Genomic DNA, 72,089 nt, shown 5'->3' on the forward strand with positions numbered 1-72,089 from the left:
TGAATAGGGTGGCTATATCATTCAGTTTAGTAAGATGTGCTACAACAGTTTCAGATTCATAACTATGAAAAGGATCAGATTCAACCAAACTGATAAACTCAGGATGGACAGAGAATTCATAATCCTTATCAGTAACAAATATGGGTGAAGTAGCAAACTTAGGATCATATGTCATTCTAGCACTCAGAGATTTTTCTTTCCACTTGCGTAATAAATTCTCAAGATCATAGCTATCCTTACAAGCAAGAAAGTCTTCAGCGACCTCTCCCTCCATAACATAACCCTTAGGTATATTAGGCAATTCATATCTTGGAGAGCTAGGTCTAACAGGTGTAACAGCAGGTTCCATTTCAATAATTTCATCAGTTTCAGAAGTATCATCAAATTCAGCAATAACTCTAACAATTTGTGCATCAAGAAATTTACCCAGTGGCATATCATTATGAAGCAAAGCATCATCATAAGCATCATGGATAGCATAAGTAGCATCATCAAGCACATGGGACATATCAGAATTACCAGTAGGTGGTGGTGTCGCAAATTTACTCATAACTGAAGGTGAATCAAGTGCAGAGCTTGATGGGAGTTCCTTACCTGCCCTCGTAGTTGAGGGCAAGACTTTAGTTTTTGGATCTCTCGGATTCCTCATAGTGATCAACACATATAAATCCCAAGTGACTCAGAGATGGAGCTATGCTCCCCGGCAACGGTGCCAGAAAAAGGTCTTCATAACCCACAAGTATAGGGGATCGCATCAGTTTTCGGGGGTAGAGTATTCAACCCAAATTTATTGATTCGACACAAGGGGAGCCAAAGAATACTCTCGAGTATTAGCAGTTGATTTGTCAATTCAACCACACCTGAAAGACTTAGTATCTGCAGCAAAGTTTTAGTAGCAAAGTAGTATGCTAGTAACGGTAGCGGCAAAGTGTGACAGCAGTAGCGGTAAAGTAACTTAGCAAGGACCAGTATAGGAAAAGCTCGTAGGCATTGGATCGGTGATGGATAATTATGTCGGATGGCATTCATCATGTAACAGTTATAACATAGGGTGATAAGTAACTAGCTCCAGTTCGTCAATGTAATGTAGGCATATATTCTGTATTTAGTCATACGTGCTTATGGAAAAGAACTTGCATGACATATTTTGTCCTACCCTCCCGTGGCAGCAGGGTCCTAATGGAAACTAAGGGATATTAAGGTCTCCTTTTAATAGAGAACCAGAACAAAGCATTAGCACATGGTGAATACATGGGATCCTCATACTATGGTCATCTCCGGGAGTGGTTCCGGCTATTGTCACTCCAGGGTTGCCGGGTCATAACACATAGTAGGTGACTACAACTTGCAAGATAGGATCAAGAACACACATATATTGATGAAAACATAATAGGTTCAGATCTGAAATCATGGCACTCGGGCCCTAGTGACAAGCATTAAGCATAGCAAAGTAGGAGCAACATCAATCTTAGAACATAGTGGATACTAGGGATCAAACCCCATCAAAACTAACTCGATTACATGATAGATCTCATCCAACCCATCACCGTCCAGCAAGCATACGATAAGATTACTCACGAACGATGGAGAGCATCATGTAATTGGCGATGGAGGATGGTTGATGATGACGACAACATCGATTTCCCCTCTCCGGAGCCGAGAACAGACTCCAGATCTGCCCTCCCGAGGAAGAACAGGCGGTGGCGGCGGCGGCTCCGTATCATGAAACGCGATGAACTCTTCTCTCTTGATTTTTTCTGGGCGAGAGAGACTATATAGAGTTGGCGTTGGAGGTTGCGGAGCCACGTGGGCCCCACGAGCCTGCCAGGCACGCCCTAGGGGGGGCGCCTCCTGGGCTCGTGGGCCCCTGACTCCGTGTCTTTGGGTAATTCTTGCGCCAATATTTTTTATATATTCCACAAAAAGTCCTCGTAAGTTTCCAAGTCATTCTGAGAACTTCTATTTCTGCACAAAAACAACACCATGGCAATTCTGCTGAAAATAGCGTCAGTCCGGGTTAGTTCCATTCAAATCATGCAAATTAGAGGCCAAAACAAGGGCAAAAGAGTTTGGAAAAGTAGATACGACGGAGACGTATCATACGGCAGGGGGGATCCCCCTCCACCACCAAGAGGGACCACCACCATCGCATTGATGACCGGCCGCGGGGGACGGGCGAGCTACTACATGGAGCCGTACGTGCCAGAGTATGCGACACTACCTGATCCTCCCAACGAAGAAGACCTTCACGCGCCCTCACGGGGCGTCTAGCCACCTGAGTGAGGAGCATCTGGGGGCTCCTCCTTGAGCCGAGCCCGAAGCGCGGGCAGGGAGGCGCCCTCAAGCCGCGGGGCATGGCGATAGACGCCTTTCCCCGCGGAAAGGCTACATAGGGCCAAACCCGTGGGCCTCAGAAGGACGAGGCGCGAGATGGCACGGATCACCCGCGACGAACACGATGCAGGCTTGGTTGTCGGGGGCCTGGTCCCACGACATGCTCCTCAGACGCAAGGGGGTTTCAACCATTCAGCGAGGTAATATTTTGGATCTACTGCCTCAAGGAGTGTGTGCTCACCGCAGGGACTTCAACTGCTCGAGGCATACTCCTGCAAGTCGTATCTTTTACAATTTCCATTGCATCTGCTTGGCGACCTGACACGCTGCTTTGCTTGCGTCCTTCGGCGATCTACCTATTCCAGTTCGGGGGAACCGGCCACAACACATCGCCTTGACGCGGGAATTGGGGAGTCCCACGGCCCCTCAGGATCACGGTCGACAGGATAAAATCAGAGTCGCTTGAGCGTCCAAGGGGGATCCGGAGCATGGCGCTCCAGGAGCCTTACTGGTCACAAGGCCACCTGCCACCCTTGATATTGTCCATGGACACTTGGTCGTTATCACGGGCGGCACGGCTTGACCCCGTAGCTGAGATTGTTCATTCGGTCGCAAGCAGTGGCAGTTCGGAAATGTGCGGGACCGGGTCCTCGTGACATAGAGTTGCTTGAGCGTCAAAGAGGGGCTCCTGAGCATTGTGCCTCAGGGGCCTTATCGGTCATAAGGCCACCTGCCACACTTGATATCGTCCATGGACATTCAGTCGTTATTAGGGGAGGCAAGGCTTGACCCCGTAGCTACATACGTTCATTCGGTCACACGCAACGGCGGTTGGGAAATGTGCGGGACTAGATCTTAGCAACGGAGAGCCGCTCGAACGTTAAAGGGGGCTCCTGAGCATTGCGCCTCAGGAGCCTTACCGGTGACAATGCCACTCGACCACCCTGGTGTCGTCCAGGCTTGGTCAGTATCGGGGGATGTCGGGGCCTTGCCTCGTGAGGCGCCTCACGACTGTAGGGAAATGTGCGGGACTAGGACCTATCAACGTAGAGTCAAAAAAGCCCTTAATAGGCCTCCCGGGAAGGAGCACGAGCATCGTCCTTCAATCCTTCCGGAACCTACTTCATCCCATGAAACTCTCACGTAATAACGAGCCGAGGCTGTATACGCCCAGGCCCCCCGAGGACGCGGAAGGGGTCCACCCCACGCCTAGCGGAAGAGCTTAGCTCCGCGTTGGGTACAACACAGTCCCCCAATGACTCTAGAAGCTCAGGCCCCAATGCCTCGGGGCTAGGGACACCCGCGAGGCCAAAGCGTCCTCGCGACCTCCCATATACACCCCCACCGTGACACTCTCACGTAATAAGGAGCTGAGGCTGTATACGCCCTGGGGCCCCCGAGGACGCAGAAGGGGTCCACCCCACGCCTAGTGGAAGAACTTAGCTTGGTGCTGGGTATAAAGACGAAGACAATCAGCATGGCCTGCCAATGACCATGCTCGCAGCAGGCAAGGAAACCCATATAGTCCGCCAATGACTATGCCAGGTTTAAATGCCGGACGCGGCACTTGCTTGCTTTCTCTTGGATTCGAACTATTTTCCACTAAGTTTGAACTGGCTGATTTCTTAAGTTGGTTTTTTCCAGTCTTAATGCCCGATGTTTGAAAAATAAAAAAGTGGAAAAACCTTCTCAGGCGTTTCTTATTTAGATGGCTTTGAAACCTCCCATCCGGAGGACGCATTTAGAGACAACTTCTTCGTGCCACCCCAAGGAGTCAAGGAGCATGCATGCAAGGACTGACCACCTCAGGGGCAATGTTTTTCAGTGGTCAACCCCCCTCGGGGGTCCGGACCAAAACTTGATACCACCACAAAGAGTCTCAGGAGGCCTCAGGGCTCCCCCGGGGCAATGACCAAAGGGACAAGGTGCGGAATCGCTCGAGTGACACAAAGGGGGTTCATGGGCACGCCTCAAGAGCCTTACCGTCCGTTGAGGCCGGGGCCTAATGACGCAGAGCGACTCGAGTTTCAAGGGGGGCTCCTGAGCAACGTGCCTCAAGAGCCTTACTGGTCGCAAAGCCACTCGGCCCCCCAGGGTGCCGGGGCTTTGCCCCGTGAGGGACAGCCTCGGTAACGGGTTGAACCTCACAGCGGCGAGCAAATGTGTGCGACCGGGACCTGCAGACATAGAGTGCCGAAAGGGTCTTCACCTCGTCCCGCTTGTGAAACAGGAGCTGCACCGGAGGAACTACGTAAGGGACCGATGCAAATCCACAAGCTAAGCGCCTCATAGGCCCTGACCTGGACCCTCTCGCTTTACGATAAACTAATGATGAATCAAAATATGTGCACTAACGAAGGATGTAGGGCCTAAGGATTCGGCGGCAGCGAAGAGAGAATCCAACACCCCAGCACGCAGCAGCACGAGAGGTGCCTCGGGAGAGCAGAGCTCCGGGAAGGTCGTGCCTCCCTCGTCACCCCCAAGCTACGGCAGCTGCGGCGACATGGCCTAAGCTTTGCAGCCCCACTACAACGACCACTAGCATGCATGCCATCACCTCAAGGGCAAAAGAAAAGGGGAGAGCAGCAAAGGTAACAACAACAAAAACTTAACGCCCAACCAGGCATGATCTTTTCTGGCATCACAGGAATAGGTAAGCAGAAGATGGAGGACACCTAGGAGGAGGGACCGCCAGTGACACCCTTGATGACCACGTGCTCGGTGTCGGAGTCTTCCTCCTCGCTGGAGATGGGCACCCGGGCGCAGTGATCCACCAGGGCGGCCACATGAGGGCGGACTTTGCACAAGGAGAGACGATGAGACTCTGCCGGTGCCGGCTCGACAACGCGCCGAAGGTCAAGCTCTGGAGCAAGACGACGTAGGTTGGAGAAGACGAGTGTCAGGGCAAGACCCAGAATTTAGCGTGCGTTGGCCACGTTGTCCTCCTCCACGTGGGGGACACCGGTCTCCAGCGCCTCCACCACCCTCTCGAAGAAGGTGAGGTAGCCTCCATCACTCGTCACATTGGGCAGCGCCGGGGCCACCCCCACAAATCAGCGCGTCCATGAACCGCCCGGTCAGTGATGCCGGCGAACCGCTTAGCGCATTGGTGTGCCATCGTTTGAGCGTTCGACGCCTCACCCTTGGCAGCCAGGACGGCGCCAGTCGCCTCCTGGACCTTCTTCCGTAGTGACGCCAACTCCGCTACGGCCTCCGCCTCCTCCCCACGGGCTGTCCGGAAGGCGGCTTCGGCATTCGCAAGCTGGGTTCACGTCCCCTCTGCCTCATCCTGAAGCCTTTCTAACCTTGAATTCTCGAAGGAGGGCGTGCTGAAGAAGAAGGAAGATCAACCCAAGGACAACAGACGGAACAACAAACAAAGGAAACACAATGAAGGACTTACTCGTTAGCCATTACCGAGTAGGGACGGAAGCACAGATGCCATAGAGGCCCTCCGCCACTGCCCCTCGGGGCGGACGAAGGTGCAGGAGGCGCCACACGCTTTCCCTGGCCAGAGCCATCTCCGGGTGATGCCATGAAGACGATGAGAGAAGGAAGGGAAGAAGTCTCCTCACGGTGGAAGGGTGAGGCAGAGAAGGAGCTCAAGGCTGCGGTGCCTTCCCCCGCAGGGGGCTGGGCGAATTTATAGGCAGTCCCTAGCCACCAACCATCACGGGAGTGTGGGCGTCGCATGACTCACGAGGGCCGCGAGATGGGCCGACGGAAGTGCTACCGCCCACGTCGGCTCATCTGTCACCAATCGGTCACATCCGCGAGGGCAATTGGGTGTGGTCACATTCAATGAGCAACATGATGGCCCGCGCGACTCTTGGGAATCGCATCATCATGGCCTTGCACGACCCAGGTGCCTCGAGGAGCGAGATCGTCGCCGTGCAGCTTCGAGATACGTGGGTCGCCTGACCCGCAGGAAAATGGCCCCCGTGACGTTTCGGGGCATCTTCGAGGCTTCGTCAAGAATCCAACCCAGGCGCGCCTTGGGCCCGGGGGCTACTGTCGGCGTTGTGGGAATGGCGGTACCCAGACCTGCCTTCCTACGGCCTAGGGCGGGGCCACTTCGTCAACACAAGATCGACAAGGAACAACACCACCTTGAACAAGGCCCTCGCAAGGGGCCAAGCCTCGCGAGGAGGAGTGACATCAAGACCTGCAGGGGCCCTCTCAGGACCCCTCCGGAGCGGCGGATATGTCAAGGCAAGATCGGGCCTCAAGAGTCAAGGATGACGCCATGGAAGGGAGGCGATCAGAAGATGGCAGGACGGGACGGTTTCCTTTTAGTGCAAAGAAGGTGGGAGCGAATTAGGACTCCAAAGGCATCTCCTAATGGTTTCCCTTCTAGTGCAACAAGACCATGGTCGCCCGCCGGCATGACGAACGTCATCCTTGGGCTCACCTCTGCAGCACTGGCAGCGGCTTTGCAGTAGAAGACCACTTTTGACAGGGGAAGCATGTTCCCTTGTCTCCCACCGAAACTGGCTGTTGTGGGATCCCTTCCCGCCCACGATAAGGGAAGACGACCCTGTCCTCCACTATAAATAGAGAGGGTAGGATACTTGGCAAAGGACCAGATGATTGAAACCCTAGAGCATCACACCTAACCACTTGGCCTCCGGAGGCTCGAAAGCACTGTACTAGTTCATCTACCAACCTCCATGAGAGGCAATCCACCAAAAGCAGGAGTAGGGTTTTACGCTTCGCGGTGGCCCGAACCTGGGTAAACTGTTGTGTTTAGTGTTCCCCTCACCTTCGAGTGAGTTCTTTGCCGTTTCCATCGAGTAGCAGGATAGGTAAGGTCGAGGCGAGAAAGATCGCCACACACGCCCATGTGTTCGAAGCCTAGGGTTTTGCGGAGCCCGAAATCCGTCACGGACTACCTTGGTAACGGATTGTGCCTCGTGACGGCAGGGAAATGTGCGGGACCGGGACCTGCATACACAGAGTGCCGAAAGGATCCTCAAACCGCCCCACAAACAAGGAGGAGGCGCCATGAACGAATCCATGCTCACGGGCTAGACCATCAATGCCAGGAGGGAAGCATCGTGCACACCTTGTCTTTAGAGAACGCATTAAAAGGTACCCACCAGATACATCAATGTTGTTGTTAAAATTAATGCATAACCCTATCAGCAGAGCAAGGCGGCGGATCAAGGGGACTCGTCGTCACCAGAGTCCACGCCGTGGTCTTTCTTGAGCAAGCCTTGCCACCAGATATTCCACGTGAATCTTGACCCATTCAGCCAGGGAGGCGCGGATTGTCTCCCACACTGGATCTAGCACCGCAGCAAAGTCAAAGTACGGGTCGAGGCGAAGGAGGTGGCTGAAGACGTTCGAGGCCGCTTGACCCAAGAGGTCACGACTCTTTTCCTCTACGAATACAAGGGCCTTCCTGGCACCCGCCTCAAGATGCTTCACGACGTGAAGGAAGAAGCCCAAGTAACCAGCGTCATCAGGGACCAGTGGGCTGGAGACACTCTCGCCACAGATGTTGCTCAAAGCGTAGGAGGCTCTCTTCTCGAGAGATTGGAACATCTGGGAGCATTCAAGTTGGAGGCCGCGAGCACGGACCGCCTCCTCGGAGGCCTCTTCAACCAGGGAAGCCGCGCCTTTCACCTGTTTGCAAACTTGAGACAGTTTACCTTCAGCGGTAGCCTGGGCGTCTAGCGCGACCAGCCGATGTTTCACTTCCTGATCCAACCTTTTCCGGAGGGCGTTGACCTCATTTTTGAGGTGGCCACGACGCTCGAGGAAGCGGGACTCCTAGAGCCTCATCTTTGCACGATAGTGATGGAGAAGGGAACGCTGGGACTCCGCCACCCCTTCTCCATCCTCTCCTGAAGCTCCATTTCATGAGAGGCAAGGGATTCCTCGGCAAGCGACACCTAGTGCTCCCTAATTTCCAGATGCTCCTGCTCGAGGCTCTGCTCCATCTCTACAAGCACCAGTGAGTCGGCGGGTGCCCGAGGGCCCACGCCGGCAGGAAAGAACTCGGCAGGAGGACCCCCCTAGGGCGGCCCTCAGGTGAGCTCACTCTTCAAGATCGGTGTTACGGGCGCGAAGCTCCCTATGGCGATCCTCGGAGGCCCTGCGCCAACAATCAGCCTCCCGAGCCTCGGAAAGTGCACGCTCGCGGGCCTCCTCCGCCATGGCGAGGGACCCCTCTGCCTCCGTGCAGGTGCGCTCGCGCTGCAGGCGGCCGAGGTTCGCGACGACTTCAAGCTGGCGCCACCCAAACGCAAGGCGCCGATGTTCATCCTCCAGGCGGACTTCATTGCTGGCAACCCTGCTCCAAGGTGCTGAAGGACATTCGCCGCGGTGCGGAGCGAACCCCACGATGCGGCATGCGAACCTCCGACAGGCTCCAGTGGCCAACAAGAGCTCTCATTTTCTACATGATGAACGGGAGAGGCGCGCGAGGAGCCTCTTGGCCCGATTCCATGTTCAAGGGCTGGGGGCTTCCGCGGGCGCTTCGTTGGAAGGAAGCACCTCCTGAGGCCCCACGTCACCGAGCAGAAGGGGTGCGGAAGGGAGGCGCAACACGACCCTAGGAGGGGTGATGACCCACAAGTATAGGGGATCAATCGTAGTCCTTTCGATAAGTAAGAGTTTTGAACCCAACGAGGAGGAGAAGGCTCTGATAAATGGTTGTCAGCAAGGTAATAACTGCAAGCACTGAAGGCTCTGATAAATCGGGGCAACCAGGCTTGTGGGCCCCTCGTTGCTCCCCTGTGACACTTCTTTCGCCCAGTATTTTTTTATAAAATCCAAAAAAAATCCACGTTGATTTTTAGGGCGTTTGGAGTTGCGCAGAATAGAGGATTCAGACTTGCTCCTTTTCCAGTCCAGAATTCCAACTGCCGGTATTCTTTTTCTTCGAATAAACCTTGCAAAATAAGAGAGAAAAGGCATAAGTAAGGTTCCACAAAGTATAATAACAGTCCATAAAGTGATAAATATGAACATGAAAGCATGATGCAAAATGGACGTATCAACTCCCCCAAGCTTAGGCCTCGCTTGTCCTCAAGTGAAAACCAAGACCCAAAACATGTCGACATGTTTAGGGATGAAGGTGTTGATAAAACAAAATACGGACATGAGGGCATCATGATCACACATAGAACAACAATACATCATAGAGATTCTTATGGAAAAGTAACAATTCCTTCACAAAGCAAAGTATGAAACAAAAACCTTACCGAGAAGTGGCCAACAACCGTCCAAAGTCATTGAAGCAATTGCAATTTATCATATTATCAGAAAGAGTCAAATAAGAGCTTGTAAAACAAATCCACATACTCAATCATCTCTTTTGTTTTCCACAATTGTTACAACTCACATGGTACTCATGGTATCAAAGTTTGAGTTGGACACAGAGAAAGATAGGGGCCTATAGTTTGCCTCCCAACCATTTACCTCAAGGGTAAAGTCAACAATAATAAAGCATAATTACTCAGCTCCAAGTTGATATATGAATATAGATCTTTCCCAAGCATATGACGTTCACCAAGAAAAAGGCAAATAAGGAATTGGTGAAGATCACCATGACTCTTACAAGGGCAAAAAGTAAAGGTACAAGATAGGCCCTTCGCAGAGGGAAGCAGAGGTTATCATGCGCTTTTGAGGTTTGGATGCGTGTCCTCTTAGTGCGGAGGAACGTCACTTTATATTGCCTCCTGTGATAAATAACTTTATTATGCAGTCTGTCACTTTTATGTCTTCCTCATTACAGGTTCGTACAAAGCTTATTTTCCACACACTAATAGATCATACATATTAGAGAGCAATTTTTTATTGCTTGCACCGATGACAACTTACTTGAGGGATCTTATTCAATCCATAGGTAGGTATGGTGGACACTCATGGCAAAACTGGGTTGAAGGTTTATGGATGCACAAGTAGTATCTCTACTTGGTGCAGGAGTTTTGGCTAATATGAGGTGGAAGCAATCGTCACATGCTAAGGGATCTCTAATCATATAACATTGTTTGGAACTAAGCAAATACAATTCATTATGTTGTCTTCCTTGTCCAACATCTACTTCTAGGCATGTAATAGTTTGGTGAGTGCTCACAAATATAGAAAGTGTCTAAGATGATGTATTTATATGTGAACCTCTCTTTCCTTATTACTTCTTATTAATTGCAACAATGACCGAGGTGTATGTTGGTCTACTCTCAACAAGTTTCTATCATCGTACTTGTTATATGTGAAGCTATCACTTTCCATAAGATTATCTCATGATCTCTCATGCTATCGTTCTTTTCATACTTTTGATCACGGCACAAAACAAAGCCCTTGACTAAGATACTCTTTATTATATAGCTCGCAAGCTCGAATACATCGGGGGAGACACAAGGCAAAAGACTCAAACTAAACACTAAAGACTTATTCCACTAAGAAAAGAAATAAAAACTGAAAAGGAAAGAACTAAAACAAAGGTAAAAGCAAAAGATATAAAGGTGATACGATACTAGGGCAACTCCCCCAAGCTTGGCAAAAGCCAAGGGGATTGCGCATACCAATGCTTAGTTGTCTTCCTTTGGTGGTGATGGTGGTGGTGTTGTAACATGAGTTTGATCCTCCATCTTTGATTCCAAGAGAGCTATCAATCTTTGATTTATACCTTTGAGATCTGCGACATGGTTTTTCAGCAAAACAACTTCACGAGAAAGGGAAATATTGTGAGCACGAGTTGTTTCACAAAAGCTCAAGAGTTCAATAAAGGATGGATACAACACATGGAGAAAGGGTTGGAGGAAATCTACTCCTTCAACATCTTCAATGTTGAACCTAGGTTGAGATTCCTCCCTAGCTTGGGTTTTCTCCTTAGTTTTGTCCCTGGCTTCCATAACTTCTACTCTTTTCAGATCAGCATCTTCTTCTTCATGAACTTGAGGGAGATTATTCTCCCCAACAGACTCTCGAGACATCTTTGCTCTAAATCTGCGGCACACAACAGGCTCAAAACGAAAACAGAGGAAAACCGCGCGATACGGAGATCAAAGACCTCGGGTGTATATATAATGATTTTTCTGAACCAGAAGGAGTGCTCCGCAAGAAAACGGAGTCCGGGAGGCACACGAGTTGCCCACAAGCCCTGTTGCCGCGGCCAGGGGGTAGGCCGCGGCAACCAAGCTTGTGGCCGCCTCATGCACTCTGCGGATTGCTTTTTATTTTTCTAATTTTCCATAAATTCCAAAACAGAGAAAATTTCCTATTGGAAAAGTTCCAGAGTCCAATTACTTACCGAAACAGATACCTCTTGGTTTTCAGGGTCTGAAACAGGCTGATAAACATCCCTTATGTACTCCTCTGGAGTTATGATATTGATGATATTGGTCTCAACATTTATGGGAGTACCACAGATATAATGCTTGATTCTTTGCCTGTTTACCACTCTAGGAAAATTGGCTTCCGTGTTATTGATTTTGATGGCACCGGAACGATATACTTCCTCGACAACGTAGGGACCTTCCCATTTAGAGAGAAGCTTGCCTATGAAGAATCTTAAACGAGAATTGTATAACAGGACATAATCACCTACATTGAACTCTCACTTTTGTATTCTTTTGCCATGCCATCTCTTAACATTTTCCTTGAAAAACTTGGCATTCTCATATGCCTGGCCCCTCCATTCATCTAATGAGCTGATATCAAACAACCGCTTCTCACCGGCAAGTTTGAAATCAAAGTTGAGCTCTTTGATTGCCCAATAAGCTTTGTGTTCCAGCTCAAGAGGTAAATGAAAGGACTTACCGTAAACCATTTTATATGGCGACATGCCCATGGGATTCTTATAAGCAGTCCTATAAGACCATAGTTCATCGTCAAGTTTGCTAGACCAATTCTTTCGAGATCTATTGACGGTCTTTTGTAAGATCAATTTGATCTCCCTATTACTCAACTCCACTTGACCACTAGACCGAGGATGATAAGGAGATGCAACTCTATGGTTGACATCGTACTTAGCGAGCATCTTGCGGAAAACACCATGAATGAAGTGTGAACCGCCATCAGTCATCACGTATCTAGGGACTCCAAATCTTGGGAAAATGACTTCTTTAAGCATCTTAATAGAGGTGTGGTGATCAGCATTTTTAGTGGGGATAGAATCTACCCACTTAGTGACATAATCCACAGCAACTAAGATGTGAGTGTACCCATTGGAAATCGGGAAGGGTCCCATATAATCAAAGCCCCAGACATCAAATGGTTCAATGACAAGTGAATAGTTCATAGGAATTTCCTGACGTTTGCTAATGTTCCCTATTCTTTGACATTCGTCACACGACAAGACAAGCTTACGGGCATCCTTGAAGAGAGTGGGCCAATAGAAATCTGATTGCAATACCTTATGAGCAGTTCTGTCTCCAGCATGGTGTCTTCTGTAGGGCTCGGAATGACACTTCTGCACGATCTGTCCCTATTCATGTTCAGGCACACAACGTCTAATAACACCATCTACTCCTTCCTTATAAAGGTGAGGATCATCCCAAAAGTAGTGTCTCAAATCAAAGAAAATCAAAGAATAATTTCTTCTTTTGCTCGTAGGTGAAACTGGGTGGTATGTATTTGGCTACGATATAATTTGCGTAATCAGCATACCACGGGGCACTATGTGAAGTGCGGATGACATTCAATTGCTCATCAGGAAAGCTGTCATCAATAGGTCGTGGGTCATCAAGGACATTCTCTAGCCTAGACAAGTTATCTGCTACAGGGTTATCAACACCCTTTCGGTCAACGACGTGCAAATCAAATTCCTGTAGCAGGAGAACCCATCTGATTAGCCTAGGCTTATCGTCCTTTTTCTCCATGAGGTACTTAATAGCAACATGATCAGAGTGAATAGTGACTTTGGAGTCAACTATATAAGATCTGAACTTTTCACATGCAAACACGACTGCTAAAAACTCCTTCTCCATAGTGGCATAGTTTCTTTGGGCACTGTCTAGAGTTTTACTAGCATAGTGAATGACATTCAACTTCTTGTCAACTCTTTGTCCTAGAACAGCACCAACATCATAATCACTAGCATCGCACATGATTTCAAAGGGCAAGTTCCAGTCAGGTGATTGAACAATAGGTGCGGTTATCAAGGCCTTCTTAAGTATTTCAAAAGCTTCCTCACAATCATCATCAAAAACAAAAGGAACATCCTTCTGCAAGAGGTTGGTAAGAGGCCTCGAAATCCTAGAGAAGTCTTTAACGAACCTTCTATAGAAACCAGCATGACCCAGGAAACTTCGTATACCTCTGATATCTGTGGGGCAAGGCATTTTCTCAATTGCATCAACCTTAGCCTTATCAACTTCAATGCCTCTCTCAAAGATTTTGTGTCCTAAGACGATGCCTTCATTAACCATGAAGTGGCAGTTCTCCCAGTTCAAGACGAGGTTGGTATCTTTGCATCTCTGTAAGACTCGATCAAGGTTGCTGAGGCAATCGTCAAAGGAAGAACCTTAAACGGAGAAATCATCCATGAAAACCTCAACAATCTTTTCACAAAAGTCAGAGAATATAGCCATCATACATCTTTGAAAGGTGGCAGGTGCATTGCACAAGCCAAAAGGCATACGTCTATAAGTGAAGGTACCGAAGGGGCATGTGAAAGTGGTTTTCTCTTGGTCAGATTGTGCAACAGGTATTTGCGAGAAACCCGAATAACCGTCTAGAAAGCAGAAGTGTGTGTGTTTAGATAGCCTTTCTAGCATCTAGTCGATAAACGACAAATGATAATGGTCCTTCCTCGTTACCTTGTTCAGTTTCCGGAAGTCTATCACCATCCTATAGCCAGTAATAATCCTCTGCCGGATTAGTTCATCCTTATCATTAGGGACGACGGTGATACCTCCCTTCTTAGGTACGCAATGTATTGGACTTACCCAATCACTATGAGCAACATGATAAATGATTCCTGCTTCCAGAAGCTTCAATATTTCTTTTCTCACGACCTCTTTCATCCTCGGATTTAATCTCCGTTGATGATCAACAACTGGCCTAGAATCAGGATCGGTTTTAACCTTGTGCTGACATAGAGTGGGGCTAATACCTTTAAGATCATCAAGAGTATATCCAATAGCAGCACGGTGCTTCCTCAAAGTTTTTAATAACTTCTACTCTTCGTGACTCGAGAGGTGAGCACTAATAATAACAGGATATATCTCCTTCACATCAAGATAGGCATACTTAAGAGTATCTGGTAACTGTTTTAGCTCGAAAACAGGATCACCCTTTGGTGGGGGAGGATCCCCAAGCAATTCAACAAGCAGATTATTCTTAAGAATAGGATATTGTTCTAAGACAATTTTATCTATCTCATCTCTTTCCTCCATATGCATATCATTTTCATGCTCAAGCAGATATTGCTCATAAGGATCCATAGGAGGTACGACAATAGAGGCAAGAGCAATGATTTCATCTCTACCAGACGACTCTTTTTCATGGGGTTGTCTTCCAAACTTGGAGAAGTTAAATTCATGAGACACACCCTCGAAACTAACAATGACAGTCTAATTAATGCAATCAATGTGAGCATTGACAGTGTTGAGAAAGGGTCTACCAAATATGATGGGACAAAAGCTATCTTGTGCAATAGCAAGGACGAGGAAATCAGTAGGATACTTCGTCTTACCACACAGGACTTCTACGTCTCTCACAATTCCCACCGGGCAGATAATGTCTCTATTAGCTAGCGTAATAGTGACATCAATGGGTTCTAACTCAGCAGGTGCAATCTCATCTTTGATTTCATCATATAGGGAACGTGGTATTGCACTAACACTAGCACCCATATCACATAAACCAAGGTAACAGTGATCTCCTATCTTGACAGAAACAACGGGCAGGCCAACTACAGGTCCGCATTTGTCTTTCGCGTGAGGTTTAACTATTCTAGCAGAGTCCTCACATAATTTGATAACATGCCCATCTATGTCTTTGGCTAAGAGATCTTTGATAATAGCAACACTAGGTTCAACTCTAATTTCCTCAGGGGGTGCAAGTGGTATAATGTAACCCCTATGTATCACAGTTGGAGCCTTAGAATAATCCTTTTTCCTAGCAGGGTAAGGTGGTTTCTCAATGTAGGTACAAGGAACAATAGGATCACTAAAGGCAATGACTTTCTCCTCAACTAGATTGGGTTGAACTATGTTGATTTCTACAGGAGGATGATACTTAAACCACTTCTCTTTGGGAAGATCAACATGAGCAGCAAAAGATTCACATAGAGAAGCTACTATCCTAGAGTCAAGTCCATACTTAGCGCTAAAATCTCTAGAAGTGTTTGTTTCAACAAAAGATTTAATGCAATCAAACTGGAAATTCATACCTGACTCCTTACCTTCTTCCAGCTCCCAATCTTCAGAGTTACTTTTGATTCTTTCCAATAAATTCCACTTGTGATCAATATCCTTCTTCATAAAAGAACCGGTACAAGAAGTGTCAAGCATGGTACAATGTTCATGGGAATGCCGAGAATAAAAGTTTTGAGTGATAATTTCTCTCGAGAGCTCATGATTGGGGCATGAATATAGCATTGATTTAAGCCTCCCCCAAGCTTGAGCTATGCTTTCCCTGTCACGAGGCCAAAAGTTAAAAATATAATTCCGATCACGATGTACTAAATGCATAGGATAAAACTTTTGATGAAATTCCAATTTCAACCGATTGTAGTCCCATGATCCATTATCATCACATAGCCTATACCATGTCAACGCCTTATCCTTCAAAGATAAAGGAAGGAATTTCTTCTTTACCTCATCCTCGGGCAAACCTGCAAGCTTAAATAATCCACAAACTTCATCTACATAGATTAGATGCAAGTCTGGATGTGATGATCCATCTCCTGTAAAAGGATTAGCTAGCAGTTTCTCAAGCATACCCGAAGGACTTTCATAAAACATATTTTCAGTAGGTACCTTAGGTTGAGGAACAACTCCTTGTGCTTCCGTTCGAGGTGAAGATACCCCGAACAAACTCCTCAAAGGAACAGTTTTCATAGTGACAAGTGACAATAAATTTCAGCACAGTATATAGATGTTTCCTTACCAAATTCCACTTACCAAAGGCGCTTCCCTCCCCGGCAACGGCGCCAGAAAGAGTCTTGATGACCCACAAGTATAGGGGATCAATTTTAGTCCTTTCGATAAGTAAGAGTGTCGAACCCAACGAGGAGGAGAAGGCTCTCATAAACATTTTTCAGCAAGGTAAAAACTGCAAGCACTGAAAGTAGCGGTAACAAGTCGTGGTGTAGTGAGGTGAAACGTAACACGCGAAAAGTAACAAGTAACAAGTAGTAGCAACGGTGAAGCAAGTGGCCCAATCCCTTTTGTAGCAAGGGACAAGCCTGAACAAAGTCTTATAAGAGGAAACACGCTCCCAAGGACACACGGGAATTTCTATCATGCTAGTTTCATCATGTTCATAGTTTGATATGTGGGTGGACCGGCGCTTGGGTACTGCCCTTACTTGGACAAGCATCCCACTTATGATTAACCCATCTCGCAAGCATCCGCAACTACGAAAGAAGAATTAAGACAACGTCTAACTATAGCATTAAACTAGTGGATCCAAATCAGCCCCTTACGAAGCAACAGATAGACTGGGGTTAAAGCTTCTATCACTCCAGCAACCCATCATCTACTTACTACTCCCCAATGCCTTCCTCTAGGCCCAAATATGGTGAAGTGTTATGTAGTCAACGTTCACATAACACCACTAGAGAAAAAACAACATACAACATATCAAAATACTGAACGAATTTCAAATTCACATGACTATTATTAGCATGACTTATCCCATGTCCTCAGGAACAAAAGTAACTACTCACAAAGCATAATCATAATCATGATCGGAGGTGTAATGAATAGCATCAAGAATCTGAACATAAACTCTTCCACCAAGTAATCCAACTAGCATCAACTACAAAGAGTAATCAACACTACTAGCAACCTTACGAGTACCAATCGGAGTCGCGAGACGGAGATTGGTTCCAAGAGATGAACTAGGGTTTGGAGAGGAGATGGTGCTGATGAAGATGTTGATGGAGATGCCTCCCCTCCTACGAGAGGAGTGTTGGTGATGACGATGGCCACGATTTCCCCCTCCGGAGGGAAGTTTCCCCGGCAGGATTGTCCTGCCGGAGCTCTAGATTGGCTCTGCTCAAGTTCCGCCTTGTGGCGGCAGAGAATCCACGAAAAAGCTCCACCCTGATTATTTTCCGGACGAAACCCTTCATATAGCAAAAGAGGGGGGCCAGTGGGCCGCCAGGGTGCCCACAAGCCCTATTGCCGCGGCCAGGGGGTAGTCCGCGGCAACTAGGCTTGTGGGCCCCTGGTTTCTCCCCTCTGACACTTCTTTCGCCCAGTATTTTTTATAAAATCCAAAAAATCCACGTTGATTTTCAGGGCGTTTGGAGTTGCGCAGAATAGAGGACTCAGATTTGCTCCTTTTCCTGTCCAGAATTCTAGCTGCCGGTATTCTCCCTCTTCAAATAAACCTTGCAAAATAAGAGAGAAGAGGCATAAGTAAGGTTCCACAAAGTATATTAACAGTCCATAAAGCGATAAATGTCAACATGAAAGCATGATGCAAAATGGACGTATCAAGGGGCCGCAGGCGAGGGGAGTGGAACTCCTATGGGAAGCCAGAGGCCGCTGGTGAGGAAGACCGTGGGAGGCTCACGCATGGGGGACTCGGGAGGTTGAACCCCGCGAACTGTAAGGGTAGAAACCACAAGATGCTCGACAACCTCGGGAGCGGGCGACACCGACCCTCCTCCTTTGTCACCAACGGGGAGCCTGCATGACAAGGTTTCACATGGGAGGATCAGAAAGAAAGGACGAAGGGAGGTACGGGTGCTTACTCGTCTATGGCGACCCACTTCTTCCTCACCGGAGCCCACCAGATCGAGGGGTGGCCTACCAAAGAGATCTAGTGGTCCTCGGCCGCGGTATGAAGATGGGGGCGGCAGCTTCCGTCGTGGGCCAGTCACTGCCACCAACCCCGTCTGGACCCGAAGCAAGACCCACGGGAGTGGGCGGTGATGCACCACCCACCCCGGCTGTGGGAGGGGCGGTAGAACCAGAGTTTTCGTGGGCCCGGGACCCGAAGGTCGAGCCCCCTGGGGGAGCGCGTTCCCCCTAGGAAGGAACACCCACTCGTCGAAGAGCGGCATCACCGTGACAAGAGTTTGAGGGGCCTTGAAGTTTTACAATGGGAGGCCAGTCTGGGGAAGCTCGTCAGGATCGTCACCGGTCAGCCAACGAGCAACTCACACAAGACGTCGTGGGAGAGAGGCAGGACGTGGATCCTTATTGGGTCACGAGGTCCCGTGTTGGCCCACATCAGACGAGAGTGGCGCTGGAGAGGAGCAATCCGTCGACAGATAAACTCCCGCACCACCATCTCCATCGTCACCCCCGCTTGCTTCAGCTTTCCCAGCCGAGTCAGGACCGGCATGAACCGTGGGTCATTAAGCTCCTCGAGCCTCCACTCCCGATTCGGCGTTGCGTGAGTCAGCAGGGCTGGAACATAACTCCGGCCTCCGTAGTTTCGACCTGCACGCACTGCCGCCGGAACCCCTCTGCTTTGGGGAGGAGCTTGGCGTCAAGGGCCCTCGGGACTGATGCGCCGACCGTTTTCAAGGACGCCCACCCAGAGCACTCCTCCTCGGATACCAAGTCGAGGGAGAAGAAGTGGCAAAGCAATGTCACGGAAGGGGTAACGCCAACAAAGGCCTCGCACAAGAACGCGAAGGCCGAAAGGAGAACCAAAGAACAGGGGTCAAGATGGAGCACGTGCATCTGGTAATGCGAAAGCATTGTGGTGAGGAAGCTAGAGAATGGCGGCAGCACGCCAGAAAGAAGAGCATGTATGTGAAGGGGAACCGCGGGGGTTGCGTCTCTCCCCGAGGCCACGGACCTGGCTACATCTGGGTGGCCCCCCACTCATTGGAGCCGGCCGCAACCACCAGTCGGATCATCTGCAACCCCTAGAAGTTCACCACCGTCGATCGGCCCAACACGGGCCGAGGCACCGTCGAGACGGTCGGGCCCAGCGAGCTTTCGCCTTTACCTCCTTTCGGAGCCATGACGGGGAGGAAGAGGGGAAGAAATGACGTGGTGCGCGGGGGCTCGACGGAGGGAGCCGAAATCGCACAAGAGGGTGAACCGACGGCGAAATCGGCAGGAGACGGGGGTGGCTCGCAGATGCGGGTCAATTAGTTCGGTGAGCCCTGCAGAGGATGGTGTGGCGCGGATAAGGCGGGGAGACGAGCTCTCAGTTCAACGTTTATAGGGCCTGGCAAGCAAGCAATTAGGGCCCGCGGTGCTTCGGGCCGCCCCCAAGGCTTCGCCCAGAAGCCAACCCAAGAACGCCATGGGCCCGGGGGTTACTGTTGGCGTTCTGGGAATGGGGGTACCCATACCTGCGTGCCTGCGGCCCAGGGTTGTCCCACTTCATCAAGCAAACCAACGGTCCCGGCACCACCCGAGACAAGGCCCCCGCGAGGGGCCAATCCTCATGAGGAGGAAGAACATCAGGACCCGTAGGGGGCCTCCTAAGGACCCCTCCGGAGCGGCGGATATTTCGAGGCAAGCCTGGCCTCAGGAGTGAAGGATGACACGGCAGAAGGACAGGAGAGCAGCGAACAACAGGGCACCATGGTTTCCCCTTTAGTGCAAAGGGGGCATGGACGAACCGAGATTCCAATGGCATCTTCCAAAGGTTTCCATTCTGGTGCAACAAGGCCATCACCGCCGGCCAGTAGGGCACACGTCACCCCGGGGCCGTCTCTACAGCGTTGACAATTACTTTGCATGCGAAGACCACCTTTTGGCAGGGGAGCATGTTCCCCTATTCCCCTTCAAAATTAGCTATTGTGGGATCCCTTCCTGCGGAAACGATAACGGAAGAGGACCAGGGGTCCGCCACTATAGATAGATGATAGGTTGCTCCGTAGAAGGGGGATCCGAATCATTCAATCTCCCACACACAACACCAAGCCTCCGGAGGCCCTCAAGAACATTATACTAGTTCATCCACCCACCTCAAAGAGAGGCAATCCACAAAAGCAGGAGTAGGGTATTATGCTTCTCAATGGTCCGAACCTGGGTAAACTGCCGTGTTCCGTGTCTTCCTCACCATCGGGTGAATTCCTTGCCCCGTCCATCGAGTAGAGAGCTAGGCGAGGTTAGGCCATGAGAGATCATCGTACACGCCCCTGAGTTCGAATCTTTAGGGTTTCGCGGAGCCCAAAATCCGACCCATACTGAGCTCAATGTGACTAAGGAGTTATCCACGAGATGATGTGTTATGGAACGAGTAAAAAGACTTGTTTGTAACGAGATTGAACAAGGTATAGGGACACCGACGATCGAATGTCTGGCAAGTATCATACCGGTGGACAAAGGAAATTGCACACGGGATTGATCGAATCCCCGACATCGTGGTTCATCTGATGAGATTATCGTGGAGCATGTGGGAACCAACATGGATATCCAGACCCCGCTGTTGGTTATTTATCAGAGAGGTGTCTCGGTCATGTCTGCATGCTTCCCGAACCCGTAGGGTCTACACACTTAAGGTTCGATGACGCAAGGGTTATATGGGAATAGTGTACGTCGTTACCGAGGGTTGTTCAGAGTCCCGGATGAGATCCCGAACATCACGAGGAGCTCCGTAATGGTCCAGAGGTAAAGGTTCATATATATGAACTGAGGATTTGATCGTCGGAAGTGTTTCGGGCGTCACCGGTAATGTACCGGGACCACTGGAAGGGTTCGGGGGGTCCACCGGGAAGTGCCACAAGCTCCGAAGGGGGGTACATGGGCCAAGAGTGGAAGGGAACCAGCCCCTAGATGGGTTGGTGCGCCTCCCATCTCACCCCAAGGCACACAAGTGGTGGAGAGGTGCAAAACCCTAGGCGTGGAGGGAAACCTTGGGCCCAAGGCCCACCCTAGGGCGCCTCCACCACCCTTGGCAGTCGCCCCTTGCCCAATCTAGGGCTGCCGCACCCCTTAGGGTGGGAAACCCTAAGGGTGGCAACCTTCCTCCCTCTCCTCCTATATATAGTGGAGGGTTTGGGGCTGTTTTGAGACACAATTGCCTCTCTCCACGACGCAGCCCTCCTCCTCCTACTCCTCGTCCTCCATAGTGCTTGGCGAAGCTCTATTGGAGTACCACGCAGCTCCACCGTCACCACGTCGTCGTGCAACCGGAGCTGTCCGTCAACCTCTCCTCCCTCCTTGCTGGATCAAGGGGTTGGAGACGTCACCGGGCTGCATGTGTGTTGAACGCGGAGGCACCGTTGTTCGGTGCATAGATCGGAATCCACCGCGATCTGAATCGCTGCGAGTACGACTCCATCGACCGCATTCAAGCAACACTTCCGCTTAGCGATCTTCAAAGGTATGAAGATGCTCTACCCCTCTGCTCGTTGCTGATTTCTCCTAGATGGATCCTTGGTATGGCGTAGGAAAATTTTAGAAATTACTATGTTCCCCAACACTAAGCATTCTGATCTTGCGTTCCAGAGTTGTGCAGAGTCAAAAATTTACACAATTGAGGAATCTCGTGAAGAATTTAGTGGCTTAGTGAAATTTATTAAGTGTTCTAGACATGGGTGTGCACAGCTGAGAGAATTTATCAGGAAAACCTGATTTCACAAACTTTAAGAGAATAAAGAGATCAACAGGGGCAGTAAAATAGGATTTTAATTACCCTGTACGAAGAACACGATGAACTGGGGAGGTAAAAGTAGAAGTTCTGCGGTCCAGATCTTCTGTGCCCTAACTTGGCGGCTGAATACAGTTACGGCGGTGTCGGAGGAAGATGTTCCGCTGTCGGCGTGAGTCCGACAACGACGAGGGCGAGGAAGTGAAGCTTTTCCTTACCGGCGACGGAGATGCTAGCAGCAATGCTAGGTTTTGAACTTGAGTGGAGAAGACGAGAGGGAGGAAGAGTTTTTGATTGAGGGGGGGCCGGGGTAAGGGGCTATTTATAACTCATGTGAAAAACGTTCTGAAGCAAAAACTTCGGACGGAACTGCCCTTGCCCCTTTGTCTCGGCATGACACGTGCTACCCATGATCGAAGCGGTGAAGATCGTGGTTATCCGAGCGTGATTAGTGGGTACGTTTACCGTGGTAACATTTTTTTAATTTTGAGGATATTGTTGCAAAGTCCTCAGCTGACAAGGACTCAGTGAGGATTTTGAACAAGTGTCAAACAGAGCACATATGAAGAATTGAGAATAGAGTGGGTTGAGCTTAGCAAAGAGGAGAGACGAATACAATCACATTCACTTAGAGGAAATACCAACTTGAATATTTAGCAATAGGTGAATGCTGTTGAGGACATTGAAAGCTCATTATAGTGTGTGTATATATATATATATATATACACACACACTGTTCAGTATCCAGGATGCAGAATAAGTTATTCTTCACCCGAGGTAATCTTACGATTGGTTTATAAATAAATTACATTTCAAATACAAATAGTTACATTCATATTGATCCACTATGTAAAATTTGGCATAAGAAAACAAAAATATAGGCCATAAAATCAGAAAAATTGCATTTTATGTATAGTTTTCAGTATGTTTTTACATTCACAATTTATGTAGCAAAAATATTTTTACGGTCATTAAAAATTTTCTCACGATCTCTTTTTATTTATAAAATAATATAAAATTTGAGGAACGTAAAATTACGGTGCATTGATGTTAAAATAGAGGGGGTGAAAAATAACTATTCCTCACCCAGGATGACGAATAGCGCGACCCTTCGCGCTATTCGTCACCCTGGGTGAGGAATAGTTATTCTTCACCCCCCTCTATTTTCACATCAACACACTATAATTTTACGTTTCTGAAATTTTAATCTTATCTCATACGTAAAAAGAGACCGTAAAAAAATACATAGTCACCGTAAAAAATATTTTATATCACGTAAAATTACAAACATAAAAACATAGTGTAAATTATTCATAAAATGTGATTTTTCTAGTCTTATGACCTATATTTTTGTTTTCTTATGTCAAATTTTTCGTATTGAATCAATATAAACGTATCTATTTGAATTTCAAACTTAATTTATTTATGAAATGGTCGTAAAATTACCTCGGGTGAGGAATAATTTAATCTACACCCTGGGTGATGAATAGAATTTCTATATATATATATGTGTGTGTATATATATATATATAGTCAAATGAAGATCATCACATAAAGTTTTGAAGAATTTGGAATTTTTTGAAGACTTTGAAAATTTTGTGGAATTTGTGAAAAGTCTCAGATTGAAGAATTTCAACTTTGAAGAATTTTCAACTTGAAGAATTGCAAAGTTGGGTGGTGGCCTGACCCACCGTATAAGAATGATGATTTCAGGCGTCACGTACAATTGTCGTAGGGCCCTGAGAACCAAATTCTTCATTGATTTCTTCACACTTAGAGTGATATTCTTCATTGATTGAAGAAAATCGTTACTTTGTGTGTTGCACATCTAAGTCAACAATTTTGCATAAATGTTAGGACGTGTGCATGTTAACAAAACATTTGAAGATTCTAGGATATTTAGCTCACGCTGCAACTTGCAAAACCTTCTCTCATCCAAGGGCTTTGTGAAGATATTTGCTAGTTGATCATGAGTCTTCACATGGTCGATGATGATATTGCCCTTGAGGACATGGTCACGAAGAAAATGATGACGAATCTGGATGTGCTTGGTCTTCGAGTGTTGTACTGGGTTGTAGTTGATCTTGATTGCACTCTCATTGTTGCAGTAGAGGGGCACATTCTTCATGTTGATGTCGTAGTTTCTGAGGGTTTGCTTCATCCATAGCAGTTGAGCACAACAAGATCCAGCAACAATGTATTCAGCTTTAGCAATGGAAAGTGATACGCAGTTCTCCTTCTTTGAGGACCAGCGGACTAATGATCTTCCGAGGAAATGACATGTGCCTGACGTTGACTTGCGATCCACATGGTCACCGACATAATCAGAATCAAAATATCCAACGAGGTGAAGATTTGATCTCTTGGGGTATCGTAATCCTAGTGTTGGTGTGTGAGCCAGATATCGAAGAATATGTTTCACAGCCTTATGTGTGATTCCTTCGGTCTTTCTTGGAAATCTGCACACATGCAAACACTAAGCATAATATATGGCCCAGATGCACATAGGTACAATAAAGAGCCGATCATAGAACGATATAGCTGCTGATCGAAATCTTTACCATTTTTGTCAGTGTAGAGGTGGCCATTGGTAGGCATAGGAATCTTGACGCCTTTGCATTCATGCATGACGAATTTCCTCAAAACATCCTTGAGGTATTTCTACTGAGATATGAAGATACCATTGCGTTGTTGACGAATTTGTAGACCTAAGAAGAATTTTAGCTCCCCCATCATGGACATTTGATATTCTTGACCCATCATGTAGGCAAATTCATCACTGTAACATTTCTGAGTACAACCAAAAATAATGTTGTCGACATATATTTGGCACACAAATAGTTCATTGTCATAGGATTTTTTGGAAAGAGTAGGATCAAGTGAACCGGGTTTATAGCCTTTGTTCATGAGGAATTCCTTCAATGTATCATACCATGCCCGAGGGGCTTGCTTAAGGCCATAGACTGCCTTTATGAGTCTGAAGACTTTGTCCAGATGCTTCGGGTCTTCAAAACCTGGGGGCTGAACAACATATACTTCTTCCTCAAGCTTACCATTGAGGAATGCACTTTTCACATCCATTTTATATAGAGTAATACTACGATGGTTAGCATAAGCAAGTAATATTCGAATAGCTTCAACTCTAGCAACAGGTGCAAAAGTTTCATCAAAGTCAATTCCTTCAACCTGTGTGTAGCCTTAGGCTACAAGCCGTGCCTTGTTCGTCACAACCTAACCATCCTCATCTTGCTTGTTTCGGTAGATCCACTTGGCGCCGATGATATTGTGCTTGCGAGGATTTGGTCTTTTGACGAGTTCCCATACGTCATTTAACTGGAACTGAAGAAGTTCATCTTGCATGGCTTGAATTCATTCAGGTTCCATGAAGGCTTCAACAACTTTTGAGGGTTGTGTGATAGACACAAAGGAGGAATGCCCACAAAAGTTGACTAAATGTGAATCTTTTGAGCGAGTGAGAGGACCTGGCGCATTGATGTCATCGAGGATTTTGTCAAGTTCTACTTCATTTGCAATCCTTGGATGAGCTGGTTGAAGACTTTGGTTGGGCTAAGGAATTTGATCTGTAGCATTTTCCTCCGGTCCACTTGCTTGAATTTCCTCAGTTGGGTATGACTTCTTCAACAAGGGGTCGTTCCTCAATAGGAATTATATATTCAGTAGCTTTGAGATTGATGGCTTTCTCAGGTGTCAGTTTATCTGGCATAGGAGGCAGTTGCTCTCTTTGCGAGCCATTAGTTTCATTGATCCGCACATCTACGGTTTCAACAACCTTCTTGTGATAGGTGTTGAAGAATGTGTAGGTGTACGATTCTTTTCCGTCACCAAGCATAAAACCCTCATGTGCTTTAGGTGCAAATTTTGAGCTATGGTGAGGATATCTAATCCAGCATCTTGCACCAAAGACTTTGAAGTTCGAAATAATTTACATTGGGTTTCTTGTCAGTGAGGAGTTCATATGAGGTTTTCTTGAGGGATTTGTGAAGATATACCCTGTTGATGATGTGCCAAGTAGTGTTGATTGCTTTATGCCATAAGCGACGAGGAGTCTGATATTCTTCAAGCATAGCCTGTGCCATTTCAACAAGAGTCTTCTTCTTGCGTTCAACGATGCAATTCTATTGAGGAGTATAAGGAGCAGACAATTCATGAGTAATACCAAGTTCATCAAGATAATCATCAAGACCAGTATTCTTGAATTCTGTCCCATTATCACTCGTGATGTGTTTGATCTTGATGTCGAAGTTCGTCAAGGCCCTTGAGGAAAATCATTTGAAGACTTCCTGCACTTCCGTTTTATACATAATGATGTGTACCCAAGTATAGCAAGAATAGTCATCAACGATGACAAAGCCATATAAAAATGCTGCATTGGTTGGAGTAGCATAAAGAGTAGGTCCAAATAGATTCATGTGAAGCAATTCAAATGGACGAGTAGTAGTCATGATAGTCTTCGAGGGGTGTTTGGATCTGGTTATTTTTCCAGGCTCACAAGCACCGCAGAGATGGTCCTTGAGGAATTTGACGGATTCGATGCCAATGACATGCTTCTTCTTCGCCAGTGTGTGCAAATTCCTCATGCCTGCATGACCAAGTCACCGATGCCATAGCCAGCCTTCTGAGGTTTTTGCTAGTAAGCATGTGGCTGGTTGAGGACCTGTGGAAAAAATCTATAATATACAAGTCACCTCTCCTAAAGTCGTCGAATACTTTGGATTTGTCAGATTCCATGATGACTACACATATGTATTTTCCAAAGATGACAATCATATCAAGATCACAAAGCATTGAGACTGACATGAGGTTAAACCCAAGGGATTTGACAAGAATGACTTTGTCCATGTGTCGGTCCTTGGAGATAACCACTTTACCAAGTCCCATTATCTTGCTTTTACCTTTATCAGCATAAGTGCTTTGCTTCAGTGGTGATGGAGTTAGTGGCATATTCATCAATAAGCTTTTATCACCAGTCATATGATTTGTGCAACCATTGTCAAGAACCCACTCTGTATTCTTGGGTTTGTCATCCTGTAGATGAATTAGTACAACCTACCATCTCATATGCTTCAGACTTGAAGAATATGATATCAATTTCATCATATAAGAGTTTCAACATACGCACTAAATTTGAGGACGAGGGAAATGTTATCATTTCATCAATTTTAGCTTGCGTCCAATCAAGCAATTTCCTTAGGTCTCCAGCAAATTTTTCAGATGATGACTTTCATTTGGAGACCTGACCTGCAGAAGTGATTAGTTTGATTTCTTCGCCACCCACATTTGAAGGGGTGGCAAAGAGTTCATCATCCTGCGAGCACCATATGAGAATGGAGGCATTGAAGATAATGCACTTCTTTTCACAGTAGGGGGGTTAGAGTACTCAAATGAATTGGCAGATAAATTCTTTGAGGAATTATGAACATATTCATGTCCCTTGTAGTTTCCCTGCATATCAGAAGCATTAGTGTGAGTACGAGCATAATATTGACCATTTGAGGAATTTGATCCTCGTGAAGACTTTGGTCCACCTGAAGAATTTGATTTGGGGTTCTGGTTCTTCATAGGTTGTGTCATGGGGATACTCACGTGAAGATTTTCGAAGCAACTTTTGGGGACCCAGATTTTCCTGAGGGGTGGTCCATTCCTATAGTTAGTTCCAACATATCGAGCAAATACTTCACCAGTTTGATTCTTGAACACTTTATAGTTGGAGTCGAATGACTCATCAAAGGAATAGGACATTTCACATGCAAAGCCTGTTAGAGTAGATGGATCAATGGAAGGGCCTTTAGCAGCAACCCATGAGGTTTTGGGATATTACTCAGGTTTCCAGTATGATCCATTAGCATTCCATTTTCTCTCGAAGGCAATACCCTCTTTCCTCGGGTTCCTGATCAGAATTTGCTTTTTGAGCACATCACAAAGGTTTGATGCCCTTTGATACTTTTGTATATGCCTGTCACATACAATTCCTTCAACCCTGCATTTTCATTAGTAGCATTTGTGGTTTCCTTAAGTGAAGAATTTGATACCATAGGAACAGTTGAAGAATTTGTAGCGATAGAAGCATTTGCTGATTCTGGTGAAGAATTAGCAGTTTCACGATCGATGCACTTCAAAGATGGTGGAATGGATTCAACCTGAGCGGTACTGATCTGTTGAGGAAGCAATGAATCATTTTCCATTCAAAGATCATCACGAGACATTCCTAGCTTCTCAAGATCAACCTTCATTTGAAGAAATTCATAGGAAAGTTTCTCTTGATTAGCCAAGAGTGTGCCATAACGATCTTGAAGACAATCAAATCTAGACTGAAGACTTTTGACATCTTAAGTGAGGACTTGAGTACGATTCATTTCATCGTTCAACAGATCGTCGCTTTTGTTTAGCAGTTTATGAAGCTTTTCAATGGAACTTTGTTGCTTAGTGTCAATGTTGGAAAGTTTACAGTAACTAGGTTTTTGATAATCATCAGATTCACAGTCACTAGAATTAGAGGAGGAAGTGTGGTTTGGTACCTTTGAACCTTTTGCCATGAAGCAATAGGTTGGAGTGAAGTCATCAGCATATTCATCAGTGTAGATAGCATTGTCAATTTCTTCGAGGTTGAAGATTGACTTGCTGACAAATGTGGAAGCCAGTGCAAGACTTGCCACACCAGACTCTGACTCCACTTCAGAACGTTCCTCTTCATCACATTCCTCTGATTCTTCTTCAGAATCCATTTCCTTGCCACTGAGTGCCCGAGCCTTTCTGAAACTGGTCTTCTTGTGCAATGAGGACTTTGAAGATGAGGATTTTGAAGATTTCTTCTTCTTCTTCGAGTCATCACAACTTTCATCCTTGTATTTCTTCTTCCTTGATTCCTTCACCGAGCGAGGACAATAAACAATGTAGTGACCAGATTTCTTGCATTTGTGACAGGTTATTTTCTTGTAGTCCTGAGATGAAGATTCCGATTTCCTCATGTATTTTCTTGAAGATTTTCCGAACTGGCCACATTTTTGAACTTCTGGAATTTTCTCACGAGCATAGCAAGTTGCTGTCCCAGTTCTTCACGGTCAGCAAGACTGCAATCCGATTCTTCTTCTTCAGATGGGGAAATAGCCTTAGCCTTCAGCGTACGAGGTCTTGAGTAGCTTGGTCCATACAGATCTCTCTTTTCTTCTTGTTGGAATTCATGAGTATTGAGCCTCTCAAGTATATTAGCAGGATCAAGCATCTTGTAGTCTCTTCGTTCTTGATTCATCACAACCAGTGTGTCAAATGATGGATCGAGAGATCGTAGCAGTTTCTTCACAACTTCATGGTGAGTGATGTCTCTAGGTCCCAGTGCTTGCAGTTCATTTGAGATGTCAGTGAGGTGATCAAAGGTATCTTGGCAGCTTTCATTGTCAAGCATCTTGAAGCGATTGAAGAGATTGTGAAGAACATCGACACGAGAGTCACGCTGTGTTGAGACTCCCTCATTAACTTTGGACAGCCTATCCCAGATAAGCTTAGCTGTGCCCAAAGCACTCACTCTGCCATACTGACCTTTGCTCAGATGGGCACAGATGATATTCTTCGCTTGCGAGTCAAGTTGCTTGAACTTCTTCACATCTGCGACAGGCATAGTAGCACTGATGGAGGGAATACCATTTTCCATAATATACGAGAGATCATTGTCAATTGCTTGAAGATGCATCTGCATCTTGGTCTTCCAGTAGGGGAAGTCCTTTCCTTCAAAGGTAGGACATCCTGGAGTAACCTTGATCATACCCGCGGTCGACATAACTAAAACTCCACGTGGTTAAAACAAAATCACACGCAACAAGGGAGTACCTTGCTCTGATACCAATTGAAAGTGCGTTATATCGACTAGAGGGGGGTGAATAGGAGATTTTGACAATTTCATCACTGAGGAAATTCCTAGTGAGGAAAGTCCTTAGTCATGAACTAAGTGCAGCGGAAATAGTACAGGATCAGATGTGCAAAAACGTCTACAGCAAAGTACTCAACGTTATATCAGAGATTATGTTTGCACAGGTCACAAGTACAGGATAGGCAGGTGAAGATTAACTGAGGTGAAGAATTTGAGTTTGAGGAAATTCGGAGAAAGTCTTTAGACAAATTATTCAAACAATACACATGAGAGTCTTTAACATACAATTGAGGAAATGAGAGAGATGAAGAAATAGAACCAGTAGTTTGATGAAGACAGTTGTTGATGACCCAATTCCAACTGTTGTGACAGTTGTACCTCTGGTTTGGAGTGGCTTGGTTTTGAAACCATAGGACACACAGTCCCGAGACACATAGTCCCTACCGTATTCTCCTTGAGCTAAGGACACACAGTCCTCGCCCAACACTTGTGGTAAGTCTTCAGGGTACACTTCCAAACCCTCACAAACTCGGTCACCCGGCGATCCACAATTGAGTGCTGGATGCTCTAGACCATGACGCCTAACCATCTGGAGGATGCACAATCCTCAAAGGTAACAAGTGACGGTTTCACACAGGAATAACTTCTTCAGTGATGCTCAATCACTTGGGTTTTTGGTTTGGGTTTGGTGTTTGGGGTATTTCCTCACTTGACGATTTTTCTCGAAGGCTGTGAGGAATTCGGGTTTCTCTAAATGACTAGCGTCAGTTTCTCTCAGAGCAGCCAACCAGCAAGTGGTTGTGGGGGGGGGGCGACTATTTATAGCGTGGGAGCATCCCGACATGATTTTACATAAATTCCCTTTCATAGTATGACCGTTGGGTGGATAAGATCTGTGGCAGGTGGCACGTGGTACGAAATGGTCGGAAATTTCAATTGTGAAAGTCCTCATGTCTCTCATATTCCTCACTTTCATGCCTTGGTAGATTTAGGCTTGGGTTGAGCATCCTGAGGAAAATCGTTCCGTAGTTTTACCTTGACCCCCTTTAACAGTACGGTGTTCCTATGACTGAAGTGTAAAGAAATTGAAACAAAAAGAGTAAATCTTCATGGTTCAAAGTTTTCAGATTGTTTTCTTTAGGACACACGGAATTCCTCAACTTCAATATCTTCATGAGGAATATCAATTTCTCTGCAATTTCTTCGCGATCAAAGTCTTCAAGGAATGACCAAAGTCATCACCCGAAGACATACATTTTTAGGGGTCGATATTCATCGAATAACTCAAACTCCTCAGTGACTTATAGAGCCTGTGTAGAGTCACAAACATATCAGTCTCTTAACCTATAAGTCTTCAAACCATCAAATCACTAAGGGGCACTAGATTCACTTACACGTAGTATAGAATACATAGTTGATCAACTGCAAGATCGATGTTGTGGTCTAAACCCTAATCATAATAAGCTTGATGTTGTCCTACGAGCTATGACCCTCTGGCTTATATAGATGCCAGGGGAGTTAGGGTTTACCCAAGGATGGTTACAACAAAGAAGGAATATGCCGATTACTACAACTCCTTGGAATACATGCCAAGTCTTCGAAAGTGTCCATCTCGAATTCAACACTTCAGCCAATGGTTGAACAGGTCATAGAGTGTGGCCATAACGACAGGTAGGCGGCCTAAGGACCCCCTAATCCTGGAATCCCTCAGTAGCCCCTGAACTAGCCCCCAATGCCGAAATCCTTCTCCACTATTAACATCACGGGTGCTCTGGCTTGCGAGACGAGTTCCTCTTTTCTCCTTTAACCGAATATAGTTCGGCTCTCGATGACTCCTTCTCCTTAAACATGCAGACAAATATATATATATATATATATATATATATATATATATATATATATATATATATATATATATATATATATATATATATCACCAGGCCTACCGTTTAACAACGAACGACATCTTTACTAATTCGAAAGGCCGCAGTTGGCCAGGGCCCATTTTTTTGAATGGGCCGCTCGAGTCCATTTTATTGGCACGTCCAATCATGAGATCATGCCCCACTTTTCTAGGGATATTGTTTATGGTTCGAGTTTGACCCACACACCCATGATCACGATTTTAACGGGTCGTGGCGAAGTTTACGGTACAAATGCGAGGCCTTCGGCATTCTGGTGAGTTATAAAAGGTAAAAACTGTCACCTCGACCTCTTCACGGTGTTGGAAATATGCCCTAGAGGCAATAATAAATTAGTTATTATTATATTTTCTTGTTCATGATAATTATTTATTATCCATGCTAGAATTGTATTGATTGGAAACTCAAACACATGTGTGGATACATAGACAACACACTGTCCCTAGTGAGCCTCTAGTTGACTAGTTCGTTGATCAAAGATGGTCAATGTTTCTTGAGCATAGACATGAGATGTCGTTTGATAACGGGATCACATCATTAGGAGAATGACGGGATGGACAAGACCCAAACTATAAACGTAGCATATGATCGTGTCAATTTATTGCTATTGTTTTCTGCATGTCAATGTATCTGTTCCTATGACCATGAGATCATGCAACTCCTAGACACCGGAGGAATACCTTGTGTGTATTAAATGTCTCAACGTAACTGGGTGACTATAAAGGTGCACTACAGGTATCTCCGAAGGTGTTTGTTGGATTGACATGGATCAAGACTGGGATTTGTCACTCTGTGTGACGGAGATATATCTCGGGACCCACTCGGTAATACAACATCACAATAAGCCTTGCAAGCAATGTGACTAAGGAGTTAGTCATGGGATCTTGTAATACGGTACGAGTAAAGAGACTTGCCTGTAATGAGATTGAACTAGGTATGGAGATACCGACGTTCGAATCTTGGGTAAGTAACATACCGGAGGACAAAGGGAACATCATATGAGATTAAGTGAATCCTTGACATAGAGGTTCAACCGATAATGATCTTCGTAGAATATGTAGGAGCCAATATGGGCATCCTGGTTCCGCTATTGGTTATTGACCGGAGAATGTCTTAGGTCATGTCTACATAGTTCTCAAACCTGTAGGGTCTGCACACTTAAGGTTCGGTGACGTTTCGGTATTACTGAGTTATGTGTGTTGGTAACTGAAAGTTGTTCGGAGTCCTAGATGAGATCCCGGACGTCAGAGGAGCTTCGGAATGATCCGAAGGTAAATATTGATATATACGGAAGTTGCATTTGGCTTCCGGAAAGTATGTGGGCATTACCGGCAAAGTACCTGGAGTGACGAATGAGTTCCGGGGTTTATCGGGAGGAGCCACCCACCCGGGAGAGAACCTCATAGGCCTAATGCTGGTGCACCAGCCCTTAGTGGGCTGGTGTGGCCAGCCCAATAGGGCCTATTTCGGCCAAGGAACAAATAAGGGAAAAAGGGGAAAAGGGGAAGGAAAAGAAAAGGTGTAATCCTACGTGGAGTATGACTGGAGGTGGACTCCTAAACCTCCTATCCACTTCGGCCGAACCCTATTAGGGTATTTGGTCTGCCTCCTCCCCTCCCTCCCTCCTATATACACTAGAGGGTAGAGAGGCTTTTTGTACCTCAAGAAAAGGCGCAACCCTCTCTCTCTAGATCGTTTACTCCTCTAGATTAGTTCCACAGAAGCTTGGCGAAGCCCTGCTGAATTGTTCAATACCACCATTACCACACCGTTGTGCTGGAGAACTAATCCACCTCTCAGCCCCTCTTGCTGGATCAAGAAGGTGGTGATCGTCATCAAGCTGGACGTGTGCTGAACGTGGAGGTGCCATCTGTTCACCACTAGATCGGGATGGATCGTGATGAGATCGCGGGGACGGATTGTGATGAGATCACGGGACGGGCTGTGATTTGGATCGCGAAGATGGTCCACTACATCAAGCGCGTTATATACGCTTCCACTTAGCGATCTACGAGGGTATGTAGATTCACTCTCCCCTCTCGTAGATGATCATCACCATGGATAGGTATTGCTTGTGCGTAGGAATTTTTTTCCCATGCAACATTCCCCAACACACGCACCTGAGATTTTGCTCACCATCGCCATTCCCCACTTCCAAAGCTCCAACTCCCTATCTCTACTTCTCCTCCCGAGCTCTCGAATCCTTTTCACCAGTCCGACAATGGTCAGCACCTGTTCCAAGGACAAGTGGGAGGTCTCCTCTATCTCCGAAAAGGACATTTTGGAGCTGAAGAGTTGTGGCTATCTTCCAGAAGACATAGCCCACCGTGCGTCGGAGAAGGACCAGATTATCCCCACTCCAAAATATGGGGAAAGAGTAGTTTTTGTTCCTCATTTCATTAGAGGCTTAAGTTTTCCCCTTCAGCCATTTGTTCGGGGGATCATGTTTTACTATGGGCTTGACTTCCACGATCTCCTCCCCGAACCCCATCACCCATCTTTTCGCTTTTATCACTCTCTGCGAGGCCTTCTTGCGGGTCCAACCCAACTTCGGCCTGTGGCTGAACGTCCTCAACGTCAAGCCCAAGGTTGTTAACGGTGAGCAGGCTGCTTACAGAGGGGTGCTACTTCTCAAACAACAGCGCCAGAATTTGACACGTTGACGGAGACTTTCTTGCATTCGTTTTTCCCTTGAAGAGGAAAGGGTGATGGACCACAGGAGGAGTAAGTATTTCCCTCAGTTTGAGAACCAAGGTATCAATCCAGTAGGAGAATCTCGTCAAGTCCAGAGTACCTGCACAAACACAAAAGAGCTTGCACCCAACGCTGTAAAGGGGTTGTCAATCCCTTCAAGATTGATTGCAAAGTGAGATCTGAAGGCGGAAAGTGCAACGAAGAAAAAGAGTAAGGCTGAAAATATGGTGTGGAGTAGACCCAGGGGCCATAGTGTTCACTAGAGGCTTCTCTCAAAATAGCAAATATTACGGTGGGTGAAGAAATTACTGTTGAGCAATTGATAGAACGGCGCAAAGTCATGACGATATCTAAGGCAATGATCATACATATAGGCATCACGTCCGAGACAAGTAGACCGATACTTTCTGCATCTAGTACTATTACTCCACACATCGACCGCTATCCAGCATGCATCTAATGTATTGAGTTCATGAGGAACAGAGTAACGCCTTAAGCAAGATGACATGATGTAGAGGGATAAACTCAAACCAATGATGAAAACCCCATCTTTTTACCCTTGATGGCAACAACATGATGCGTGCCTCGCTACCCCTTCTATCACTGGGTGAGGTCACCGCATGGTATGAACCCAAAACCAAGCACTTCTTCCATTGCAAGAATCATAGATCAAGTTGGCCAAACAAAACCCACAACTCAAAGAGAATTACAAGGATATGAAATCATGCATATAAGAGATCAGAAGAAACTCAAATAAGATTCATAGGTAATCTGATCATAAATCCACAATTCATCGGATCTCGACAAACACACTGCAAAATAAGGTTACACCGGATAGATCTCCATGAAGATCGTGGAGAACTTTGTATTGAAGATCCAAGAGAGAGAAGAAGCCATCTAACTACTAGCTATGGACCCGTAGGTCTATGGTGAAGTACTCACGCATCATCGGAGAGGTCATAGTGTTGATGAAGAAGCCCTCCGTATCTGAATCCCCCTCTGGCAGGGCACCAGAACGTGCCCCAAATGGGATCTTGCGGAGACAGAAGCTTGCGGCGGCGGAAAAGTACTTTCGATGATCTCCTGATTTTTTCTGGGATTTTAGGGAATATATAGCAGAATAACCTAGGGCAGAGGTGGCCCAAGGAGCCCACAAGCCTGGGAGACGCGCCCCCCTCGCCGCGGCTAGGGGGCTTGTGGGGTCCCTGCTGGCCCCTGCCCTGATTCTCACGCTTCCCGATCTTCTTCTGTTTCGGAAAAAATCTTTTTGGAAGTTTCTTTCCGTTTGGACTCTGTTTAAAATCCTCTTCTGAGAGGGGTCAAAAACATGGAAAAAACAGGAACTCGCACTTGGCACTGAGTTAATAAGTTAGTCCCAAAAAAGATATAAAAGGCATACAAACCATCCAAAGTTTGACAAGATAATAGCATGAAACCATCAAAAATTAAAGATACGTTGGAGACGTATCAAGCATCCCCAAGCTTAACTCCTGCTCGTCCTCGAGTAGGGAAGTGATAAATACTGAATTTTTGATGTGGAATGCTACCTAGCATAGTTGTGCTTTGTAACTTCTTTCATGTGACATGAATGTTCAGATCCATAAGATTCAAAACAATTGTTTGCTATTGACATGGAAACAATAATACTTCAAGCAAACTAGCAAGCGAATCATGAACTTTCAAAATAACAAGGCCAAGGAAAGTTATCCCTACAAAATCATATAATCTGGCTATGCTCCATCATCCTCACATAACTAATGTAAATCATGCACAACCTCGGTATTGGCCAAGTAATTGTTTTCGCACTCTTACTTTCTCAAAACTTTTTATAACTATCACGCAATACATGAGCGTGAGCCATGGATATAACACTATAGGTGGAATAGAGTGTGGTGGTGGTTGTGAGACAAAAAGGAGGAGATGGTCACATTGACTTGGCGTATCAAAGGGCTATGGAGATGCCCATTAATAGATATCAATGTGAATGAGTAGGGATTGCCATTCAAATGATGCACTAGAGCTATAAGTATGTGAAAGCTCAAAAGGATAACTAGTGGGTGTGCATCCAACTTGCTTGCTCATGAAGACCTAGGGCAATTTTGAGGAAGCCCATCATTGGAATATACAAGCCAAGTTATATAATGAAGATTCCCACTAGAATATGCTAGTGACGAAATGAGAGGCTCTCAATCATGAAGAACATGGTGCTATTATGAAGCACAAGTGTGGAAAAAGATAGTAGCATTGTCCCTTCTCTCTTTTTCTATTTTTTATGGGCTCTTGGGCCTCTCTTTTTTCTATTTTTTATTTGGGATCTTTGGCCTCTCTTTTTTTATTTCCTCACATGGGACATTGCTCTAATAATGATGATCATCACACTTTTATTTACTCGCAGCTCAAAGCTTAGAAATGACTCTATAGGAAATGCCTCCGGCAGTGTACCGGGATGTGCAACGATCTAGCTTGGCGTATGACGTTGAAACATCTTGCTAGCTATCTTATGATCATGGAATGGCAATATGGGAGTGACATCACAAGTCATGAGACAGAACGCTGGGAGTTGCATGGCAATATATCTCGGAATGGCTATGAAATTGCCATAGTAGGTAGGTATGGTGGCTGTTTTGAGGAAGGCATATGGTGGGTTTGTGTACCGGCGAGAATTGCGCGGCACTAGAGAGGTTAGCAATGGTGGAAGGTGAAAGTGCATCTATACCATGGACTCACATTAGTCATGAAGAACTCACATACTTGTTGTGAAAGTTTTTATTAGTAATCGAAACGAAGTGCTAAACGCATACTCCTAGGGAAGGGTTGGTAGGTGTTAACCATCACGCGATCCCGACCTCAACACAAAGGATGGCAATCAATAGATCAATTATGCTCCGACTTCCTAACATAGTGGTTCACCATACGTGCATGCTACGGGAATCACTAACTTCAACACAAGTATTTCTAGATTCACAACACCCTACTAACATAACTCTTAATATTACCAAATCCACGTCTCAAAACTAATTGAGAGGAATCAAGACTTCTCTTTCTACTCAATGCACATGAAGATGGAGGTTTTTGTATCCTCTTTGGGTACCTATCACCTTTGGGACTACTTTCATAGCATAAGTCAACTACAAAGTCGTGCACCACCATGCTCTAAAAGATCTAAGTGAAGCACATAGAGCAAAATTATCTAGCTCAAAAGATATAAGTGAAGCACGATGAGCATTCTAGCAAAATCACGATCAGTGCATGTCTCTCTCTAAAGGTGTGCAGCAAGGATGATTGTGACACAACAAAAAGAAAAGACTCCTACGATACAAGACGCTCCAAGCAAAACACATATCATGTGGTGAATAAAAATATAGCTCCAAGTAATGTTACCGATGGATTGAAGACGAAAGAGGGGATGCCTTCCCTGGGCATCCCCAAGCTTAGCTTTTTGGTGTCCTTTAATTTGGCTTGGGATGCCTTGGGCATCCCCAATCTTGAGCTCTTTCCACTCCTTATCTCTTTGTCCATGAGAACATCACCCAAAACTTGAAAACTTCACAACACAAAACTTAAACAGAAACTTGTGATAACATTAGCACAAGAAAACAAACTACCACTTCTTTAGGTACTGTAGCAATCTTGATTTCGATTTATATTGTTGTTGGATTACTGTATTCTCACTTTTCCATGGCTAGTACCCCCCGATACTATCCATAGTTTCATCAAAACAAGCAACCAACTCAACAAAAACAAAATCTGTCAAAAACAAACCAGTCTGTAGCAATCCGTATACTTCTCATACCTCAAAAATTCTGAAAAATTACGAATGCCTGGGCAAAAGACATACCAACCAGAAGAAGAAAGAATCAACTCAAAAGCTCTTTCTGAATAAAAATGAAAAATAATCTCGTGAGCGAAAAGTTTCTGTCTTTTTCCAGCAGGATCAAACAACCATCACCAAGACTAGTCATAAAGGTTTTGCTTGGCTCAAACATTAAAAGAAACACAAAAGACACAATCATAACAAAATTATGATGGTGTGGACGCAACGAAACATAAAGCAAAAAAGCAAAATTCATTGGGTTGCCTCCCAACAAGCGCTATTGTTTAACGCCCTTTAGCTAGGCATTGATAATTCAATGATGCCCACACAAAAGACAAGAATTGAAGCACAATGAGAGCATCATAAAGCATGTGAAAATCACATCTAAGTCTAACATACTACCAATGCATGGGCATTTTATAGGAAGAAAATTTGGCGAGACAACCAATAGTTACCAAATGCAAGGAAGAAGAAAGAGACAATAGCAATCCTAACATAACGAGAGGTAATATGGTATCATGAAAGTTTCTACCACAATATTTTCCTCTCTCATAGCAATTACATGTGGGATCATAATCAAATTCAACAATATAGCTATCACAAAGGATATTCTTTTCATGATCCACATGCATGCAAAGTTCACGCTCTTCCAAAATAGTGGGATTATCATCAACTAAAGTCATGACTTTTCCAAACCCACTTTCAATATTATTGCAAACATCATATTCATCATGAGGCTTAAACAAATTTTCAAGATCATATGAAAAACTATCACCCCAATCATGCTTATTGCAACAAGTAGTGGACATAGCAAAACTAGCATCCCCAAGCTTAGGGTTTTGCATATTTTTAGCATGATTGTCACTAATAGAATTTATAGTGAAATCATTGCAATCATGCTTTTCATTCAAGGAGCCCTCGCGAATCACTTCATAAATTTCTTTATCACGATTTTCAGATTCACGCATCTCAAGCAAAACTCCATAGAGAAAATCTAGTGCACAAAGCTCACTAGCAATTGGATCAACATAATCGGATCTCTTAAAGAGATTAGCAAGTGGATGAGGATCCATATCAATAGATTTTCTGCAAGCGAAGATGCAAGCATATTGAAGGCACATAGCACACAAGAGAACAGAAAGCAAGCGAGAGAAAAGGGGAATGAAAAGGCAAACGAAAAAGGCAAACAAAAAAGGCAAAGATTTTTTTGTAAATTTTTGTTTTTCAGAAGCGGGGGAGAGGAAAACGAGAGGCAAAAAAGTAAATGAAAGAGATGACTTTGCCATACTTATTTGGATGAGTTCTTGACTTGATCCTCCCCGGCAACAGTGCCAGAAATCCTTCTGCTACTTCTCAAACAACAACGCCAGAATTTGACACGTTGACGGAGACTTGCTTGCGTTGGTTTTTCCTTTGAAGAGGAAAGAGTGATGCCGCACATGAGCAGTAAGTATTTCCCTCAGTTTGAGAACCAAGGTATCAATCGATTAGGAGAATCTCGTCAAGTCCAGAGTACGTGCACAAACACAAAAGAGCTTGCACCCAACGCCATAAAGGGGTTGTCAATCCCTTCAAGATTGATTGCAAAGTGAGATCTAAAGGCGGAAAGTGCAACGAAGAAAAAGAGTAAGACTGAAAATATGGTGTGGAGTATACCCGGGGGCCATAGTGTTCACTAGAGGCTTCTCTCAAAATAGAAAATATTACGGTGGGTGAACAAATTACTGTCGAGCAATTCATCGAACCGCGCAAAGTCATGACGACATCTAAGGCAATGATCATACATATAGGCATCACGTCCGAGACAAGTAGACCGATACTTTCTACATCTACTACTATTACCCCACACATCGACCGCTATCCAGCATGCATCTAGTGTATTGAGTTCATGATGAACAGAGTAATGCCTTAAGCAAGATGACATGAAGTAGAGGGATAAACTCGAACCAATGATGAAAACCCCATCTTTTTACCCTTGATGGCAACAACATGATGCGTCCCTTGCTACCCCTTCTGTCACTGGGTGAGGTCACCGCACGGTATGAATCCAAAACCAAGCACTTCTCCCATTGCAAGAATCATGGATCAAGGTGGCCAAACAAAACCCACAACTCGAAGAGAATTACAAGGATATGAAATCATGCATATAAGAGATCAGAAGAAACTCAAATAAGATTCATAGATAATCTGATCATAAATCCACAATTCATCGGATCTCGACAAACACACCGCAAAGTAAGATTACATCGGATAGATCTCCATGAAGATCATGGAGAACTTTGTATTGAAGATCCAAGAGAGAGAAGAAGCCATCTAGCTACTAGCTATAGACCCGTAGGTCTATGGTGAACTACTCACGCATCATCGGAGAGGTCATGGTGGTGATGAAGAAGCCCTCCGTATCCGAATCTCCCCTCCGGCAGGGAACCAGAACGTGCCCCAGATGGGATCTTGCGGAGACAGAAGCTTGCGGCGGCGGAAAAGTACTTTCGATGATCTCCTGATTTTTTCTGGGATTTTAGGGAATATATAGGCGAAATACCTAGGGTAGAGGTGGACCAGGGAGCCCACAAGCCCACAAGCCTGGGAGGCGTGGGCCCCCTGGCCGCGGCTAGGGGGCTTGTGTGGTCCCTGCTGGCCCCCTGTCCTGATTCTTAGGCTTCCCGATCTTCTTCTGTTTCGGAAAAAATCTTTTTGGAAGGTTCGTTACGTTTGGACTCCATTTAGAAACCTCCTCTGAAAGGGGTCAAAAATATGGAAAAACAGGAACTGGCACTTGGCACTGAGTTAATAAGTTAGTCCCAAAAAAGATATAAAAGGCATACAAAACATCCAAAGTTTGACAAGATAATAGCATGAAACCATCAAAAATTATAGATATGTTGGAGACGTATCAAGGGGCGATGAGCGGCAAGCTCAACGGGGCAACATGGCCAAAGGGCTCATTCATCGACACCATCAAGTCGTGGCAAAAGGAGTGGTTCTACATCACCGAGCCGCGCAACTTAGGCGAGTCAGCTCCTCGTGCATTCATATCTGCCCACCCTACGCGCCTCACATCCTCGACAGAAAAGACCCTAGATTGGGGGAGGCCATGGATGTGAAGGAGCTCACGAAGAGGATCTCCGATATAATAGAGAAAATCGACATCAGCAATGTGATACAAGTGATGCTGCATCGCGGCCTTCTCCCCTGCCAGTACCGGCCCGTCCCGATGTGGGAGTATGATTCGGAGAATCCGGACAGTGCGGCTGGCCTAGTTTGCACCACACTTGACAAGCTGTGGAAGGCTCTGTTCAAGTCGCAAAAGACTTGGCGTGACGAGGAGGAGGACGAAGGCCTCTCCCTCCTCAATCCTAAGAGACCGATAATGTTTTTACCGAATCATCTAAATTTCATCCCTTCCTTTTTAACAAGGTAGTTACCCCTCCCTCCCCCAATACCTGCATATGTGGTTGAATAAATCCATACGGATTAACTGTCCCGCGCCTCTGCCCGAGCATGTCATGATCCCTATGTCGGCGGCCATGCTGTTCGATAAGCCGTATACGGCTTTGAGGGAGAATGAGGAATAGAAGAAGGGGAAGAAGAAGATCCGAGAGGGTCTTCGATCAAAGGGTCCCCCGGATACTAAGTCCAAAGTGACACTGGCTCCCTCCCACATGGAGGGAGAGGAAGAGGAAGACGTCAAGGAGGTAAGTGACTCCGCCCAAGCCTTGTGTGAGTTTGAAAGACTCATGCGGCGGTTAGAGTGATTTAGAAACAGTGCATGCAACTCCCAAGGCTTTGGTGGATTGATGAGAACGCACCCTGGCAAGAAGATTTTAAAATATCTGAAAACTACCAAAATATGTTCTTTTGCAGGCTTCTGCATTACCCGTAGCCCCCAACTCTCTGGAGCTGGAGAAGATGAACCGGAAATTAAAAGTTTACGAAGAGGAGCTGGATCGCATTAACAAGCATTTTGAAGACGCTCAAAGTGTGCAAGCCTTAGCTCTCTAATTCAATTATTTGTAATTTTTTTCTAAATGAGTACTATCCAAATTTCCGTCACATTATTTCTGCGCACGTGGATCGGCTCAAAGCCGAACTAGGACAAGCCAAACAAGAGGCCGCCGAACAGAGGGCAACGACCATACATGCAAAGGTTCTTAGCAAAAAATCCGGAGCCCGTGTCAGCGAAGTTCAGCAAGAACTTAAGGAGGCCATCACAAAGAATGAGGCCCTTGAGCAAAAAGAAAGAGAAAAATCGACCAAACTAACGTTGGTCACCACCGCCCTCTAGGAAGCTCGGAAGGAGGCACACGATCTCCGGAACGAGGTCCATCAGATCAAGCAAATCATGGCTGGTAAGCGATATTTATTACAATTAACCTTTGGGAGGCGAAGATTTGTATCTATTAATCTAATATGGATTTCTCCACGTGCGATTGTCGATCTGTTGATGAGTGCGGCACAAGCTGAGAAGTACTATGCTTCTCAGGAGGGTGCGACGCGGTAGAGGCTCTTCTAGGCATGATACGTCCATTTTGCATCATGTTTTCCTACTATTATTTATAATGTCTTTATGCATAATGATGCTTTTGGGAGCATTTTAATGCATTTTCTCTCATAATATGCAAGGTTTTCACAAAAGGGAGGAATACCGGCAGCTAGAATTCCGGACCTAAAAAAGCTACGTCAAGTTACCTATTATGCACAACTCCAAATGATCTGAAACTTCACGGAGATTTTTTGTGGAATATATAAAAAATACTGGAGAAAAGAGCTATCGGAGGGGGGCCACATGGTTAGTACAAGACACGAGGGCGCAAGAGGCCCCTCAGGTGGGCCCCGGTGGGTGGTGCTCAACCCAGCCCACCTCCGGTGCCCCTTCTGGTATATATTTGGTTTTGATGTAAAAATATAGAGGACGACTTTCCGGACGAAGCGTCGCCATCTCGAGGCGGAACTTGGGCAGGAGCACTTTTGCCCTCCGGGGGAACTTCCCTCCCAGCGGAGGAAATCATCGTCATCATCATCACCAACAACCCTCTCATCTCGAGGAGGCCAATATTCATCAACATATTGTCACACCCCAGGTTTTGGCCTTCCTCACTAATTAACTTACTTCAAAATTTAGGACCAACTAAAATTTTTGTGAATGCTTGTGATGCTTGAAGTGACTATTGTTTGCCTTGCTTGTTGCATGATTGTGTTTGATACCTAATGGATCCTGTCACTCTCCTAATCACCTCCTTACTCCATGATCTCCTGCCTAATGATCATGCCATGTGTTTAGAACAAATATCTATTTTTACCAAATATTATTTTCACCAAAAAGCTTTTCCTTGAATTAAAACATTCAAACCCCTGAGATGAGGTTTGCACTACAAGTCCTCAAATTAGGGAGTTTCTTTTGCACCAATTGTTTTATTTAAAACCCATTATCAAAATGACTTTAAAAAACCACCATATTATTATTTTAAAAGTTATTTTATTATTTTATTTAAAAGCCTTTCTGTGAGGCCAGAAATGGTCTCCTATGAAGGAAAGTTATTTTTATTACTTTCAAAATATTTAAGAAAATTTAGGGAAACTCAGTGGATATATTTATTCCATATTTATGAGTTTCAACACATGGTCATGTTCAAAATATTGGGAAAAACCCTCCAAAACCATTCCTGCCTATTTCAAGCTTTTGGAATATTTCTATAAGAAATATTCTCAACAAATTCTAGTAAAATTCTAGCATGTCATCTATGATATTCTTGATGATCTTGCCAAGTTTCATTTCAATCGAAGTTGATTTGACTCCCCTAATCACTCTAAAACCCTATCTGTCTAGAATCAAATTTGGGCAACTCTACATTGTGAAGTGTCTCCAATTGTGCTCAAATCTCGTGGACATGTTCCAGTACTCCAATGAGGCATCCACACCAAGTGGTACACCAAGAAGAATAGAGGAACTTTTCCTAAAACCCTGAAAACCCTCTCTGTTGATTTCTGACTTTGAGAAACCTTACATTATAAAGTTTGTCCAATTGACCTCAAACTTTTTGTGCATGCCTTAATGCTCAAATAATGCCCCTACACCAAATATTGGATTTGTGGGAATTTATCTGAATAGGGTTCTAAGCAGAAACCCATTTCTGCCCCTTTCTAGGGTTTTTCAAGTCTACAGGGAAAACTCCTCTAGCAAATCCCAAATTTGGTGTGCAAGCCTATTTTCATCTATTATTTGATACTGTTAAGTTTCATAGTCATTGGAATTCATCTGATAGCCTAACCACAGATCAAACACCTTGTGTGCACTCACTAATTTGGCTTCTATTGCCCCTTCTACTCTTACCCCTGAGCTCAACTTTCTACCACAGCCTCTCATAGTCACATTTCACCTCCAGTAACATTCCCATGGCCACTGGTCAATTATTGGAGAAGGTCCCTTTGTAACTCTCTCTCATTTTTACCCTTGGCAGCACTGTTTTACCTCTCTTTCCATTCTTCTGCTTAAGCTATCACCCCCAATTCTTTCCAGAGCCTCTCTAGTGTCTCAATGCATCATTTCAAATCAATTGATGGCATACTCATGTAGGAAAAATGAGCAGCACCTCTTCAAGTTCATTTTTGGCTGAAATATGGCTTTGTACATCAAGTGCTAGCTACACTTGTTTTCTTGAGCTGCAACTTTGCAGTATTGTAGTCCTTCTATAAACAAGAGTGCTAGACATGTTTTTATTCCATTATCTCTCAAGTTAGTGCCCTATCTACCCACCTTAAGTTTGTTGTTGCAAACTTAACAGCAGTCAAAGCAAGTTCAAACCAGCCCCAGATGCTTTCAAACTCCTCCAGTGCATCGTGGCAAGCATGCCTTGCATGGTTGACACCCTGGCCTGGCCAAGGGGTGCCCCAAGACACCAGGTGGGGTGGTGACCACCACCCTGGCATGCTGAAACGGTGCTCTGCACCATTGGACTGTAGCTGCAGCTCGGGTCCAGCGAGGGGAGCGTGTCCCAGAGCGCCGCAAAGCATCCTTAACCCCCTCCACGACGCTAGCAAGCCTCCAAGACCCCTCTGGGGCGTGTGGCGCCCATGCCCACGTGAGCTCCAGAGAGCTCTCGAGCTCTCTCGGCTCCTCCTCCTCCACTTGAAGCTCCCCCGAGCCTCTTCTGCACTGGCACCTCTCCCCCTCTTCATTGGGCTCCTCGTGAGCTCCCCCTTGAGCCCCTTCTCCTCCCAAGCTTCCTCCTCTTCTCCCACGGCCACCATGGCAAGCTTCGGCCATGACTGCGCTTGGGTTCTCTAGCCCCCTCTCTCCTCCCCTAGCTTGTCCAGGAGGACCCCGAGGCCGCCACGGAGCCGCCCCACTCCTCCTTTTCCCCTCTCAGTCGTCGGGGCGCCCTCCCCACGACTGCCACCGTCGGCTCCGCTTCGGCCGAGCTTGAGTTCGAGCTCCCTCGGCTCCCCCTTCCCATCTAGCTACCCCCAGAGGTACCCCAAGACACTGCATCTCCTCCCTCGAGACCCTCCGAGCCCTCCTCCTGGCTGCTGCTGCCGGGGGCAGTGGAATCATCGGCCGTAGATGCGCGCCGGCTCCCCTATGGTAGCCCCTCCGCGGGTGCTGTTTATGGGAATGGAGGCGGCGCATCCTCCTGAGCTCGCTGCCGCTCTTGCCTGAGCACGGGGCGGCCCGAGCCGCGGCACCCACGCGGCCCCTTCCCTTGCTGCTCTCCCGTGCCGGCTGGAGATTTGGGACGGAGTTGACCAGCGGGACCCCTGCGTCAGCGAGCCAGGAGCTGGGCCACCTGTTTAAGTGAAGGCGCCCCCGCGTGCTTCGCGCTTTCCCCTGACCGAAGGCGTATTCCTCGCTAGGGCGCCTCCTGCGTGGCTTAGCTGGCCAGCTAGCGCAGCTAGGCCGGCCTGGAGGCCTATCAAGCGCCAGTGCGCAGGATAGCCCCCAAAGCTAAGCATTTCTCTTTTTTAGATTTGCTTCAACTTCAAAAATCCATTAAAAATTCATACTAATTCCAAATTTATTGATTCAAATTTCTGCAGGTTTCTAAAATCCTGTTCTATCAAGATCTGGGCATTGCAACTTTTTCCAAAATAGTATCCTGTGATAATAATATCTAAATGCGCATTTAGACATACTAATCACCACCTTTGCAAATTCCTAGAGGATCCATTTCAACTCCAAATGGAGTGATTCAAACTTCAGAGACTTCTAAAATCACTCTTCATTTTTAGAGCCTTGGTCAACATTTTTATCAAACTTCATTCTGTTGCTTATAATAAATAGCTCCCTATTGCCATTTACCCCACATTAGAAATTCCTAGTAAATTCATTTCAACTCCAAATCCAGTGAAACGACTTCCTAAAATTTTTTAAAATCATTCTCTGTTAAATGGGTGCCTCCACCCATTTTTAACAAAATGTTTTCTGTTGACCTCTTCAAGGTCACCTATCCCTCCTTTCCTTCCATCTAGACACCCTTGATGATTCAAACCCCTTGGTAAGGATTCAGGTAATTTTCTTATGACCAGAGAGGTCCAAGAAAAAATATAACTTCTATTTATAGAACACTTTTATTCTGCTGGATATATGTCTTACTATAGTTGTTACCGACGATAGTTGACGGTACACGGAGTATTCGGGGCCGGAGCGGAAGACCTCGAAGACCCCGAGGACTTACGTGAGCAAGGCAAGCAGCCCTTTTGCCATGAATTAAGTATATAAAATGATGCACGCTAGTATAGCAAGTATTTTCCGTTGCATGTGATCACGATGCCGGTTCATCATTGGTGTGATTGTACCGAAGGCTTCTTCGAACCACTTGCATTGATAGTAATGATATTCGCATGGCTCCTCGGAGCACAAACATGATGAGCTGACCCTACCATCTACGAGGATCATGCTACTGTCATGTTGACTAGTAAAGTAAGATCACTGCATTGAGCTTGACCCTACGCCGTGAGGGTCATGTTATACCATATTGACAAGTAATGATAAATCATGTTACCACCAGCATAGTGATGAGTTAAAACAAAGAGTTTATGAAAACCCCGTCGGGTGTCACTAATGCCCGAGGGTGATGATGAGTTGGTGATCACTTTTGGTGAAGTGATGCACCGGTGATTTTGGTGTGAGTATGGTTTCGGAATAGGATTAGATTTGTGATGTGTCGACCGTCTCAACCTTACCAGTACGACCATGATACCCCTTTATGGGACGGGGCTTTGTTGATTACTCTGGTCGGTATTAGCAAAGAGACACATTACTAGTGGAGGGAGTGATCGGTGTCACTCTCGTGATGGGGTCGTGCCAGGTAGGACGACTATGCCATTATTATGAGTTCCAGGCACACCGTTGGTCCCTGCATGGTTGATACAGTCCAGAGTTGGTGCTCGTAAGACGTACAACATATGGGCTGGGTACCAATCGAGTGGACCTCTTTGTCTAGTATCGTCAGGGGAAAGATGATGATCGGGTACTTACCTCGGGTATATGTGATATACCGCGAGTCGTGGATGACATGGAAGTTTCCCGTTTCTCGTGGGTCCAGCGTACTACCTCTGTAGAGTGTAAACTATTCGAATAGCCGTGTCCACGGTCAAGGACAGTTGGGTGGTGCTGCTTAAACTACGTCCAGTGTTTCCGCATAAACCAAGTGTGTGTGTGTGTGGTGTTAAAAAGGTGTTGTTATGATAATCACAATAATATGATCAAGTTCGGTGACTTGACATATAGGGTAAACCCGGATGGTTTCGCCCTCATTAATACCTTGAGGTTATGACAAGTCCGATGACTTGGCATACAGGGTGAGCCCGGTGTGTTCAACCCTTGTCAGATACGTCGATATCTGTAACCCGTTATTCAAAAGTAATTCTTTAACCTGATGCATACACATGATCATTCCACCCAGATGAGTTATACTAAAGATGCATGATACTTTTCTCCTTCACTTTCATTGTTCATATCATGGGCTGTTTGCGAGTACATTCAAAGTACTCATTGGCTTGCCACTGGTTATTTCATTGACCAGGTGTCAAAGACAGGATATGGTGAAGATTAACTGAGTGACGTACTTGCGAGCTAGGATGCTTCCCAGTAAGAATGCCTGTAGGTTAAGGCTGATGGCATGGGTTCACGCTTTCAACCAATAATTCCGCTATTGGTCTAGTTTGGTGCTTTGGCCTCTAAGGCCCTATGTATGTAAGACTCGACCGAAGAGGTCATTTATTGTATCAAACGGTATGTATGGATGTAAGACTCTATTATTCAGTATCTGTGTTCAGTGAGCATTGATCCTTGGGATCACTGGGCACGGCGATCTCGACTTACCAGTTGGGGTCCCCACAGAGTTGGTATCAGAGCCATCCTGACTATAGGAAGCCCTTAGTTAGCATGGTCGTTAGTTAGGATAAAACTGCTTTCCTGACCCTTCAAAATACTTACAAAACCTATATATTTTCTCAACTCTCCTAAAACTTCAAAGAAATTGAAGGTTATGTTCTAGCCTTCGACTCTTATTTTCTTGACACTCCTCGTCTACTTTTTCAAAACTTGCAAACGGTCGCTAGTACCCTATGCCCTCTGACCACGGGATAAATTGAAATCCTCGTGGGCAGCCCGGAAGGAAGTAACCTTTCCAGGCAAACACCTGTGCTGAAGGACGGAGAAGACAACTCTACGACTAGACGACACCAACAGAAGTACCTCTAAGAGGAACGAGGACATCGAGGCTTAGAAGATGGTGAAACCCTGGGCACTGTTCCAGAGTGATGCCACTTTTGCCTATGATAATCTGGACATAATATATGCAAACCTTGATCTGCATCACTAGTAGAGCGACCCTGTCGGTTATAAGTAATTGTGTCGACCACCACCGGTGGATGAGAATCTTGCCATTTGGTCCGCCTCACCTTAGTGAGCAGGAAAACGGTTCTCTTCATCCCCCGCTCTAGGTGTCGATATCGCAATTCGTATGATTGACAGATCAGAACTCTATCATGTCATGCAAATATCGGTGCATGAAGATGTCCCCTTGAGACCCTCGAAGCCTCAGAAGACAAGAAGACACTAACAAGATCATGAAGTCAACAGAAGATCGTGTCAGTGACAGCAATGAAGAACCACCTTCGTCAGCAACTTTCCAGACGAGAAGACAACAAGAATTCTCTACAACTCAAGCAAATTGCTTCAGCAAGAAACAACAAGAAGCGTGACAACACCATGAGAAGGTCCAGAAGACTTAGCGGACTCCTCTCCGGAGCAAGAAGCAAGCACGACTGTCGAGTCCCTGAACCTAAGATAGGATGAGTCGTGAATCCCCTATGCGAAGTCGAGTCCGTGAAATGGTTCGGATGGACCATGTTGTGTGTTGTTTGTTTTTGTTGTTTGTGCTTTGATATAAGTCGCACTTTTGCTTAGGCAACAAGCATGCGGTTATATCACTTGTCTTATTTTGATGTTCAAAATAATTTTAGCACTTGTTTAAGTTGATTTTTCAACGCTTGATTGATTGTGCTGAGACCCTTAGACACTCCCCTCTGTGCTCTCTCTCTCTCTCTTTCACCTCTCTCGACAACTAAAGACAGCAAGACAAGATGCGCCAAGGATCCGCGTCGAAGGACGGCTGACATTGAAGACACTGATTGTGCTACGCTTAACCACACGCAACCCATAGGAGTGTGTTTTCCCCTCGAGATTGGAAAACCACACTAGACCAGACTAACCTCCACAAGCCTTTCCGGCTCAAATTTTCTGGTCAAGTGTTTAGTACACGTACTTGCCAGAACGCGTGTAGGTCCCTGATAAACCCCGCTAAGCACCAAGTTCCTTGTGGAACAAGTGATCACCGTGAACAAGTATCCTTCCATCTCAAGATAGCACTGTAACCTTGATGCCATAAGAGGACCGATCTCCGATATGAGAGCGTTAGACTAAGATTGTTGTGATGATAACAGTTGTCTTGAGGATATAACTAGACTATTTTGGTGGATCATGAGACCCTTATGAAGGTAGGTGAACTTGGTGGAACGAGTTGATACAGTAGTATAACCTACATGATCTGGAGTAAGTTTAGATTTAGTAGGACGATTATGATTGTGAACTTTATTCTTGGTGGTATACATGACTTTAGCTAGTAGTTGGCATGGTTTGGAGATAATTACCATAAGAACTCGGAGTATCAAGTAGACTTCTTATTGGATTTGAGTCTTGGATTTAAATAGGTAATCTTAATAGAGTATTGAGGATGACAAAGACCACATGGTTCGGAGTAAATTAGATTTAGCTCATTAATCTCGATCATGATACCATGTTTTCTCGGTAGATATAGAGTGTGTATACTTGGAGTTGTCAATTGATTTACAACCCATGTAGTTGGCCTTGGAGATTAGATGGCCATGTTTATTGAAATTGGTGGATGTACGACGACGTAATTCTTGCAGTAATATGTGAGTTATGAGGACCCTAAGAGTTTATGTGGAACCTCGTCAATGTTGGATTTGTAGGAGTGGTGATTCTAGTCATCGTTGGTCGGTTTGATAGATCATTTGATCGGATTCATAGAAAGGAAACAATATATTGGATTGGTCTACTATGTGTTTCCTTAATATAGCAATGTAGTACCCTGTCCATTGGATGACTTAGGTGGACAATTGGATTTGTTGTGCCTCAGATTTAATCGTGGTAGCTGTATGTCTCCCCAAGGTCCTTGCATAGTAATGCATGTGCATCGTAGCTACGCCATACTTGTAAGTGTTTGGGTTTAGTTCTTCCCTCAACCCAGAGTTGACTAGCTTGAGCGGTGTGGAGTTGACCCCGTAGGATGATATCCTTGATGAGATGAGGTGGGGTTGTCTCAAGTTAAGTGGTCGAACTACTGGCATCTAAGGAATGTACTTAGAGATAAGATGATAACTGTTCGCCCACATCCTAAGTTCTTTAAGACCCTAAAGCTTCGCTGAGCCATAATATGGACGGACTACGACCATAGAAGACGACTCTAAGTCGTTGAAATGTGGCCAGTACCCGCCCATAGCAAGTTTCGTTCTCCTCACCTAACTTTGAGCACTGTGCTTATGTCATGCTTGGGAAGGTAGGTTGTCATCCTCGCTGATGACATACTCACTCACCCAGTAAGAGGAAGAACACCTTAGCCGTGTTGGGTCGAGCCCAGAAACGCCGATTATTGTACCTCTCGAAGGTGCAGTGTTATCTCGAGAAGGTGGACTTCTCGAAGCAGTCCCAAGATGACTGAAGTCTATCCTACTCAAGTCAAGACGAAGAACCGCCGTGACGAGAAAGCCACGACAACGACGATGAAGCAACAGAAGTCAACCACCGACCACGCACCGACCACATCAACAACGTCAAGAAGCCTCGACGATTCAAGATGATGAAGCCCTTGGACAAGCGAAAGAATCAGACGACCTCTCCTTGGTCCAAATCAAGGACGAGAGTACTAGTGAGACGTGGTGGAGACCTGATAAAGGTGATTTCCGCTTGCCGAGTCGCAGACCTTGGGATTGGATGACTGGTCTATACTCTTGGGTAGCCAGCTTATCGAGAAACCCTCGCAAACTCCCCAGATGGCAGGACCTGTTCGGGACCTGAGGCTCCGAGCTTAGACTCATAGGTGAGACCCAGCCCGGACCCTTCCACGAGAAGCCTACAGAGCCTATTTGCGACCATAGCTTGACTGCTGAAAGGAAGTCAAGGACTTCCCCATAAGCAGGAAGCCATGCGAAGACTTTGGCAGTACGTTCTAACACGAGACATCTTGATGTCACTAACCGACATGCGAAGCCGAGACTAGATCCTAGACACATCATCTTGCCACGTATTCTCACTTGGAAGACACTCGCAAGCCACAACCTTGCACAGACTTAGCTTACCAAGCCCTTGACCTCGGTCAAGCATAACTTATTGCCAGACCCCGCTCACGATCAGTCATGGACGTGCGGACAATCGAAGTTGTACCATCAAGCACCTCAAGATCACCACAACAACATGGGGACATGAAGACTACCTCCAACTCAAGATTCTGTATCTCACCAACCCCTAGCCCAGGAATCTCGGGGACGAGATTCTCTTAAGAGGGTATGGTGTGTCACACCCCAGTTTTTGGCCTTCCTGACTAATTAACTTACTTCAAAATTTAGGACCAATTAAATTTTTTGTGAATGCTTGTGATGCTTGAAGTGACTATTGTTTGCCTTGCTTGTTGCATTATTGTGTTTGATACCTAATGGATCCTCTCACTCTCCTAATCACCTCCTTACTCCATGATCTCCTGCCTAATGATCATGCCATGTGTTTAGAACAAATATCTATTTTCACCAAATATTATTTTCACCAAAAAGCTTTTCCTTGAATTAAAACTTTCAAACCCGTGAGATGAGGTTTGCACTACAAGTCCTCAAATTAGGGAGTTTCTTTTGCACCAATTGTTTTATTTAAAACCCATTATCAAAATGACTTTCAAAAACCACCATATTATTATTTTAAAAGTTATTTTATTATTTTATTTAAAAGCCTTTCTGTGAGGCCAGAAATAGTCTCCTATGAAGGAAAGTTATTTTTATTACTTTCAAAATATTTAAGAAAATTTAGGGAAACTCAGTGGATATATTTATTCCATATTTATGAGTTTCAACACATGGTCATGTTCAAAATATTGGGCAAAACCCTCCAAAACCATTCCTTCCTATTTCAAGCTTTTGGAATATTTCTATAAGAAATATTCTCAATAAATTCCAGTAAAATTCTGGCATGTCATCTATGATATTCTTGATGATCTTGCCAAGTTTCATTTCAATCCAAGTTGATTTGACTCCCCTAATCACTCTAAAACCCTATGTGTCCAGAATCAAATTTGAGCAACTCTACATTGTGAAGTGTGTCCAATTGTGCTCAAATTTGGTGGACATGTTCCAGTACTCCAATGAGGCATCCACACCAGGTGGGACACCAAGGAGAATAGAGGAACTTTTCCTAAAACCCTGAAAACCCTCTCTCTTGATTTTTGACTTCGACAAACTTTACATTATAAAGTTTGTCCAATTGACCTCAAACTTTTTGTGCATGCCTTAATGCTCAAATAATGCCCCTACACCAAATATTGGATTTGTGGGAATTTATTTGAATAGGGTTCTAAGAAGAAACCCATTTCTGCCCCTTTCTAGGGTTTTTCAAGTTTACATTGGAAACTCCTCCAGCAAATCCCAAATTTGGTGTGCAAGCCTATTTTCATATACTATTTGATCCTGTTCATCATTGGTGTGATGGTACCGAAGGCTTCTTCGAAGCACTTGCGTTGATAGTAATGATATTCGCATGGCTCCTCGGAGCACAAACATGATGAGCTGACCCTACCATCTACGAGGATCATGCTACTGTCATGTTGACTAGTAAAGTAAGATCACTGCAATGAGCTTGACCCTACGCCGTGAGGGTCATGTTATACCATATTGACAAGTAATGATAAAGCATGTTACCACCAGCATAGTGATGAGTTAATCAAAGAGTTTATGAAAACCCCGTCGGGTGCCACTAATGCCCGAGGGTGATGATGAGTTGGTGATCACTTTTGGTGAAGTGATGCACCGGTGATTTTGGTGTGAGTATGGTTTCGGAATGGGATTAGATTAATGATGTGTCGACCGTCCCAACCTTACCAATACGACCATGATACCCCTTTATGGGACGGGGCTTTGTTGATTACTCTGGTCGGTACTAGCAAAGAGCCACATTACTAGTGGCGGGAGTGATCCGTGTCACTCTCGTGATGGGGTCATGCCAGGTAGGACGACTATGCCATTATTATGAGTTCCAGGCACACCTTTGGTCCCTGCATGGTTGATACAGTCCAGAGTCGGTGCTCGTAAGACGTACAACATGTGGGCTGGGTACCAATCGAGTGGACCTCTTTGTCTAGTATCGTCAGGGGAAAGATGATGATCGGGTACTTACCTCGGGTATATGTGATATACCGCGAGTCGTGGATGACACGGAAGTTTCCCGTTTCTCGTGGGTCCAGCGTACTACCTCTGCAGAGTGTAAACTATTCAAATAGCCGTGTCCATGATCAAGGATAGTTGGGTGGTGCTGCTTAAACTACGTCCAGTGTTTCCGCATAAACCAAGTATGTGTGTGTGTGTGTGGTGTTAAAAAGGTGTTGTTATGATAATCACAATAATATGATCAAGTTCGGTGACTTGACATATAGGGTAAACCCGGATGGTTTAGCCCTCATTAATACCTTGAGGTTATGACAAGTCCGATGACTTGGCATACAGGGTGAGGCCGGTGTGTCCAACCCTTGTCAGATACGTCGTTATCTGTAACCTGTTCTTCGAAAGTAATTCTTTAACCTGATGCATACACATGATCATTCCACCCAGATGAGTTATACTAAAGATGCATGATACTGTTATCCTTCACTTTCATTGTTCATATCATGGGCTGTTTGCGAGTACATTCAAAGTACTCATTGGCTTGCCACTGGTTATTTCATTGACCAGGTGTGGAAGACAGGATATGGTGAAGATTAACTCGGTGACGTACTTGCGAGTTAGGACGCTTCCCAGTCAGAATGCCTATAGGTTAATGCTGATGGCATGGGTTCATGCTTTCAACCAATAATTCCGCTATTGGTCTAGTTTGGTGCTTTGGCCTCTAAGGCCCTATGTATGTAAGACTCGACCTAAGAGGTCATTTATTGTATCAAACGGTATGTATGGATGTAAGACTCTATTATTCAGTATCTGTGTTCAGTGAGCATTGATCCTTGGGATCACTGGGCACGGCGATCTCGACTTACCAGTTGGGGTCCCCAAACATCTTCAACAACACCATCTCCTCTCAAACCCTAGTTCATCTCTTCTGTTCAATCTTTGCATCAAAACCTTAGATTGTTGCATGTGAAGGGCTAGTAGTGTTGATTACATACTGTAGTTGATTACTATATGGTTTATTTGGCGGAAGACAAAATGTTCAGACCCTTTATGCAAAATAATACTCCTCTGATCTTGAGCATGTTTATCATTTGTGAGTAGTTACTTTTGTTCTTGAGGCCACAAGAGGAATCATGTTGCAAGTAATCATGTGTACTTGGCATGTGTTCAATATTTTGATGGTATGTATGTTGTGATTCCCTTAGTGGTGTCAGGTGAGCATCGGCTACATGACACTTCACCCTATTTGGGCCTAAGGTAATGCATTATGGAGTAGTTATTCTATGATGGGTTGCTAGAGTGACAGAACCTTAAGCCCTAGTTTGTGCGCTACTTTGTAAGGGACCGATGTGGATCCAAAAGTTTAATGTTATGGTTAGTTATTTATCTTAATACTTTTCTCGTAGTTGCGGATGCTTGCGAGGGAGTTAATCATAAGTAGGAGGTTTATTCAAGTAAAAACAGTACCTAAGCACCGGTCCACCCACATATCAAACTATCGAAGTATCGAACATGAATCAAGCTATCATGGTGAAAGTGACTAGATGAAATTCGCGTGTGCCCTCAAGAACGCTTTGCCCATTATAAGAAACCACTTTGTCTTTTCCTTTGCCACAAAAGAATTGGGATACCTTGCTGCACTTATTGTTACTCTTGCTACTGGTTGCTTGTTACAAATATCTTGCTATCAAACAACTTGTTACCGCTATTTCAGTGCTTGCAGAAATTACCTTGCTGAAAACCACTTGTCATTTCCTTCCGCTCCTCGTTGGGTTCGGCACTCTTACTTATCGAAAGGACTACAATTGATCCTCTATACTTGTAGGTCATCAAGACTCTTTTCTGGCGCCATTGCCGTGGAGTGAAGCGCTCTTGGTATGTAGAAATCGGCAAGTAAAATTTATTGCTACGTGCCAAAATTTATTGTCACTTGCTACTATGGAAAAAAAATCCTTTGAGGGGTTTGTTCGGGGTATCTTCACGTCGACCGGAAGCATAATTAGTTGCCCCTCAACCTACCGCACCTACTCAAAATATTAGTTATGAAGTTCCTTCGGGTATGATAGAACAACTTCTAGCTAATCCTTATGCAGGAGATGGAACTGAACATCCTGATAAGCACATGATATATGTGGATGAAATTTGTGGATTATTTAAGCTTGCAGGTCTACCTGGAGATGATGTTAATAATAAGGTTTCCCTGTTATCTTTAAGGGGAATAACATTGGCATGGTATAGGCTATGTGATGATATTGTATGACGAAATCGGTGTCCAAATGGAATAAAACTTCTGAAAATGTTTTTTCCGGAACAGAAGATACGCACGGGACGTGAGCACCAAGGCAGAGGCCACCAGGGGACACCACAAGCCCCCTAGGCGCGGCCAGGGGGCCCGCGCCTAGTAGGCTTGTGGGCTCCCTATGGCTCGTCTACCCTACCTCTTCCACCTATAAATTCCCGAAATATCCAAAACCGCGTGAGAGATCCACGAAAATACTTTTCCGCCGCCGCAAGCTTCTGTCTCCGCAAGATCCCATCTGGGGCACGTTCTGGTGCCCTGCCGGAGGGGAGATTCGGATACGGAGGGCTTCTTCATCAACACCATGACCTCCCGGTGATACGTGAGTAGTTCACCATAGACCTTCGGGTCCATAGCTAGTAGCTAGATGGCTTCTCTCTCTCTTGGATCTTCAATACAAAGTTCTCCATGATCTTCATGGAGATCTATCCGATGTAATCTTCTTTTGCGGTGTGTTTGTCGAGATCCGATGAATTATGGATTTATGATCAGATTATCTATGAATCTTATTTGAGTTTCTTCTGATATCTTATATGCATGATTTCATATCCTTGTAATTCTCTTCGAGTTGTGGGTTTTGTTTGGCCAACTTGATCTATGATTCTTGCAATGGGAGAAGTGCTTTGTTTTGGGTTCATACTATGCAGTGACCTCACCCACTGACAGAAGGGGCAGCGAGGCATGCATCATGTTGTTTCCATCAAGGGTAAAAGATGGGGTTTACATCATTGATTTGAGTTTATCCCTCTACATCATGTCATCTTGCTTAAGGCATTACCCTGTTCGTCATGAACTCAATACACTAGATGCATGCTGGATAGCGGTCGATGTGTGGAGTAATAGTAGTAGATGCAGAAAGTATCGGTCTACTTGTCTCGGACGTCATGCCATATGTATGATCATTGCCTTAGATATTGTCATGACTTTGCGCGGTTCTATCAATTGCTCGACACTAATTTGTTCACCCACTGTAATATTTTCTATTTTGAGAGAAGCCTCTAGTGAACACTATGGCCCCGGGGTCTACTTCACATCATATTTTCAGCCTTACACTTTTACTTCGTTGCACTTTCCGCCTTCAGATCTTTCTTTGCAATCAATCTTGAAGGGATTTACAACCCCTTTATAGCGTTGGGTGCAAGCTCGTTGTGTTTGCGCAGGTACTCTGGACACTTGGATTGATTCTCCTACTAGATTGATACCTTGGTTCTCAAACTGAGGGAAATACTTACTGCTCCTGTGCTGCATCACCCTTTCCTCTTCAAGGGAAAACCAACGCAAGCTCAAGAGGCAGCATGAGGCTTATGTCAATGTTATAATCATGCCCCAATCATGAGCTCTCGAGAGAAATTATTATTCAAAACTTTTATGGTCGGCTTTCTCGTAACAATCAAACCATGCTCGACGTTTCTTGTACTGGTTCTTTTATGAAGAAGACTATTGAATACACGTGGGATCTCTTAGAAAGAATTAAATGCAACTCTGAGGATTGGGAACTCGATGAAGGTAAAGAGTCAGGTATTAATCTTAAGTATGATTGTGTTAAATGATTTATGGATACCGACACTTTTCAAAAGTTTAGCACTAAATATGGGCTTGACTCTGAGATAGTAGCCTCTTTTTGTGAATCATTTGCTACACATGTTGATCTCCCTAAGGAGAAGTGGTTTAAATATCACCACCCTATTAAAGAAGAAACCAAAGAACCAATAATAGCCAAAGAAGAAATTATCATTTATAATGTTGACCCAGTTGTCCCTACCGCTTACATTGAAAAACCTCCTTTTCCTGTTAAGATAAAAGAACATGCTAAGGTTTCAACTGTGGTTCGCAAAAGTGATATTAAAGCACCTAAACCTTCTCAACAACTTAAGGTAGAACCTAATCTTGGTATGGTTAAAGATATCTTGGAAGAAAATATTAATGAGCATGTTATCTACTTCTGTGGTGAAACTTCTAGAATTGCTAACCCTGATGGGAAAGATAAACATAAACCAGTTGTTGGCACGCCCGTCGTTTCAGTTAAAATAAGAGATTATTTTTACCATGATTTATGTGATATAGGTGCTAGCGTAAGTGCTATTCCCTTTACTTTGTATCAAGAAATTATGGATTAAATAGCACCCGCTAAAATAGGAGACATATATTTTACTATTAAACTTGCTAATAGAGACACCATCGCACCACTTGGGATTGTTAGAGATGTTGAAGTCTTGTGTGGGAAAACAAAATATCCTACTGACTTTCTTGTCCTTGGTTCCCCACAGGATGACTTTTGTCCCATTATCTTTGGTAGACCTTTCTTGAACACCATTAATGCTACTATAGATTTCCATAAACAAACTGTTGGTGTTAATTTTGGTGGTGATTCTCATGAGTTTAATTTTTCCAAGTTTAATAGAAAACATCATAATAAAGAATTGCCTAATAAAGATGAGATAATTGGACTTCCTTCAATTGTCATGCCTCCTACTGATCATTTAGAACAATATTTGCTAGACCATGAAAATGATATGCATATGCATGAGAGAAATGAAATAGATAACATATTATTTGAACAACAACCTCTGCTTAAACACAATTTTCCTATTGAAACTCTAGGAGGTCCTCCTCCTCCTTAAGGTGATCCTCTGTTTGAATTGAAAGAATTGCCCGATACTTGAAATATGCTTATCTTGATGAAAAGAAGATATATCTTGTTATTATTAGTACTAACCTTTCAGAACATGAAGAAGAAAGATTATTGAAAGTTCTGAAGAAGCACCAAGCTGCTATTGGATATACTCTTGATGAACTTAAGGGCATTAGTCCCACTCTATGTCACCACAAGATCAATATGGAACCTAATGCTAAATTCCTTGTTGATCATCAACGCCGGTTTAATCCTAAAATGAAAGAAGTGGTAAGAACTGAAATATTAAAGCTTATGGAATTAGGTATAATCTATCCCATAGCTGATAGCAGATGGGTAAGCCCCGTTCATTGTGTTCCTAAGTAAGGAGGTATTACTGTTGTTCGTAATGATAAGAATGAACTTATTCCACAAAGAATTTTCACTGGCTATAGAATGGTAATTTATTTATAAAATTAAACAAAGTAGCTAGAAAGGATCATTACCGTCTACATTTTATCGATCAAATGCTAGAAAGACTCTCTAAGCACACACATTTTTCCTTCCAAGATGGATATTCAGGTTTGTCTCAAATACCCGTTTCACAATCTGATCAGGAGAAAACCACTTTTTCTTGTCCTCTTGGATCTTATGCTTATAGGCGTATGCCTTTTGGTTTAGGCAATGCACCTGCTACCTTTCAAAGATGTATGACTACTCTATTCTCTTGTTTTTATGTGCAAAGATTGTTGATATTTTCATGGATGATTTTGTTATTTATGGAACTTCTTTTGATGATTGCTTGAGAAACCTTGATCGGGTTTGCAGATATGTGAGCAAACTAATGTTGTCTTGAATTGGGAGAAGTGCCACTTCATGGTTAATTAAGGTAATGTCTTGGGTCATAAAATTTCTGAACAAGGCATTGAGGTGGATAAAGATAAAGTTGATGCAATTGAGAAAATGCCGTGTCCTAAAGATATCAAAGGTATTCGTAGTTTCCTTGGTCATGATGGTTTCTATAAGAGGTTTATTAAATACTTCTCTAAAATTTCTAGGCCTCTTACAAATATTTTACAAAAGGATGTTCCGTTTGTTTTTTATGATGATTACGTAGAAGCCTTTCAAACACTTAAGAAAGCCTTGACCACTGCACCTATTGTTCAACCATCAGACTGGAACTTGCCTTTTGAAATTTTGTGTCATGCTAGTGACTATGCTGTTGGTGCTGTTCTAGGACAAAGAGTTGATAAAAAATTAAATGTCATGTATTATGCTAGTAAAACTCTAGACAGTGCTCAAAGGAATTATGGCACCACTGAAAAGAAATTTTTAGCAGTTGTGTTTGTTTGTGATAAATTCAGATCTTTTATTTTTTATTCCCAAATAATTGTTCACACCAATCGTGCTGCTATAGATATCTTATGGAAAAGAAAGATGCTAAATCTAGACTCATTAGGTGGGTTCTCTTTCTACAAGAATTTGATTTGCACATCACTCGTAGGAAAGGAGTTGAGAACCCCGTTGCTGATAACTTGTCTAGGTTAGAAAATGTTCTTGATGACCCACTACCTATTAATTATAGTTTCCCTGATGAACAATTAGCTGCAGTAAATGTTTGTCACAACACACCTTGGTATGCTAACTATGGTAATTTTAGCCAAATATATACCACCTAGTTTCACATACCAACAAAATAAAAAAATCTTCTATGATTGAAGACATTACTTTTGGGATGACCCACATCTTTATAAAGAAGCAGTAGATGGTATTATTAGATGTTGTGTACCCGAGCATGAACAGGAACAAATCCTACGGAAATGTCACTCTGAAGCTTATGGAGGACATCATGTGGGAGATAGAACTGCTCAAAAGGTATTGTAGTCTGGTTTTTATTGGCCTACTCTCTTCAAGGATGCCCATAAGTTCTTTCATATTGTGACGAATGTCAGAGAATTGGTAATATCGGTAAGCGTCAAGAAATGCCTATGAATTATTCACTTGGTGTTGAACCATTTGATGTTTGGGGTTTTGATTATATGGGACCGTTTCCTTCCTCTAATGGGTATACTCATATTTTGGTTGCTGTTGATTATGTTACTAAGTGGGTAGAGGCTATCCCAACTAGTAGTGCTAATCATAACACTTCCATTAAAATGCTTAAACAAGTTATTTTCCCTATGTTTGGAGTCTCTAGATATCTAATGACCGATGGTGGTTCACACTTTATTCATGGTGCCTTCTGTAAAATACTTGCTAAGTATGATGTTAACCATAGAATTGCATCACCCTGTCAACCTCAATGTAGTGGACAAGTTGAACTTCGCAATAGAGAATTAAAATTCATATTAGAAAAAACTGACAATAGGTCTCCAAAGAATTGATCTAAGAAATTAGATGATGCACTTTGGGCCAACAGAACAACCTAGAAAAATCCTATGGGTATGTCTCCCTATAAAATGGTCTATGGAAAAGCTTGTCATTTGACTCTTGAGTTAAAACACAAAGCATTTTGGGCAATAGAAGAGCTCAACTTTGATTTCAAACTTGCCTGTGATCCAGTTGATCCTACAAAAGACCGTCAATAGATCTCAAAAGAACTAGTCTAGCAAACTTGATGATGCACTATGGGCTTATAGGACTTCTTATAAGAATTCCATGGGCATGTCACTGTGTAGAATGGTTTACGGTAAGGCCTGTCATTTACCTCTTGAGCTGGAACACAAAGATTATTGGGCAATCAAAGAGCTCAACTTTGATTTCAAACTTGCCGGTGAGAAGCGGTTGTTTGATATCAGCTCGTTGGATGAATGGAGAGCCCAAGCATATGAGAATGCCAGGTTGTTCAAGGAAAAGGTTAAGAGATGGCACGACAAACGAATACAGAAACGAGAGTTCAATGTAGGTGATTATGTCTTGCTATACAATTCTCGTTTGAGATTCTTTGCAGGCAAGCTTCTCTCTAAATGGGAAGGTCCCTATGTTGTTGAGGAAGTATATCGTTCCGGTTCCATCAAAATCAATAACACGGAAGGAAATTTTCCTAGAGTGGTAAATGGTCAAAGAATCAAGCATTACATCTCTGGTACTCCCATAAATGTTGAGACCAATATCATCAATGTCATAACTCCAGAAGATGTATCTCTTTCGGCAAGAAATTGGACTCCGATAGTTTTCCAATAGGAAATTTCCTCAGTTTTGGATTTTTTGGAAAATTAGAAAAATAAAAAGCAGTCTAGAGAGCAAACGAGGAAGCCACAAGGGCCCACTCCACCACCACCCCCTGGTGGCGGTGGGTAAGCTTGTGGGCACCTCGTGTGCCTCCCGGACTCCGTTTTCTTGCGGAGGACTCCTTCTGGCCCAGAAAAAATCAATATATAGTCACCCGAAGGTTTTGATCTCCATATCGCGCTTGGACTATGTTTTCGTTTCAAGCTTGTTCTGCCGCAGATCTAGGTCAAGATGTGTTCTCAAGATTCAGAGGGAGAGAGCTATGTGGCTGACTACCTTGCTAACCCCAAGGTCTATGGGGACTTGGAACCATATGGCTGGACCACTGATGAGGAAGAGGACTATGGGCCCAAAGGGAAGGAGAAAACGAGCTCCGATGAAGAGGAGGCTCCTCTACCTCAACCTGCAAACACCCATGTAGAGTTCAAGAAGTCAAGCCTCCCTGACCATAGGAAGAAGCCTAAGACCTTGTTTATCCCTTCTCGTTTCTTGCACGAGAGTAAGCATGAGCTTTGTCATAGAGTTTTGAAACTTGAGGAGGAAAATGACGATCTAAGAGAGCAGAACATTTTGCTCAAGTGGAAATTAGACAAGCTCAAGACTTCTCCAACAACACCACCATCACCACCAAAGGAAGACAACTAAGCATTGGTATGGGCAATCCCCTTGGCTTCTCCCAAGCTTGGGGGAGTTGCCCTGGTATCGTATCACCTTTATATCTTTTGCTTTTACCTTTGTTTTAGTTCTTTCCTTTTCAGTTTTTATTTCTTCTTTTAGAGGAATAAGTCTTTAGTTTTTAGTTTGAGTATTTTGCTTTTGTCTCTCCCCCGGTGTCTTCGAGCTTACGAGCTATATAATAAAGAGTGTCTTAGTTAAGGGCTTTTCTTTGTGCCATGATCAATGGTATGAAAAGAATGATAGCATCAAAGATCACGAGACGATCTTATGGAAAGTGATAACTTCACATATGACACGTATGACGATTGAAACTTGTTGAGAATAAATTAACGTAGACCTCAGTCATTGTTGCAATTAATAAGAAGTAATAAGGAAAGAGAGGTTCACATATAAATATATCATCTTAGACACTTTTTACAATTGTGAGCACTCACCATACTATTACATGCCTAGGAGTAGATGTTGGACAAGGAAGACAACATAATGAATTGTGTTTGCTTGGTTCCAAACAATGTTATATGATTAGAGATCCCTTAGCATGTGACGATTGCTTCCACCTCATATTAGCCAAAACTCCCGCACCAAGTAGAAATACTACTTGTGCATCCATAAACCTCCAACCAGTTGTGCCATGAGAGTCCACCATACCTACCTATGGATTGAATAAGATCCTTCAAGTAAGTTGTCATCGGTGCAAGCAATAAAAATTGCTCTCTAATATGTATGATCTATTAGTGTGTGGAAAATGAGCTTTGTACGAACCTGTGATGAGGAAGACATAAAAGCGACAGACTGCATAATAAAGTTCTTTGTCACACGAGGCAATATAAAGTGACGTTCATCCACACTAATAGGACACACATTCGAACCTCAAAAGCGCATGACAACCGCTGCTTCCCTCTGCGAAGGGCCTATCTTGTACCTTTACTTTTTACCCTTGAAAGAGTCATGGTGATCTTCACCAATTCCCTTTTTTCCTTTGTCTTGGCTACAGTCACATGCTTGGGAAAGATCTATATTCATATATCAACTTGGAGTTGAGTACTTATGCTTTACTGTTGTTGACTTTACCCTTGAGGTAAACCGTTGGGAGGCAAAACTATAAGCCCCTATCTTCCTTTGTGTCCAGCTGAAACTTTGACACCATGAGTACCACATGAGTTATAACAATTGTAGAAAACAAAAGAGATGATTGAGTATGTGGGTTTGCCTTACCAGCTCTTATTTGACTCTTTCTAATGTTGTGATAAATTGCAATTGCTTCAATGACTATGGACTATTGTTGGTTACTTCTCGGTAAGGTTTTTGCTTCATGCTTTGCTTTGTGAAGGAATTGTTACTTTCCCCTAAGTATCTTTATGATATATTGTTGTCCTATGTGTGATCATGATGCCTTCATGTCCGTATTATGTTTTATCGACACCTTCGTCCCCAAACATGTGGACATGTTTATGGAACTTGGTTTTCGCTTGAGGACAAGCGAGGTCTAAGCTTGGGGGAGTTGATACGTCCATTTTGAATCATGCTTTCATGTTGATATTTATTGCTTTTTGGGCTCTTATATTACTTGTGGTACCATATTTCTGCCTTTTCTCTCTTATTTTGCAAGGATTATTTGAAGAGGGAGAATTCAGGGAGCTGGAATTCTAGACTAGAAAAGGAGAAAATCCTAGTCCACTATTCTGCACATCTCCAAATGCCCTGAAAATTTACGTGGATTTTTTCTGGAATATATTAATAATACTGGGCGAATGAACTACCGGAGGGGGGCCACCAGGGCCCCACAAGCTTGCCCACCGCCACCAGCACCCCTGGTGGCGCAGGGCACGCTTGTGCGCTGCCTGAAGGCCCACTAGCCCCCCTCTTTTGCTATATGAAGCGTCCTGGTCTGGAAAAAATCAAGAGGGAGATTTTTCGTGGTTTCACCGCCACCACGAGGCGGAACTTGAGCAGATCCAATCTAGAGCTCTAGCAGGACGATCCTGTCGGGGAAACTTCCCTCCCGGAGGGGGGAATCGTCGCCATCGTCATCACCAACACTCCTCTCGTCGGAGGGGAGGCATATTCATCAACATCTTCATCAGCACCATCTCCTCTCAAATCCCTAGTTCATCTCTTGTAACCAGTCTTCGTCTCGCAACTCCGATTGGTACTTGTAAGGTTGCTAGTAGTGTTGATTACTCTTTGTAGTTGATGCTAGTTGGATTACTTGGTGGAAGAGTTTATGTTCAGATCCTTGATGCTATTCATTACACCTCTGATCATAATTATGATTATGTCTTGTGAGTAGTTACTTTTGTTCCTGAGGACATGGGATAAGTCATGCTGATAATAGTCATGTGAATTTGATATTCGTTCGGTATTTTGATATGATGTATGTTGTCTTTTCCTCTAGTGGTGTTATGTGAACGTCGACTACATAACACTGCACCATATTTGGGCCTAGAGGAAGGCATTGGGAAGTAGTAAGTAGATGATGGGTTGCTGGAGTGACAGAAGCTTAAACCCCAGTCTATGCGTTGCTTCGTGAGGGGCTGATTTGGATCCACTAGTTTAATGCTATGGTTAGACTTTGTCTTAATTCTTCTTTTGTAGTTGCGGATGCTTGCGAGAGAGGTTAATCATAAGTGGGATGCTTGTCCAAGTAAGGGCAGTACCCAAGCGTCGGTCCACCCACATATCAAACTATCAAAGTAACGAACGCGAATCATATGAACATGATGAAACTAGCATGACAGAAATTCATGTGTGTCCTCGGGAGCGTGTTTCCTCCTATAAGACTTTGTTCAGGCTTGTCCCTTGCTACAAAAGGGATTGGGCCACTTGCTGCACCGTTGGTACTACTTGTTACTTGTTACTCTTTGCTTGCTATGTTTCACCTCGCGACACAATCACTTGTTACCGCTTCTTTCAGTGCTTCCAGTTAATACCTTGCTGAAACCCTTTTATCAGAGCCTTCTGCTCCTCGTTGGTTTCGACACTCTTACTTATCGAAAGGACTACGATTGATCCCCTATACTTGTGGGTCATCAATATGCTCCCTGATCATATTGACCACCGTACGATAGAGAGATCTCTAGTTCTTCTTTCTTGCCGTTTCCATGCAGATCTAAAATATGTCTTCTCAAGACTCTGATGGAGAGAGCTACGTCTTAGGCCTCGTCGCAAACCCAAGGGCCTATGGGGATCTACACCCCAATGGTTGGACTACGGATGAGGAGGAAGATGCTCACCTAATGCGGATGGATGACTTGATCTCAGATGAGGAAGATCTCCCTCAACCTAAGGATAAGCACGTGGAGTTCAAGAAATCAAGTTTCCCTAAGATAGCAAACAAGCCTAAGACCCAATCTATCCCTTCTCGTTTTCTGCAGGAAAGCAAGGAAGCGTTATGTAATAAGATCCTAAAGCTAGAGAAGGAAGTCGATGGTTTGAGGGAGGATAATTTCCTTCTCAAGTTCAAGATCGACATGAAGAAATCACCACCAACACCACTTCCATGGAAACCAGAGGACAAACCTACTACCTCATGACCACCACTTTCATCATCTTCACCACCCAAGGAGGATTGAGTATCGGGTATGGGCACTCCCCTTGGCTTGAGCCAAGCTTGGTGGTGGTGCCCCGGTATCGTATCACACCACTATTTTTATTTTTATCTACTTTCGTTTGATCCTTAGTTTTCCTATGATTTAGTTGAATAAAAAGTTTAGTTCGATCATTTCGTTTCGAGTGTTTTCTTAGTGATCTATCATTGTAATCGTGTGTGAGATATAATAAAGTTAGTTCAAGTTTTTTCCTTCTTTAGTTCTATGTTGCCATCAAAATAAAGGAGAGGAAGTAAATGAATAATATCATATGCTAGTCTTATGTTGCGTAATGCCATTACATAAGGAAGAGTATAAGAATTAAAATCTGTTGGAGATTGACAAACATCACATTGGTCAATAATGCAACTCATGAAAAAGTTAATGAGGGAAGAGAACATTCACATGCAAATATACTATCATGGACATATTTTATGATTATGAGCCCCCATCAAAATATTATATGCCAAAACGGTTGCCGTTGGACAAGGAAGACAACGTAATGATTTAAGTTTGCTTATATTCACATAGAAGTTATATTGTCATGGATCCTTTAACATGTGGTGCTTGCTCAATATCTTATCTAGCCAAAACATTCCCCACAAGGTAGAGATACTACTTGTGCATCTAAAAGAAATTAAACCCAAATCTTATTCCAAAGAGTCCAACATACCTACCTATGGATTGAGTAAGATCCTTGAAGTAAGTTGTCTTCGGTGCAATAAGGCAATAAAATTTGCTTCTAAATGTGTTGGATCATTTAGTGTAAGAGAAAATTGAGCGTTGTACGAACTTGTGATGGCAAAGTAATAAAAGCGACGGACTGAAAAATAAATGTTGCTCTCATAAGGGGCAATATAATGTGATGTTCTTTTGCATTAAGGGATTTAGTATACAAACAAATAAGCGCATGAAAACCTCTACTTCCCTCTACGGAGGGCATATCTTTTATTTTTATGCAAAGAGTCAAAGTATTTTCTTATATTCCTTTTTATTCTTATCTTTTTGCAAGCATCATCTGGTGAGGAAAGATCTACGCACATATATCCAGTTGAATATGGGTGAGCATGAGTTATTGTTGTTGACATCACCCTTGAGGTGAATATGTTGGGAGGCAAAACTAAAAGCCCCTACCTTTCTATGTGTCCGGTTGAAACTTTTTGCTCATGTGTATGCGGTGAGTGCTAGCAATCATAGAATATTATAAGATGGTTGAGCATGCGGACTTTCCAAAAGGCTCCGACATGAGACCCTTCCTGAAAAGATGATGAATTGTAGTTGCAAAGTTGACTGGGAACATAGTTTGTTGGTTTTCAATAAAGTTTATGCTTCTACTTTGATATTGTGATGAATTGTTACCTGTTCATGAGAAGTCATATGATAAAGTTCTCTTATGAAGTATTATGAATAAGTTTATTGCTGTTATGATGATATGTGTGATGCTTTTATGTCCATATTCTGTTTTTATCGACACCTCTCTCTCTAAGCATGTGGACATGTTTTTCGATTTCAATTTTTTGTTTCAGGACAAAGGAGGACTAAGCTTTGGGGAGTTGATACGTCCATTTTGCATCATGTTTTCCCGCTGTTATTTATAATGTTTTTATGCATAATAATGCTTTTAGGAGTATTTCTAATGCATTTTCTCTCATAATATGCAAGGTTTGCACAAAAGGGAGGAATGCCGACATCATCAAATCTGGACCTGAAAAAGTTGCGTCTACCTATTCTGCACAACTCCAAATGAGATGAAACTTCACGGAGATTTTCTGTGGAATATATAAAAAATACTAGAGCAAAGAGCTACCGGAGGGGGCCACCTCGTGAGCAAAAGATATCAGGGCACACCAGGCCCCTCAGGTGCGCCCTGGTTGGTGGTGATCAGCCCGGCTCACCTCTGCTGCCCCCTTCTGTTATATATTTGGTTTTGACCTAAAAATATAGAGGAGGACTTTTTTGGATGAAGCGTCGCTGTCTCGTGGCGGAACTTGGGCAGTAGCACCTTTGCCCTTCGGGGGAACTTCCCTCCCGGTGGAGGAAATCATCGTCATCATCATCACCAACAACCCTCTCATCTTGGGGAGGCTAATCTTCATCAACATCTTCAACAACACCATCTCCTCTTAAACCCTAGTTCATCTCGTATGTTCAATCTTTGCATCGGAACCTTAGATTGTTGCTTGTGAAGGGCTAGTAGTGTTGATTACATATTGTAGTTGATTACTATATGGTTTATTTGGTGGAAGACAAAATATTCAGATCCTTTCTGCAAATTAATACTCCTCTGATCTTGAGCATGTTTATCATTTGTGAGTAGTTACTTTTGTTCTTGAGGCCACGGGAGAAATCATGTTGCCAGTAATCATGTGAACTTGATATGTGTTCAATATTTTTATGGTATGTATGTTGTGATTCCCTTAGTGGTGTCATGTGAATGTCGACTATATGAAACTTCACCATATTTGGGCATAAGGGAATGCTTTGTGGAGTAGTTATTATATGATGGGTTGCCAGAGTGACAGAAGCTTAAACCCTAGTTTATGCGCTACTTCGTAAGGGACCGATTTGGAACCAAAAGTTCAATGTTGTGGTTACATATTTATCTAAATATTTTTCTGGTAGTTGCGGATGCTTGCGAGGGAGTTAATCATAAGTAGGAGGTTTGTTCAAGTAAGAACAACACCTAAGCACCGGTCCACCCACATATCAAACTATCAAAGTATCGGACATGAATCAAGCTATCATGGTGAAGGTGAGTAGATGAAATTCCCGTGTGCCCTCAAGAACGCTTTGCCCATTATAAGAAACCACTTTGGCTTATCCTTTGCCACAAAAGGATTGGGCTACCTTGCTGCACTTATTGTTACTCTTTCTACTTGTTACTTGTTACGACTATCTTGCTATCAAACAACTTATTACCGCTATTTCAGTGCTTGCAGAAATTACCTTGCTGAAAACCACTTGTCATTTCCTTCTGCTACTCGTTGGGTTCGGCACTCTTACTTATCAAATGGACTACGATTGATCCACTATTCTTGTGGGTCATTAGGGTGCAGTTCCAAAATCTGGAGCATCGTTAGTTGGCATCTGATCAGTTGAAGCAGCTGATGGAGATGCACAAGATGACCAAGCCTTCCATGAAGGACTTGTGCATCGGGTTGTGGCCGGCCGAACCGTTGTCTCATAGCTACTTCAGCTTGGTTCAAAAACTGATTGATGTGTCGCCTCGAATTGACATCTTGAAGCATTCGGTCTGCATTGAAGGAGCTCATTTGTCTTTCGTGAAAACAATGACTTCAAACCCTTCGTAGGAAGCGATGAACCACTAACGGTTCTGTAGTTCAACACTTGTCTTTGGATCGCATACTATTTCTCGCTCATCGTGTTGATCAGTTTTTGGCTTTCTCCACTAAGGTACTTAACCATACTAACTGGAAATACAATCAGAGTGGTTCTCCCTTTACCCTTTTAGCCGAACTAGAAGAATGTAAATGGTTAAACACAAGAGCGGGGCAAACCAACATTTGACCAAAGACAAAATTAAAAATTAATGCATATAACGCAAATCCAAGATGTTGCACTCGTCAAATGCCAAATAGTAATGTAACTGTTTGAAAGGGTGATTTTGATGACCAAGCCCCCCGCTAACTCAGCCAATATGTGCATAAAACAAAATTGTGTAAGTGTTCGAGAAGCAATTCAGGAAAAGTAGGAAGCAAAAAACCATTGCATAGCTTATAATTGACAAAGAGCATTACATACTTTCGAAGAACTATGAATTGTATAATTCGAACTTCACAAGTACATCTCCCTCTCTCTATATATATGAATAACAGAGTACAGAGTAGATGTTTACACAGGGTTGGATATGACTAGTTTGATGTTCCTGTAAGCACCCTGGTGCACGTCTGCACCTTTACTCGTCCTAGGATACTCTTGTGGTCAATGGTGGTCTTGAGATGCCACCAATGTGTACGTGTTCTTGATGCATAGATTGGTCCTTAATGGTACATGTATATGTCCTAACATTGTACTTCCCACTATTTGATTTATCCGAACAATAAGCCTTATATTATTGATCCTCATAGCTTCACATGGTATCTTGAGCGCATAGTCGTGTATTTGAGGTACACACTTTCTTGGAGGCAAGGTGCTTCTATGAGGAGCGGATCGCTATTTACCTGTCGTGGTATGTGACTCTGGCAAGGCACGAGCCCGTTTATGCTCCTTGACAGATACCTTTGGCTTGGCGATCATGTCACCGGCCTGTACTTTGGCTGCTAAGGCCGCTGTGTGTTCCTTGGGCCGAAGGGATCGTTCGGTGTTACCATTGACTGTAATAACACCTTTAGGTCCTGGCATCTTCACCTTGAGGTATGCATAATGGGGGATGACATTAAAGTGAGTGAACAACATACAACTCATGAGTGCATGGTACACGCAGTGGAAAGGGACGATATAGAAGATCAAGTCTTTGCTGGGAAAGTTGGTGTGTGAGCCGAACACTACCTCTAGGGTTATCGTGCCAGAACGACAAGCTTTGATGCCAGGAATTACTCTTTTGAATGTAGTCTTACTGGGTTTGATTCGTGTACCCATTTTCCACACCGAATCCTCGTAGATAACATTAAGGCTGTTGCCCCCATCCATGAGGACTCATGCGAGGTGGTACCCATCAATGATGGGATCGAGTACCAAGGCCGCTGACCCCCATGCCAAATACTGATGGGCCGGTCCATGCGATCATAGGTCATCGGACATGTCGAGCATGTATGTAACGCCCCGGACACACCCACCTGTGGTCGTTACTCCTGGCGGGATCTAGACTGGCCCCACATATCAATACTAGTCTTTTCTGTGCACTTTGTCCTCACTCATGCGCACCCGGTGTTGGGGATATTACCTGTTAATGACCCGCCCTAGTTGGGCCGGGTTACCAATCAGGCGATTCACCCAAACAATTATTTGGGCCTTGGCCTGGCCGGATCATGGTCGTATGACGGTTTATGATTTCTGGAAGGTCTCCAAGCTTTGAAGGACGGCGACTTAGAGACCACAGGGGTCACGATTTGTAGGAAGGAAAGTATCCTTGTAAACCCTAGGGGTTCGACCTATATATAAAGGCGAGTCCCAGGGGAGGAGAGGGCAGGTTAGAAATCATCGAGTGCTAGGTTCGGTGAGTTACGCCCTCCTTGTAATCGAAACCACATCAATACAAACCAAAGCAGGACGTTGGCTTTTACCTCCTCACGAGGGGCCAAACCTGGGTAAATCGCCGTGTCTCTCCCGCTTAACCCCTTTGAGTCGCCACCAAGGTGCGATGGCTCCCGTACTAAGTCCTTTCACGAGGACATCTGCCGTGACAAAACCACGACACCCGGGATGAACTTCCCGGTCGGT

Source organism: Hordeum vulgare, chromosome 3H, assembly GCF_904849725.1.
Source record: "Hordeum vulgare subsp. vulgare chromosome 3H, MorexV3_pseudomolecules_assembly, whole genome shotgun sequence".
Taxonomy (NCBI): domain Eukaryota; kingdom Viridiplantae; phylum Streptophyta; class Magnoliopsida; order Poales; family Poaceae; genus Hordeum; species Hordeum vulgare.